We start from the raw sequence: 72,089 nt of genomic DNA, 5'->3' as shown, positions 1-72,089 counted from the left end.
AAAAACCAAACAGCTTTCTTCTCTAATATCCGACACTGACCGCTAGATTGACTTGGATTTAAAGTATATTCTTCTACTTATCGATGGGTATTGATCCGTCGTATCAATCATCAAATCATCATTTGGAGTACACTAGCTAGACTTTAAATAAAACTTAACAACTCAATGACTTGGATAAAAACTTTCAACTAGTTTAGTGACTTAAATGAAAAGTTTTGAATAGTTTAATGACCATTTTGTAACTTTTTGAAGTTAAGTGACTAAAACGTAAACTACTAATAGTTTAGTGACCTTAGAAATAATTTACCCTTTTGTATTCTTGAGTTTTCAGAGTTTATTTTGACAACATGAACAATAGATCTTTTTTCTTAACCCTATCGAGAATACTATAAATTAGGTTTATTGCCATGTCTACAATACAGATAGCTGACACATCACCTTCATGTCTTATAAAAGAGTTAATTGCTCAAAACATCCCCAAACTAAGGGTTAGATCTTAAATTGATGTTCTAATTAAATCTCTAAAATATTATACGTATTCCCATCAAGTCCTTTGTTAGCTATGTTGTGACATGTGTCACCATCAATTTGCAACCTTTTTTTATACTTTATGATTTTCCTTTTTGTTCATTACATTTTTATTCTTTTTTTATATATAAATAATGCAAGTACAAATAAATAATATTTATATTATAATTAATTTTCTTTTAGAATTAATAATCAATTAAAAAATTATTTATTTGTATTAATTTTATAAACATATTTTTAATTTACTATTTTCCTTTATATAAATAAATATAGGAAACATATAATAATTCATATGCTAATTTTTATTACCTTTTAATACATAATTTATTAGAATATATCCATTAATATTAATTTTATAAAAATATATTTTATTTTTTTATTTATGAATACAATAATTCTATAAAATTACTATACCAATTGAGTTACTAGCTATTGATGCGTCGTTGGTTGCTATACCAATTACTTCAGTTTCTCTAGCTGAAATTGCTTCTTCAGGTGTCTTATCATCAATATTCCAACTGCTATACCAGTTGAGAGACCGAAGTAGCTGAAACAGTGTCTTCACATGACATGGCGAAGGCAATGGTCATTCTCTGGTTACAAAGAGCAAGGCTGAGGTTTTTAAACCCAAGAGTTATGTTCAAGAAGGTGAGTCTAATGGGCCTTTAAATATCTAAGATGCTCTGTGTAGTTGTCATTGGGCTGAGGCTGCTAAAGCTGAGTTGGGAGCTCTTGGGCATAATAACACATGGACACTTGTTTCTAAGCCACCATAGGAAAATTATAGGTTGCATATAGCTTTTCAAGACAAAGCACAATCCAGATGCAACTGTTTCTAGTACAAAGTGCGGTTGGTGACTCAAAGATATTATCACGCAACAAGATATGATCTTTAGAAGTTGCTTAGTCCTATGGTAAAAGCGAATACGGTTCGTACTATATTGGCATTAGCCGTCACAAACTACTGAGAATTGAGACAAGTGGATGTGAAAAATGCATTTTTGAATGGACACTGCTTCCAAGCGTACCAACGTTCAGATTGTGAATCCTACACAAAATATATAAAATAAGCGGTGTCAGTAAGTATACAGATTAAGTCGTAATGTAGTTACAACAAAGTAGGTGAGGACTCCAAAGATCGTATCCAAGGGAGGCTAGTACTAAATTAATTCTAACCGAAACACAAATAGATCTCATTGGTAATTTAAATAAGTTATAGTACGATAAAACATAAACGCAAGTAATTTTGGGGTTTTTATAAATAATGAAATAGAAATAACAAAAACTTAAGTGTAAAGTATTTCTGAAAACTTAGTTTATAGACTTTAATCAATTCTAGGCATGGGTAATTAGCTTGCTTTGGTGGTCATAACTAATTCCTATTTCGGGTTTCTACTCAATGAACTACTCATTACTCTAGTAGGATCTCTCGATCTTCCACTAAACTAATCAGTTGGCAAGAAATATTTATCTCTCAACCTCACAATCCAGATCGGTTTGGGGCTAAGGTGTTCATGGGTAGGTCATACTAATTTTGGGTTAAGTCCCACCTAAATGACTTCCTAAGGTCGGTAAGCCTAGGATTTAAGTTCTTCCTCTTCCAAACAGTTGATCCGCTAAGAAAACCCTACATAAGAATTAATTAATCACACTTCCACTCGTTAACCCCCCATTAGAGGATTAGTTCCTCATGGATATGATGAACATAATAAATTTGAATATAAATATGCACATAAATAACAAATAAAGAGTAGAGTTTAGATAATCATGTTTTGTATTTGCAAGATGAAGCGCAGAAAATCCACTAGAGTTTGATCGCGTTTACAAACCACGTTCTCCAAAGAACAAAAAGAAAAGAACTAAAAATAAACCTAAGCCTAAAAACTACAAACTACAAACTACAAACTGAAATTATAGAGAAAAACTTAAAGTCTGAAAAAGTTGTTCCTCAACAAGTGTTTTAAGAGCCTATTTATAGAGTTAGGGTTGTCGTCGTCCTCAACCCTAGGTCAGCTAACATTCTTGTGTTTTAATTTCCATTGTGTGGACCAAATTCCCTTGACTTGTAAGTACTTTCTGTACAGGAATGATGTCACGACACCTTAATCCCTGTGTCGCAACATCGAAGGCAATATGCATGGTTCAGGAGTAGCTTCAAGGCTTTGTCGCGACATCCAAGGAAGTATAGTGGTTCTGGCATTTTGCTCTCTATGTTGCGACCTCAATCTCCCCGTGATGCAACCTAGTGACCAACTTTGAGTTCCTATGCCTTTGAATGGTCTCCTATACACTCACTAAATACATTAGCTCGCTTTTAGGCCTCATTCGGTCTTTAAGGTCAATAAAAGACTCAAAATACACTTTTTATTGGATTTAAACTAAATTAAGAAAACATAAATAGAACATGCTTAAATTGCTTGTATTCAAGCTCCTCAAGTACAAAAACTAGTGTAATCTTTTACATCGAATTACGGTAGATCACACTTCATTAAAAATATTTTTATAGGGCGACCTCTTTATTTCCAACAACTTGATGAGTATGGTTCTCTACTTGTGTGCAAATTGAAGAAAGCAATATATGGATTATATCAAGCTTTTGGGGCATAGTTTGAAAATTTTAGGAATTGTTTGATAGCTTTCTATTGCTGATCCTTCTTTGTTCTATAAGAAGGTTGATCATTCTGTTATGTTTCTTTTAGTGATGTGGCTGAGATCATTTTTACTAGGTCATTTAAGAAAGCTATTGATTTTCTGGTTCAACAACTAAATGAGTTTTCCCTGAAAGACTTGGGGGATTTGAATTATTTCTTGGATTTAGAGGTTGCTCATGTTGGATCATGTATTCATCTCATTTAGAAAAGAAGTATGTTATCAATCTCTTGAAGAAGATTGGGTTGGCTATTTCAAAACCCACTCCTACGCTTATGGTGATCTATCCCAAGCTATCATCATTGGCCGGAGAACTTATTGTGGATATAGCTACTTATCGTAGTACTGTTGGAACATTATAGTACATTTGTTTGACGTGACCAGATGTAGCATATAATGGGCATAAGGTGAGCCAATACCTGTAGCAGCCACAACAAACACATTGGTTAGTTATGAAGTGTATTCTTTGATATCATAAGGGTTCTCTCTCTTATAGGCTAAAGTTTTCTCCAACATCCACATTGTCTATTGTCAGCTTTTCTGATGCTAATTGAGCTAGTTCTCTTGAGGATTCAAAATCTGGATATTTTTTTGGCCCTAATTTGGTCGAATGGTCTTTATACAATCAATGAGTAGTGTCGAGATCCAGGTCTGAAGCAGAGTATTGTAGTCTTGTCAATGCTACAGCTGAGGTAGTTTGGTTTCAAGCCTTGTTAAATAAAGTTGAAGTATCACTCAGTACTAGATCGGTCATTTAGTGCGATAAGTCAAGTGTTGTTTCCATAGCTAGGAACCCAGTCTTGCATGCTCGGTGGAGCATATTGAGTTGGATGTTCATTTTGCCAGGAGAAGGTGATGAAAAGTCAACTAGAAGTTAGCTATGTACCAGGGAAAAACCAATTTGTTGTTATATTTACTAAACTAAAGGTTGAAGTATCCTTTATTTCTTTTTGAGATTAGCTGAGTGTCATTTCCATTTATGCACTTAATTTATAGTCTAAAGGACAGCGGGGAATGTTGAACTATCAAAATGATTTTAGTTAATAAGGAATATTGGAGTACTAAAATAAGTCTAACTCTAGACAAATATGGTTGTAAAAGGTTAATAGTTATTAAAATTGTTGCGTAAGTACAATTTGTTAGTTAAAGATAGATACAAGTGTCTAGTGACTTTTGTGTATAAATACAATGCTATGATCTAATCAAAGTATGATCTCTCAGAGAACTTTTATTCAATATTTTCTCAGTGTCTTCATCATTTCTTTTCTTTGAATTTTTTAGATTCTTGAGTTTGTTTCATTCATATAATTTGTACGAGTGATCCATTGTGCTTGAGATGCATTCATTTATTCTCTAATAGACCTATCGAGGTTGACTTGGTAATTGATAGATGGCTTAGGGTTTACATTGTGTAAGGAAATGTCAATGACTTTCTTTGTATGTTTTGAGTTCCTTGCTCCACCAATTTAGCAAGTATTTTGAACCTTTTCCCATTTGGCCACCTCTTTTCTAGGGACCAACAACCATAGACCAAAACCATTATCTTCATCTAATGACGTTGACACCCTGTGACTTTTGGTTTGACTGGTGTTATTAACGATTCCATTAATGGTTTTTGCTTCCTCATGATTACCATTAATGGGACACAATAAACTTTGCATGGCACATGCATGGGTATCTTCTATAATCTCACTCTATTTTCCTTTGAACACTAAACCATGACCTTCGCTTGGGGTAGTCACTTTTGGACTTGAGGGAGACCTAGTTATTAGTGAAGGGATTGAACAAGTCCTTGGGAATGAATACATGTGGTGCTCTATCTTCCCACACACAAAACAAAAGCTTTCGAAGCCCTTATACTGTATGGTTTTCTTTCGGCCCTTAATTATCAAGAAGTGTTTAAGAGGCTCTTCCATATTCACCTAGATACAGAACCTGGTGTATTTACCCTTTGACTTGGTAGTGTTGTCAACATGACAGAATACTACCAAAGAACTAATCAAAAGAAAACAAACTTAATACTGAATTTGTGTGAATCTATTCTTATTTTCATTAGAAGCTCAATATATGTATTTATAGAACTCTCAGTAGATAACTTCTAGTAACTGACTATTAACAATGTCTAACAGATTCATAAATGCTTATTGTTTTAACAAACTCTAACATTCACCTAACTTTGCAACTTTTGAAACCTGAAGAAGATGTCGAAGACGACAAAATTGTGATGCCGAAAAAGGTTTCGTAAGAGTATCTGCAACTTGATCACAGGTAGGAACCTCTCCTACAATAAGAGAACCATCAACGACTTTTTCATGAAAAAAAAACAAATCAAGCTTGACATGTTTGAACTTCGAATGTAGAACCAGATTAGCTACTACCGCTAAGGCACTTGAGTTGTCACACCATATGGTAGGGATGTCAACAAACTCAAACTTTAACTCTCGCAACAACGAAACCAACCAAGTAATATCAGTAGTCGTAGCGGCCAATCCTCGATATTCAGCCTTGGCTGTGGAGTGAGACAAAACCTGCTGCTTTTGAGCACCAGGCAACAGGATTTCCCTCAAAGTGAACACAATATCCTGTGGTGGATCGTCGATCATCAAAATCCAATCTCCAGTTAACATTAGCGTAACCAACCAAGGAGAGACTCTCAGAGGGTTGAATGAGCAAACCATAGTCGATAGTACCATACAAGTATGGCAAAATATGTTTAAGTGCCACAAAATGAACATCCGTTGGAGTATGCATAAACTGACATATACGATTGACCGCATACGCAATATCAGGTCGAGTGAGAACAACATATTACAATGCTCTAGCAGTACTTCTATACTCACTAGGATCTTCAACTACAATGCCCTCATTCTTAGATAACAAAGAAGAGCTAACCATGGGTGTATGAGCACCTTTAGCACAAGTCATGTGACACCGATCAAGTAAGCCCAGAATATACTTACGTTGACATAAATGAAGACTTCGAGTGGTCGAACGAGTGACTTCAACCCCCAAGAAATAATGAAAAGATCCCATGTCTTTTAGCGAAAACTCGATGTGCAGTTGTTGCACAAACGTATCAATTCCGCTAGACGAATCTCCTGTAATTATGATATCATCCATATAAACTAAAAAATGCATACAAAAATCATTATTAACACGAATGAATAAAGATGCACCGGATTTCGAAAAAAAACCCAACGATCGCAAAAAAAAAAATTCAACTTATCAAACCACGCTCTCGGAGCTTGCCGCAATCCATACAATGCTTTTGTCAATTGAAAAACAAGAGGTTGCCCATTCACATCAAGTTGAACATACCCAGAGGGTTGGTGCATGTAAACTTCTTTAGTGAGCTCACCATTGAGAATTACATTATTCACATCAACTTGGCAGATTGTCCACTGTTTGGATACGAAAATAGACAAAATGGTTCGAATGGTAGCGGGTTTCACAACTGGACTAAATGTTTCCCAAAAATCACACCCTGACACCTGAGAACACCTTTTAGCCACTAATTGACCTTTCCAGCGAGCCACAATACCATCGGGATTTCTTTTTTTTTTTAAACAACCAATTGCAACCAATAGCCTTCCGTCCTAGCGACAAAGGAACTAACTCCCAAGTACGATTTCAAATAAGAGTATCATACTCATCTTGAGTCGTCACTCGCCACCCTTTATGTACAAACGCTTCATCAATCATATGTGGCTCACAATGAAGTAACTCATTCTCTAGAGCTTTAGTTTGAAGATACCTACTTTGGACCGGGTGATTATATAATGTGTATTGCCTAGTGGCAGTGGAGAAGCTACCATTGTGATAGACAACACCGGTATGTGGGAAGAAGTGTTGTTACTGTGATCTAAGGCACCCGTATCACTTTCCAAAAATGGCGAGTCTATGGTATCATGAGACTAAACTGTAGAGCTTTGTATGTCGACATCTCTTTTAGGAGAGATAGAGTGATGTGACTGAGACTGTACAAGAGGAGCAAACGTTGGAACACAGTCAGGTGTTGAGGTAGAAGATGAAGAGTTCTCAGCAAAAAAACAACTCAAGTGTGGGGGGAGAGGTGTTGCTACTGGACCCAAGGCACTGACATCAATTTCCAAAAATGGCAAGTCTAAGGTACCATAAGACTAAACTGCAGGACTTCGTATGTCGGCATCTCTATTAGGAGAGATAGAGTGATGTGACTGAGACTATACAAGAGAAGCAAACATTGGAACATAGTCAGGTGTTGAGGAAGAAGATGAAGAGTTTTCAGCAAACAAAAATAAATTTTCATAAAAATTAACATGTCGAGATACAACACCTTTACCATCAGACATAAGGCATTGATATCCCTTATGCTAGGAACTGTAACCCAAAAAAGAACAAGGCTGAGACCGAAATTCCAAGTTGTGATTATTGAATGGGCGAAGATATAAGAAACAACAACACCCGAATATTCAAAGAGGACCATAAGTAGGGGACTTATCATAAAGAGCCAAGTAGGAAGACTGATCACATAAGACTGCAGTGGGTAAATGATTTATTAAATAAACCGCACACGAAACAACATAACCCAAACTTCATTGATAAGTTTGCTTGAGCAAACAACGTGAGTCCTACCTCAACAATATGGTGATGTTTTCTTTTTACCACACCATTTTGTTCACACGTATGGCGACACATGATTCGATGAATGATACCATGCTGAGTTAACATAGATGTGAATGATCGAAACTCACCACCCCAATCGATTTGAAATTGTTTAATGTCTTTCCCAAATTGAGTCTTAACCATTCTCTGAAACTGAATGAAACACTCAACAGCTTGAGATTTGCGAGGAATAAGATACAAACACGTAAAATGACTAAAAACATCAACAAAAGAGACATAATACCAGTTACTACCACATGCAACAGCGGCAGGTCCCCAAAAGTCCGATACAACCAATTCAAAAGGAGATATATATACAGTAGTAGAATTCGTAAAAGGTAACTTGTGATATTTTCCTTTTTGACAAGCAGGATAGATATAAGCAAGCTTATCCTTATTTGCAACAATATTACAAGTTTTTAATACAGACTGAACAACACCTGCCGAATGATGAACCAGATGACGATGCCACAATTTGAACATATCAAAATTAGAGTGGCTTGATCCCAATTTAGTACTATGTGCAAACACATCAGCATGTCCACGGGTTGCAGCGGTAATAGGGGAAAATCGATAAAGTCCATCATGAGTGTGGCCTCGTAACAATATTGCTTGAGTTTGAATATCTTTAACCACATAGTGAAATGGGTGAAACTTAAAGAATACATTTTTCTTTTGAGCAAATTGTAAAACAGACAATAAATTTTTACGAATACTTGGCATATGTAGAACATTAGATAAATGCAACACCTTATTTTTTGTAAGAAATGTAACATTACCCACATTTGCAATAGTAGCATGCGTCCCATCACCCACTAAAATTAGAATATTACCTGAATGTTGCGTAAATATATTTAATGTTGAAGCCACTTGACAGGCGTGATTGGTAGCTCCCGAGTCAGGGTACCATGATGTTGAAGCATTATTTCCTACGGGCAAAGGGACATATAGCTCCACATGATTTATGGTTGAATTCTCAAAATTCAGCCCACAAGCAAACTTGGATGTAGTAGCATTCAATGTATTTCCACTAGAAAATTCAAACCCTTAAAAAAATGGGATCCGAGAAAGCCCAACACATGGCTGAGCTCCCATAGGAGTACGTTGGTCGAACTCCTCAAATAGAGCAGTAACAGCAGCCACAGGAGCAGGCCCAATTGGTCTTCAAAAGTCAAGTTGTAAGATCCACGAAGCCTATCCTCCAGCAGTAGGCCTATCCGCTTGTGTAGCCTGTAAAACACATGCAAGCCTAGCCTGAAAACGAAACTGCCATTAAGGGCCACATGGTTGACTGATGGCCTAGTGCTATAACCCAAAGGAGGACCAGAATTGGGGTTAAAAAACCCTTTCATCGTAACATTAGGTCGAAAGCCAACAACCATTTCTTGCCTAGCTGCTGCGTCAAAGACTGCCACTCGAACTTAAGAGTCCCTTGACAACGCCGGGGCTGGAAGACCATCGTACAGCCGATCAAAATGATAGTAACACCGTTGGGCTAAGTGACCAAGACGACCACAAATCTGACATTGAACACGCCCTCTCTGACTCTGACCACGGTCACTATAGACTGCGCAACCACCCCTCAGAGACGACATTACCCTTGGAAAAGCACAAGCCACATCGGCAGAGCTCACCATGTTGAAACTGAATCAGGTTGTCAAGAGCAAGTTTCTTTTGACGATGTTCACAATCTAGAAGGACTTCCATCAACTGATTGAGGTGCGTCGACTCCAGCGCAAACACGACCATTGTGACAACCGCATCAAACTCAATAGACAGTCCAATAAGAACCACATCAACCTGCTCACTATCGGTCAGTGTGTGGCCGAAAGTAGCAAGGAGATCACAAGGATGCTTAATCTTAGCCAGATATTCGGTGACAATAAGATTGCCCTTTTTAAAGCATGCAATTCATGTTTGATTCTAGAAATTTTAACACTAGAGGTAGCAACAAACAATTGATAAGCCTTACTCCAGACTTCGTGTGTTGTCGATGTACCTGTAAAGGACGAGAGCATATCTCTACTAATTGTGGATAAAATCCAAGAAGCAAGTAACTTATCTTACTATTTATAGTAGGTAAAATCAGGATTAGGAACTGGCTTACCTTTTGAATCAGGAACAAATCGAGTGGAACATCGACTTTACCAAGAACGAAACCAGTTAAGTCATACGCTTCAATAATAAATTTCATTTGATGTTGCCATTCAAGAAGCGTTTCTTCTTTCATCTTTACAATGTCGTGGCGAGGAAAGGATTGGATCCCATGGCAGAAAACACTATCAGCAACACCTTGTGATTGCGAATGAAGACTAGTGGCAGATGGTGCGAAGTTGACTTCATTAGTGGACATAATGAGAGCAGCTGACATTAGAGACTAAGGATAATCACCCCAAGAACCTAGCGAGTGATACCATGACAGAATACTATCAAAGAACTAATCAAAAGAAAACAAATTTAATATTGAATTTGTGTGAATCTATTCTTATTTTCATTAGAAGCTTAATATATGTATTTATACAACTCTTAGTAGATAACTTCTACTAACTGACTACTAAAAATTTCTAACAGATTCATAACTGCATAATTGTTTTAACAAACTCTAACACAATATGAAGAAAGGTGCCCATGTTTTTTTCCCATTATTGATGGGATTTCAATATCATAATATTCAATAGGGAGCTCAAGAAATCTTACCTATACAACAGTTAAGTTAAAAGAAACCTCAGAAGCCTTGAAATTCTTGATGACCCAAACGCCTCTTTTAGCGACAGTTCTATAGTCCTCTATATAGAAATTTCACAACGAAATATTCAAATCCTAAATAAAAATGTTGTAGAACTCTTGAAGGTTTCCCCAACTAGTTTAGCTTGAACAACAAATATTGGTACCTTTATGTTTTCCTGAATACCTTAACACTAAAGGTTTTCTCCCACATTTGTCGAATGCGTAGTTTCTCCTCTTTGGACAAACAAATGGAAATGTTACCATTCTCATTAGCCTCTTAAGCTTGTACCTGGCTATCTTCTACATCTACTTCTTCCATTTCCACCAAGTCAGATTCTAATACTTTTCATACTTCCCAAACTTAGAGCCTACAAGGATAGTAAGAGGCATGCTCTCTGGGCTTCCTTCCTAGGAGCTATCAAGTTTCTTGACCTTCTTGGTGCTCCTTTAGAGTTTCAGTTTTCTTGATCAAGAGTTCATGATCATCTTCCATTTTTCTTTTTAATCTTTTTTTTTTGTTTCTAGTTTCTACTACCTTAGAGAAAGGCACTAAAATTCCGATTTGATTTTGAAACATCCCCACCATTTCATAAAAACAATTAGCTTATATTATACTTTAGAATTTTTCTCTCAAATTTGTTTTTCAAAAGTCGTTAACATAAATGATAGACAAGTAGAGAAAAGGATTGTCTTTCTCCGACAGCTTTTTCATCATCCATCACTACAATCTACAACAGCTTGCATGGAATCCTTATGCTATCTTTTTTTTTTCATAAGGCTTAAGTTATTTGTCCAATATTAAAAATATGTTGGATATTCTTGAGATGATATAAATAAAAATATAAAGTTTAAAAATGAGTTTAGGTAAAAAAAAATAAGTTTATTTCAAATATGAGTTAGACTTGAGCATCACTATTTAAAGCTTGACTCACCTAACCCATTTTCATTTTATAATATTTTTCTTTTATTTGTTATATAATTTATATCATAAAAAATTTAAATATAATGTGATATAATATAAATATTTAGAAAATAAGTTGGATTGTTTATATTTAAAAAATTAATAAAAATTCTTTAATGGTAGTAAAGAAATGTATATATATAAAATTACTAAGTATTAAAGAGAATAATATATATTTAAAAAATGAATCAGGTTAATTGAACCTGAATTAACTATTTACAAATATGAGAAAACTTTCACAAAATTTAACACCTATATTTTTGGGTTGGGCTGGACTTGGTAATTATGTATGACATTTGTCTAGCTTGGTGCATGGACACTTTTATATTTCATGGAAATTAAAATATATTTCTTGAAAATTTTTACATTTATTAAAAATATGAAAAAATAGTAAATGTTTAAAAACATGAAAAAAATTATAATGATGTTAGACGCATGCTCATACATGATAGCCACTTCTTGAATAACATAAATGGAAAAAGGTGTAATTTTATTCAGACTTAATGATATAACCCAAAAGGCATGAGGCCTTTCAACTAAGGCCCATTTTCAGATAACGAAATTTAACGGCTTCTTTAAGTCTAAGGGGAAAGAGACCTCAAATCAAAGGATTGAGATATGAATTTGAAGCCCAAAAATTCGGCTTTGTTTTTTCTTTTTCTTTTTAATTGGAAAACATGTTTCGTTTTAAGAAATCTGAAATATTTATTATTTTATTTAATATTTCAAAATTAAGAATATATTTAATTATAATTACTCAATTTATTATTACTTCATTTTTATAGTTATATATTGTACCTTATGTTTATATGTATCTTTTTGTAATTTTTTTACTTTTATATTATAAATTAGGGTAAATTGCACCAATATTCACTCAACTTTAATGCATTTGACAAAACACAGACGCTCTGATTTCAATCCAGTCACTCAACTTTCAAAAGATAACAAATCAATCCTTTTAACCAGTTTGCGTTACAGACGTAATGGAAAGATGATTTATCATCCTACTGTGTAAACGATCCCAATTTAAAACCCTAGTTCGGTTGGGCAATAAAAGAAAAAGAAGAAGCAGAGAAAAAGAAAAAAATAAGAAGAAGAAGAGGAGGAGGAGAAGAAAAAGAGAAAAATTCTAGAGTGGTTCAGCAGCAGCATAAGGTTGTGGATCACAGCGACAATGGTGGGGCAAGCTTCAATCTTATTTTCCAAAATCTACTTCAATTTTCTTGTCCGTCATCCTCTTTATGACCCTCTATTTTATTGATTTGTAGTGTTTCCTCATTTAACCAAAAGAACCCATTACAAATGTCAATATTGACTACTAGAGAGTTCTTTTTAAGCTAAGAATGTTCATTTGGATGCAATACAAGCACATTTCATTGAATTGACATGAGAGTTTTTTTTCCGTCTTTTTGCCCAAAGATGGTGACAAATATTTGAATTCTTCTTATCAAAAGTTTCAAATAATTTGGAAGTATCCAAAGATGTTTAACTCCGTGTTTGCATTTATAGAGAAATAATTAGCATAAAGCTTTTCAGAAACAATTCAAGAGATTCTATTAAAAGCTTATTCACTTACTTGTAGCAAGCTAGGAATTAGCCTAGCATAAAGAGCAAGAATTCCTTCTTGCTCAACAATCTTCAGACTAGTTGCCAGTGCGCCCGTTTTGCTTGCCTGGACTTGCAATTGAAATTGTCTTCTCACAACCTCAAATGGGTAAGTAGCAAATTCAACACAAGCACCAACAATAGCCCCATATAGCAATGTCCTCACTAGTCCCAACTTTAACTGATCCAAAGCATTCAGGTCCTACCCCATCTGTGTCATGTTATGAATTCTTTTCCTACCTTTCGAATCTGGATGGAGAGAGATTGGAAGGTAGAGGACACAAAAGAGATTGATGGTAAAGTGAAGCAGATAACTATATTTGAAAACAAAGATTGTTGGGATGGAGAAGAAGAAGTATAAACATATTGGGTCATTTACGCAAAAAGTAAAAATATTAGGCCCTTTATTAAAAAACAAAAAAAGGACGAAAAAAAAACAGTCACTCAACTTTGCCTCGTCCAACGTGACAAGTTAACTGGTCATATTAGCTAGTTAACTAGCCACGTCAGCTGTCCCGTTAAGTTTGTGACAGAAACTGTTAATGAGTGACTGATTTGTCATTTTTTGATAACGTTAGTGACTAATTTGTTATTTTTCGGGAGTTAAGTGACTGGATTAAAATCGAGTGACTGTTTTGTCAACTGCATTAAAGTTAAGTGAATGTTGATGTAATTTACCCTATAATTTATTACGATATTTTTATTTATAGCCATTATCTAGTTGGTTTATTTTATTTATTAACAAATGAACAAAAGGAAAAAAAAGATTCAAGACTTTAAAATTTTAACTGACTATAAAGAGATGAGTGAGAATTTTGTGTTATGGTGTGTTTAGAACTCACAGCGCTGCACTTTTATCATCCAAACACATTTTTGTGCCGCAATTGCTCAAGTTTGAATAGAAACCACACTGCACTAACGCTAAATGGGCATCCCAAGGAGCCATTATTCATCTCACAATTTCCCCTCTTGACAAAAAGATACCTCAAAAAAGTATGACAAGTATACGAGTATATTTCACAAATTAAGAGAAATCTCAAAATTATATATAAATTTTTATTTAATTAGTAATTTGATACATAAATTTTGATTTGATACAATTATATATATAAAATTTTGATTATGGTTCAAAATTATATAAAAAATTTAATTTTGATTCAATTATAAACATTTAAAGAAACAAATACATCATATAATTATTTGTATATGCAATATATAAATATAAAATGAAATTATATCAATAATTTTATTAATAAATTTTCATGATTAAATCAAATCAAAATTTTATTATTAAAATTGTACAAAATCCAAATTAATGTATAAATTTACACATTATCTCTATTAAAATTTGACACGAGTGGAAATCCTCGGCTACTCTATGCCCCTATCCCTGCCCCATCACAAAATTACGCCAAGTCTCTTTCTAAGGTTGTTTCCAAATCTTGCTTTCAACATCTTCTTTATTATTATTATTATTATTATTATTATCTTTTGGGTAACATGTGAGAATAGTCACTTAACTATTCAGTTTGTTTTATTTTGGTCATCTAATTTTTTTTGCTTTAATCACTTAATTGTTTGAAATTAAATATTTTAATCACTCTTCCGTTACTTACTTAATGGAAGTCTACATGAGCTTTGCTTTATTGCCCTAATAACAAATTAAGATCCCCAATATTTATACATTCTATCAATTTGGTACTAAATCTAAAAAAAATCAACAAATTTAGCCCTCAATGTTTACAAGATTTATCATTTAAGTCCTAATTATAGAAATTTTAAAAATATTTTAAAAATATTAAAATTATAAAGTGAATTTAAATTTTTTTTAAAAAAAAGAAAACTTTTTAAAAAAAGAAAATGTAAAAATAATTTTCTAATTTTTGTACTCAAAATGGCTTTCAACAGTATCATCTACATTGTTTCTTCCTTTCATTAATTGACAAAGTTGGAAATGTCAATTGTCATGGCCTTAACCTGTAATCTCTCTCCAATACTTGAGCAATAAACAATAAAGGCACCATAACACTAGAATCTGGAACTGATACTATCTTTATAGTAAAGAGTAAAGTTGTTAGAGTTGGTGTTGTCAACCCAACCATTTTTTGGGTTTATAATTTTTTTTTTGAGCTTCTTTCTAGGTTTTAATTAGCATTTAAGATGAATAATGTAACAAAAGAAAAAAAAAAGACTAAATCAAAATATATTGAATAAAAAATAGGTTAGTTTCTGGATTTTTCACATGTTTGGTTGATGAGAAAAATGTAAATATAAATTATAAAATTTAAAACATAAATATAAAAATATTTTTAAAATTATATTTTATAACTTTTAGAATTAGAAATAAAATGACAAATTTTATAACATTGAGGGTTAAATTTATTGATTTTTTTAGATTTAGAATCAAATTAACTAAATGTGTAAATATTGGAGAAATAAATTTGTTATTAGGCTAATAAAACAAAGCTCACAATAGACTTTGTTAGGCAACTAATGGAAGAATAAATAAATTTTTAATTTTAAAAAGTTGAGTGACTAAAAAAAATAAAATTGAATGATTAAAATAAAAGGAACTGAATTGTTGAGTAACTATTCTTATACTTTAACCTTATCTATTTTAGTTTCAACTCCACATGAACTAGAGAATAATTATCGATAGAAAGTCAAGGGTAAACTACATCCAATGTCATTAAACTATTAGTAAGTTTACATTTTGGTCACTCAATTTCAGAAAGCTACAAAATGGTTATTGAACTATCTGAAAGTTTTCATTTAAGTCATTGGGTTGTTAAAATAGTCGTTGTATGACCTTCTTTGTACAGAACACTTGCATCAATTCAAAACTCTTCACTCCTCTTCTATAGTTCAATTTTTTTTGATGAAATAACTTTGAATGTCACGAATCTGTTGACCAAAATCTAAATAACTTTCTTCTTTGATATATAATATTAGCTGTCAGGTTGACTTGGATTTAATGTATTTTTTTTACTCTTAGATGAGCACTGATCCACCGTATTGGTCGTCGAATAATTGCTTGGAGCTCGCTAGCTAAACTTTTAAAGAAAAAATTAATAGCCTAATAAATTAAATAAAAACTTTGACTACTTTAGTAACCTAAATGAAAACTTTTAAATAATTTAGTAACTATTTTTTAATTTTTTAAAATTAAGTCATCAAAATATAAACTTAATAACTAATTTACCCAAAGTCAAATTAATGAATCATTATTTTTATGTAATAAAGAGTAAAATAAAATCATTTAATCGTTTATTTAATGAATAGTTAATCATCAATCACATCACTGATTTTGGAAAACTCAAGTCAGATCATGTATGTTTAATTTTCACAGATGCTTTACACTCTTTGTTTCCCAACCTTGTAAACCAAATTACAAACAATGCCATCAAGTGGAGGAATTCATTTTGCAAATTATTTATTCACATCCATATCAATAGTTGTGTTGCGTTGCATTTTCATTTGACATTTAAAACGGTTTGCAAATGATGATTAAGTGATAACAGTGGTTAATGTACTTTGGATTATAACGAGTAAGTCTGGTTTAATAAATAGTAACTCAATTCCGACTAGGTCGAATTGATGATCTAATTTTAATTTTGATTGACTTAATTTATCAAATCCACTCTTAAAAAAGTTTGAATGTTAAATTTATTGTGTTTTGTACTTTCATTAATGGTAAAAGTTATACTTTAAATAATAATACCTATATTTTACTTGTCTAATACTATAACCAAATAAATTAAATATTTTAATTTATCTACCAAATGCTGGGTTATTTATTATTTTTGTTAGGACATTTGTTTTTTCTTATATTAATACATGTGTGTTAAATAAACTTTTTTTATGCTATTACGCTGGCGAATTCTTTAAAAAAAATTGTATCTTCCACAATAGAATCTGATAAGTGAGATTTCAAGTAAGTGTTTACATAATTTTCTTCTATCTGAAGAAATGATTCATCAAAATAATGAGTCACCATTGATATCGACACATCTTAGATCGCCAAATGTTCAAGAGTTCCTCTATTCAATCTTTTTCCTTCTTCTTCTTGTTGGATATCTCGTTCGTACACATCTTCCCTTTGTTTCCCGAACTTATAATGAGTTACAGACAGAGTTCGAAAATTAAACAATGTATTATTAATTTATAAGGATAATTATTGAATAAATAAATAAATATGAATTAAAATTTGAGATTATTTTATTTAACAAACTGAATACAACTATACATAATACGCTTATGTATGTTAACTAGCTTCAACATATGTGATTTTATACATATTTAATTTATTAAATAATATAGTTTTATATTTTAAAAATATATATTTGTGATAATTAAATGAGGCTTGGTTTAATTTATATTAAAGGCCAATTAATTTTGAAAAAAAATAATTGAAAGAATAAAGTAACTTATTAAAAATTATGAAAATAAAAAATTGAATTAATATATAAAACTATTAAGGCTTAAAGGTGTAAAAAGCCCTCAAACTTAAAAAAAAAAAGCAATTAAGCCCCTGAATTTTTTTTTTGCATTTAATTGGATACTTGAACTTTCGAAATACATCAAAAAGGCCCGCAAACCTTTTCAAAAAACAATTAAGCCCCTACTTTTTTTTCAATCAATTGGGTATTTGAGCTGCCAAAAAACATAAAAAATGCCTTAAAAATTTTTCAAAAAAATAATTAAGCCCATGTTTTTTCTTTTTGCACTCAATTGCTAAAATGCATCAAAAAGACCCTTTGACCGTTAACTTTAACGGTTAACCGTTAAAGCTAACCACCCCTAATTTTTTTTAGTTAAAGCCACCATGTGTCACAACCACGACGTGACATGTGACAAAAAATGATAAAAAATAAAAATCAATAAAAATTATAAAAATTATTAAATTTTAATAAAAAATATAAGAAATATTTAATTTTTATTAAAAATTAGAAAAAAGATTATAAAAATCCTAAAAATTATAAATATAGAGAAAATATATAAAATTTTATAAAGTCATAAGAAAATGATAAAAAATGTAAAGAAATATAAAATTCATAAAAGAATTATAAAAATTATAATTATCATGCCAAAAGAAGCATTTTATAATTTTTCTATACCTTTTATTGATTTTTTATCATTTTTCGCCAAATATCACACTGTGTTGTGACACGTGATGACTTTAATTGAAAAAAAACTAGGGATCGTTAACTTTAACGATCAACAGTTAAAGTTAATGGTTAAAGGGCCTTCTTCATGCATTTTATAATTTTTGTATGATACTTATAAAATTTTACATTTTTATATTTTTTAGTAAAATTTAAATATTTATTTTAAATATTTATTAAAGTTTAATGATTTTTATAAATTTTATTGATTTTTATTTTTTATAATTTTTTGTCACATGTGACGCAATGGTTGTGACACGAATGACTTTAATTGAAAAAAATTAAGGGCAGTTAACTTTAATGGTCAACTATTAAAGTTTGCGGTCAAAGAGCCTTTTTGATGTATTTTGACAATTAAGTGCAAAAAAAAAAAAGAGTATGGGCTTGATTTTTATTTTTATTTTAAGTTTGAGGACTTTTTACTTCCTTAAGCCAACTATTAAAATATTTTACAAATTTGAAACAATATAAGAAATCAAATACAAAAAAAATATTTGCATTAAATTAATGGCCACATTTAATAATAATAATAATAATAATAATAATAATTAAAAGTTAATTGTTGAAAATTGAATTTCTTTTCAAAATAAATTCATGAAACATTTTTCATATACACCAAACAAATAATGGATAAGTAGAAAAACAAATTTAAAATTGCTTCCTTCGCATAACATATATAACATCCTATACTCAACTCGATCATCGAGTTCGAGCTGCAGTGTGTCACATTCATTGTCGGAGCAATTATGACCAAAATAAATACAATTCAAACCATTTTACATACAAATATGAACATTATAAGCAAATAATATGTTAGGTAATCATTTTCGGGTTTTATACAAGTTTACGAAAGCTCTAAAGTAATATGGAGATTGAATTAGGATTGGTTTGTAAAAGTTTGAAATTATAGACGTCGCGATGTGAGGGAGTTCATCATTGTGACATGACATATTGTTTGGTCTCATCAAGATGACGGGATTCCTCGTCTCACCTTGACATTATAGATCATTTCTCATCGTGACGTGGTACGTTTGACGTCATGACATTGTGACGTCACATACTGTTTTTGCAATTTCAGTTCACAAAACTTGCAAGTATTACCAAATACAGTCCAACACTTAATGGTCATCTATTATGAGGAACAATCCAACACCAATTTAAACACATCCAAAACTTTAATCCTCACTAGGCTAATATCATATCATTCATAAACTAAAAACCAATGCAATTCATTCAAAACTTACACATTCATACGTATAATCAACTAAGGTCATCAAATTTTACCTAATACATTTCATCTAACTCCTATACATATATGTATATACATATTCTTCCCTAACATTTACATTTCCACATTTGGGCATATGTAAAACCATTTGATTAGTTCAATTATACATTGCATTCAGGGAATCATCTCATATTTCATACCTTAATCAAACAATGACAATTCTAAGTTGCATATATATATACATATATCAAACATATCAAATATATATTATCTTTAAAACACCAAATTCAACATGACTCAACCTATTAGGTATATTCCAAGTTAAAAACAAAATCTAAAACGAACATTTAAAAACAAAATCTAAAACGAACATTATTGAGTCTAAGATCATTGATTGGATGCTGAAGTTGATGCTTGGGATCACGAAATGAACCTAACATTCGTACTAAAAACAAACCGTACGCTGAGCAAAACACTCAATGGTAAATTTATGATTCAAGACAAATTAAAACCAATATAAACTAATGCATACATATAGTTCAACGTAACTTAGAATCAATTCATATACATCTCATTCAAATAACTTTTAATATAATATAACATGCTTATATTCATGTTAACATCTTAACTCACTAAGCATATATACTAACTTACCATGTAACATTCATGTATTAAGCAAATTAATTCATTATCATTATCATTTATAAGTATTTATACTTATTCATCTATCATCAACAATAATTAAGCTCATATGTTCCGTTTCATTTTAGTATTTCAATCATTATCGAGCCAATCGACTCTTTCATACCTACTTGGCCTCTATGGCTCGTTTTCGATTCTTTCACATGCTATTACATGTCATAACCCACTTTCATTCCATTTCTTATATCATTCAACCAATTCAAGCTTTTATAACCCTCTTAACCAGACACAGACTCAAAACTTATACACGGATACATCACCCCAGGTTGTCTGGCTACGATAGTGCTATCCAAGTACATACTACCATCCTAGATTATCCGGCAACAATGGTTTTTCTCAGTTTGATTAAACTGTCACCCCAGATTGCCCGAGAACAACGACTCAATGTACAATGTCTACCATCTTGAATTGCCAGAAAACGATGGCTTTAATCAATAATCTGACCCTAAAACATGCCAACGATATTTGACTCAGTCCAAACAACTAATAGGGTATTCAATCTTCTAATTCATTACATATACAAATTTAGCGATCTCATCATTGTACAAAGACTAGATCACTCTCCCACTAAGCTTCCCCCTCTTGCAACTCAAGAAACTCTCTTGATTGCTTACAAAAATAATGCACACATCCACATACCTAACTTGAACAAATTTGTACTCTCTCTAAGTCTTTTGGTTACACTCGAATTCTCAGTTCACTTTAACCTAGGTGAAGGTTAAGTTTATATACTACTTAATTTTTTTACATAAGAGTTATAATCTAATCACTTTTCTATAAAGTAAAACTAAAAAGCAATGTAGGATAATAATTTCATAAGAATCTTAGTGTAATTTAAAGTCTTCAACTATAGAAAGTGATTGGTATTCATGTTTTTTGCTCTAATTCATCCAAATAATTCCACAATGGATAGCACAATACTTTTGTTCTAAAATTCGCCAACTCTAAAAATAAGCAAGTAAGGTAATGAAACAATGCTTGAAGTTGTGGCCATTGTTTCATCCATAGAAACAACAATAGAATCAACCTTGCCTTTAAATGTGTCAACAAACTATTTTTCCAAACTCGTGTTGTAACACCCTAAACCTGATCCGATTCATAAAGTCTAGATTTCAGGTGTTACCACAAAGTATACTTAACATTTTAACAATACAGTTTACAATTTTCCCATTTCTCTAATTATTTTATTTGACATTTTAATTGAAAATCTTACTATTTTAAAACAAATGAAGTATCTTAAAATAAGTTGTTATATCAAGCTGGTACAATTATCTACAAAATGGAAGTTTATTTAATACAAATTCGAAAGGCGTATTCCTAGACTACACCACATATACACTGTATGCATAATAGTTCACTCTGCCACCACCTTGTCGTACTACTGGCATTGTTCTTCCAGGCGAAGTCTCTTATCAAATACCTGAAAAGCAATAGCAATTCTTGTAAGTACCAGAGTACTTTGTGAGATCATTATAACAAGACCTTGATGGATACTTTGCAATCTTGTATGAACTACTGTGAGTAAACCGTTATTCTACATCATTTACTTCTACGGATATGACCACAGTCTACCAATCTCTTATTCACCAACTACCATGCTCTTGTCATACTTAATCTTTATTTTCTAACTAATTGAGGGATCCTTCCAAATGTTTCATAACTCTCTTGTCCCGTAATAATTTCTTAACAGAACATACATTTAGAAACCACTTTCAACAATCCATGCCTTAACCTATACTCTTATTTCAAACAGTTGTTCACTAACATTTATCACAGGCGGATACATATATGTTTGGTGAATATTAACGTAGAATTTAATACCATCAATTCATGCTCAGACATACCTTGATTCAGTACCACACATATCCATACTGATAAATCACTATACAGGCCATTCGGACTAATACCATATCATTTTATATCAGAATCCCATAACTAAATATAAAATTAAATCAGATTCAAAATGATTTTAGAAGAAAATACAATACCACTCACTTTCCATATTTACAGATCATTATGATAGATACCTTTCTTAACACATAGATACCCATATCTTTTTTTCACGGAAACCCTTAAGACTTATTTACTCTTATCTTAGCCTTACTTATTACAGAACTAAAAGAATTTACTCATATCTTACAGTATAGACAGACATTCAAATTTAACTCTTACTAAACATTCCTGATAGTTCACGCCACATAGGCCTAATAGACCACGCCATATAGGCAATCATACAGAGCCTCGTGTTTACTATCCCGGTGGACTTCACAGAAGATGCCATGGGTCTCTACCTCATGGTCTGATACAGAGTTTTATGTCGCGATCTACCATTTCGATTTATACAATATCAAAGTCTACGCAATGAACATTTATACAAACATTTCATATAATGCCATGGGTCTTAACCATATAGTCTTACATACATTTATTCAATAATATCAGATCTTGTCATGGGTCTTAACCTTATGGTCTTACATGCATTCGTTCAATTATATCGATCTTTCCATGGATCTTAAGGTCATGGTCTTACATACATTCATATATCGCGATCTACCTATCCAGTCTCAACTTACTAGAGGCTATGCCATGAATGGTTCCAATTCATACCAAGTTGCCATGCGTTTTTACCTTATGGTTTTACACCCATTTTTAGTCTATGATATTCCAGTCTGGTTAGCAATAGATCTGTCCTACCAAAGGCTTCACAATGGGATATTTCTCATTTCTCACTTACCCAGATGATCGTGTTTCTGACTGACATTCTTTTCGCACCATAACTATACATGTACTCTTATAAATCAGTATTCTTCTCAACTAAAACTTTACACATATCGTAGAATTACATACTTTATCCTTACTATGGTTATACATTTACTGATTTCTATAGTTATCATCATCCATTATATATAATTACCTTTATTGGAAAGATTTACATAAGGGAGTCAAGGTAAAGACTCACCTAATTCTTACTTACTGCAGTTCAAAAATCCATATCTAGATATTCATTTCGACCCAGTAGCAACCACTGCTTAGAAACATAACTTCATTATTACTACTCTTGTACATATAAATGACTTATCATATCAATCGTTGACAATCTCATGTAGAAACCTTATACTTACAGTCTTACTATTCAATTACCACATACAGATTTACTTATTCAAAACTTAACGTGCAGAGTTGAAATACTTACCCTAATGCAAAATAACCACTGATCATAAAAGAACCATAGCTTCTAAATCATCGATGAAGATACATTCAGACTTAAGGAAGGTATCAATAAATACTAGTTAAGGAAGAGGAAGAAGAAAGAAGACCCTTTTAGAACTCATTTCTCACATATAAATATAACTCAACTTACTTAGTGGAATTTAACAAGTGTCATACATTTCAGAACTTTTTTTCTTAATGGCCTACAAGCTTTGAGAGAAATATAAATAAGTACTCTTTATCATACTCATTTCATACTTACCCTTTATATCTTAACGCGGGCTTCTCCTTAATATAGCAGGATATCATGAAATCAATTTTTTACTAACTCATGTGGCGGTTACTATTCACTCATACGTATACGCCAAAATAATCATTTGGGTAGATAACACTACACCAGACAGACTATTTACTGCTATATGCCAAAACTTTAGACCCGCAAGATTTGGGATGTTACACGTGTTTTTATGTATATTATAAATAAACATACTTGTTTATATTTATTTAAGACTCATTTAATAAATCATTAAAATTTATTTAAAAATTCATTTATTTTTCCATTATTATATAATTTATAATAAATTTATTCATATTTAATTTATAATATAATTATTACTATTTATGTTTTATTACTTTATATCTAAAAGATGAAAAAATATTTCTTTCTATGATTTGTTTGTTTATTATTCATTAACAATTTTTTTTAATTGTTCACAAATATGTCCATATAATGTTCATGGTTATGTTTGTTTAATTTAAACAAATGAACATAAAAAAACAAATAATTTTAAATGAATGAACATAAATATAAGCCCTTTTACTCAAACTCTATTCTTTTAAACCATTACTAGAATTTAAGCAAACTTCTTAATTCAAGTAGCTCAAGAGCGTAATTAATTTTTTAATTTATATTTTCAATTAATATTAATTAAATTTTATATGAATTAATCTATCTATTCAAATTTGAACAAATATTATGCATTGGAAAATGAAATTAGAGAAATTGAAGTTGCTTTAGAAAAATATGATTCACCCTAATATTATATGACTATTGTATCAACAATTATCTGAGTTCGTATTTAAACTTGTGCAAGGAATGTTGCATTGTCAATTCAATTATTTTGCTTTAGTTATAAATTATTTTCGGGGATTGAATACATAAACTTTACGTGGAAAACTTCTCCGAAGAGGATAAAAACCACAAACAAAGGAGGCTTCATGTTTTTACTAAATGAGTAAACAAATAAGAGTACAATATGGAGAAAATAAACCTAAATGTACTAAACATACAAACCCAAAACCCCGAAAATAAAACCCTAACTCTCATAGAGTTTTTTTAAAAAAGGTACATAATTCCCTCCATAGTTACTACGAAAACTCTCACCAAAACTCATCTTCGGCTACATCTTGTCGCTCCTAAAAGAAAAGCCCTATAGTATTACATCTCTAATTGCCCTTTTAATTGGCTTCTCAATAGAAGGATGTAACAGCCCAAAATTGACCCTAGTCGGGAAGTGGTTTCGGGACCACAAAACCGAGTCATAAAAATAATTAATTTCCATATTATGTGTGTACATGAGTATGTGGAAGTTTCATTCTCCAATTTTGCTAATTGTATGAGAAATTATTAAATAGGGATCGATATGAGACATGGTGAAAATATGATAGGCTAATTTAAAATGGTCTATTAATGCATGTTGTGAAAATGATGGGTTTGCATGTCAAATTACCCAAAATTCGAGCTAGTGGTTGGCCATGCTATGGGTGGAAACATGTTGGGAACATGTTGGCCTAGTGAGGTATGTAGGAAAAAAATAAAATAAGGAGTATGGGTAATAAAGAAAGGAAAAACAAAAAAATGAGTGGTTGTTTCCCCCCCCATTGCCGTGAGCTAAAGAAAGGAAAAGAAAAACTTGTTCATCCTTTTTCATCCTCTTTTGACCGAAAATTCTAAGGGAGGAGGAAGGAGTTCTTGCTTCATGTTTGGTTTGGAAGAGAATTAGGAGGAAGTTTGGCCATGCATGTAACTAGATTGAGGTATGTTTGATATTATTCTTTGAGATTCATGTATATTTTAAGTTGTAAGTTTGAAATCTACCTAGCCATGGTTCAAACTTTGTTAAATGATGGAGATGATATTCGGCCATGCATGTTACATTCTTGGTTGGTATTTTGATGTTTGATGTTGTGGTGATGAGGCATGAAGATGAGTTAAGATTCGGCCTAGGTGGAGTTTGTGTTAATGCCATTGCATGCTAAATATGAAGCTTGTTAATGATGCATGTGATGGTGGATTGATGATTCTTGAATCTCTTTTTTTTTAGCATTTTTGAGTGAGCACATATGTGCATTGGTTGCTAGATGGGGAAGAATCGGCTAGCAAGTTGTGTGCTAAGGCCGAATATAATTTTTGTAGGTTAATGAGTAATGCATGTGCTAAATTGATGGAAAGGGAGAGGATGCTTTACTAGTGTATAAATGATATAAAGATTTTAGAAATTATTTTTGCTTAGGTGTATGTATGATTAGGTATATTCGGCCATATGAGTAAAAATATAGATGATGTTAAATTTGATTATGTATAATGGGCCATATAGGGTACACATTGTGATATTAACTTTGATTCTCCATAATTGATCAAGTGGGTGATTAGTAAGGGTGATTGCCGAATATACTAACATACATATGCATGTGTCATTGGATTGTAAATATTTAGCAAGGCGGTTAAACTAGTTGATTTATTGATTAAGCTCAAGGAGTTAAAGGAGGAGAATCGAGCAAAGGCAAAGAAAAGATCATCGAGTAGCCGAGTTGGAACCATCTTACCCAACACAAGTAAGTCATTAAGCATATCTTTGGTATTGATTTAAAGGATCGTAATACCTATACCATTGTGTTTAATGAGATGAAATGTATACAAATGTATATGTAAGTAGAGATGAAATTTGTCGAATGTAAAAAGGAAGTGAAGCCTATTGAGTGGATGGTTTTCGGCACTAAGTGTGCGGGCAATAAGTGTTCACGGTCATGAGATTGGCACTAAGTGTGCGGGTTTAAATTGTACAGCACTAAGTGTGCGAGTTTAAAGTACATGGCACTAAGTGTGCGTGGTTGATTATTAAGCACTATGTGTGCGAACCCAATATATATTTTCTATAAATTATTTACATTAAGGGTGCGACCTTACCGAGTCGATTTTGGACAGCGGAAAAGGTAAGTGTGCGAACTTGAAATGCATGGCACTAAGTGTGTGAGTTTAAAGTGCATGGCACTAAGTGTGCGCGGTTGATTATTAAGCACTATGTGTGCGAACCCAATATATATTTTCTATAAATTATTTACATGAAGGGTGCGACTTTACTGAGTCAATTTTGGACAGCGGAAAAGGTAAGTACCTTGAGTTCATGGCTAATAGGCGCTATGTTTATATTTGGAGTTGAGCTTGGTAAGTTTTGAACCTATGTGACGATTATAGTTGAAGTCACGTACATAAGGTTCATTGTGGAATAGGTGAAAGTTCGTTTAATTGTATGATTATAACGAAAATAAAATGATGTATGAAAGGCCAATGTAGGACTTGGTATGAGATTGAACCATAGGGTTTAAGGAACTATGGTATAGTTTGGTATGGATGGAGTACTTAACCTCATTTCATTGTTTCCTGTTGTGATAATTTTATTAATGGATGGTTGTGGAATGCTTATGGCTTACTGAGTTATATACTTATTCGGTGTTTGCTTGTCACCTATTCTAGGTTTCTTGGACTCGTCTCTTTTTGCGTGATCGTGCCGTCGTCGAAGTCATCACACCGGCTAGCAAGTTTTGGTACTTTCTTCTTAGTCGGCTTAGGAGAACATTTCGGCATGTATAGGCTATTATGTTGTGTTTGAACTTTGGTATGTAAACTTTTAGCCATGCGAAAATGGCATAAATGTTCGGTTGGGTTTGGTTTCATAACGTTAGGTCGTAAATCTTGATAATTCGACCTTTTTATGCCATATGTCATGGTTGATTATTTTGGTGTTAAAATTCATGATATGGCAATAGTGTGGTAGGGGGATGTTTGACAATGATTAGCCTTTGGCATGGCTAGTCATGATCATAATTTGTGATATGTATGACGAATTACTAGTTAGATCAAGGAGAAATCACGAAATGGGCATAGTTGCTTTCGTAACAGATGCTGGCAGCAGCAGTGACGTGAGATTGAAAAATCACTAAAAATAGTAGGAGTGGAATAAATTGATGAATAAATTATGTATTCGAAGCTCGATGAGTCTATTTTCATATAGAAGCAACGAAAAGATCATATGGACAGTATGTTAAGAGATATTCAGGTTCTTGTGAGACAGGGCCAGAACGGTTTCTGGATTCCCTGTTCCAACTTTGGAAATTCATTATAAATTAACCAGAGACAATTAGGAGTCATACCATATATGGATAGATTCCTCTCTGAGTCTAGTTTCTATAGAAACAAACGGCATCAGTATTGAAGCTCTGTGTAGGGAGATATCCAGGTCGTAATGCGCAAAGGTCAGTGTAGTCTATCCCTGTAACATGGGAGACTTTGACTAATAAACTGTACTAATTGGCCTGACCAAAAATTCTAGAAAAAAATATGTAGATGGGCATATGAGTCTAGTTTCAGGGAAAAATCACGAAACTGATTTTCGAGTTGTGAAACTCAAGATATGATTTTTAAAGCGACTAGTACGCAGATTGGCAGTGTCTGAGAAATATTTTTATAAAGGGTTTAAAGTCTGTTAACATCTCGTGTTCGACTCCGGTGTCGGTCTCGGGTTCGGGGTGTTACAAAGGATACAAGGCCCTTTTAAATAGGTTAATATTAGAGGTCTAATAATACTAAAATATCCTTAGATTAATCCGATTTTAATTGGGAAAAGATAGCAGAGTTTAATTAGAAGAAGAAACTCGATTTATGTGGGGAACATATTGCCATGTCGCAACATCCCCATTCGCATCGGCATGACGTTGTCCGTCGTCGCAACATCTGGAAGCTTCTCGTCGTGATGTCGTCATATGTTCGACCAAAAATATGAGGCACACCCCACAACTCTCCACCTTGACTCGTATTTACCAGACCTTCTTCTCTAGACCTCTTCACAGGTCAAACTCGATCTTTGCAGAATGTCAACCAAGCTTAAACCTTTCTCGAACTTGGAAATCAAAAGACTCGTAGTCTTCAAATCAAGGTTGTATAATGTAACCAAGGCCAATGATACACAAACGGACGCGTGCTTCACAAAAAGAGAGAAAACATCTAGGAAATCAACTATCTCCACTTATCTGTCACACTTTGCGACCAACCTTACTTTAAACACTTTGCTTTATCTGAAACTGTTACAATCTAAAATCTGTGATTCTATCAAACTTCTTGACATTGAAATTTTATTGTTTCCATATCTGAACTTGTCGATTATGGAATCCAAGCCAAGCTCTGATATCAATTTGTTGGGGATCGACCCGTATAAACAACAAAATAGAAAAGGTAGAGACTCCTCTGAAGAGGATAAAAACCACAAGCAAAAGAGGCTTTGACTTTTTACTAAATGAGTAAACAATCGAGAAAATAATAAAGAGAAAATAAACCAAAATGTACTAAGTGTACAAACCGAAAACCCCGAAAATAAAACCCTAACTCTCATAGAATTCTCAAAAAAAGGGTACAAAATTCTCTACATAGTTACTATAGAAACTCTCACCAAAACTCATCTATAGCTATAGCTTGTCGACTCCAAAATAAAAACCATATAGTATTACATCTCTAATTGCCCTTTTAATTGGCTTCTCAATATAGGGATATAAGGCCCTTTTAAATAGGCTAAGATTAAAGGTCTAATCATACTAAAATATCCCTTAAGTAATCAAAGTTTTACTTTGAAAAGATTGTAACATCCCAGTTCTAATGTGTACAAGGTTTGACGTGTAGTCCTAAACTAGTTTGTTTGGCGGGGTGGTCAAAGTACATATTTTAGTGCATAGAATGGGTGTATTTCATTATTTGTGTGTAAGAAAATGGTTATTTGATATTAGATTTTCATGTTTGTTGGAGTAGGACGTTAGACAAGTAGAAAAGTATTGTGGAATAGGTTCACGCTTGAGGGGTAGTGCACCCTTTTTAACTATAGCATTGTGTAAGTTAAGTTACAAGGTAAGCTGATTAGTAACTGACTGTATGGAAATCAAGGTAGTCAATTAGGTTTATTGAAAGTTGTAGTCCCTTGAAAAAGACAATTTAGTAAGGATGTGACGAATGTCAAGTTCCACTATGAAAACATGGGTCATAAATATATATTATGATATGTATTTGAGAAAATGAGAGTTTTCTCTCCTTTATCTTCCATTTAAGAAAATAAATATATTGTTGTGATTTCCATGGATATGAGTACAATTATCTATTGTTAAGCTGAAACTAAGGATCCGAGTTCATTCAGAAGGTTGTTTCATATCCTGGGTAAGTATTATAGTCTTCCATGTTAACCTCTAAAAGAGTAAGCCTATTTTATGTGATTGAATAGTAAAATGCATAAATAAGGCTTTGTATAGAGGTCATTTGTGCTTGAGATACTGATATATAGGATTTGAATAAGTTTTAATAGAGTTCGTATGTTTTGTAAACAGTGATGGCTATAGTTACTTGTTGGAGGTTGAATATGGAGTTCAAGCTACTATTTGAGATCTTCTGTAAAGACCCGATATTCAGGGGTGTTGAAAAATATATTTTTGGGATTCTATTTTCGTAAACCAGACCCGTAAATATTTCTATTAAATATTTACGAGGTTAGTTTAGTAGCAAATTAATTTTTTTGATTAGTGAATTTTGTGAAATTAGGAATTACTAAAGTTGAAAGACTAAATCATGTAAGGGTTAAAAGTTGAATTATAAATTGAAATAAACTAAAGGGACTAAAGTAGCAATTGTGCCACTTAATTATTGTTTGTTGCCGGTCATGGGCTAAGTAACATGCATGCATATATATTATATGTTATAATATAAAGTTAATAATAATAATTATAATAATAATAAAAGAAAAAATAATAATGTTAGTGGATGCATGCAAATTAAATAAAGAAAAGAAAAAAAGAAAGGAAAGAAGAAGAAGCGCACGACCTAAGGGGGTTTGAAGTTCAAATCTAAATTGGTTAGTGCAATTTAGTCCCTATATTTGTAATTTTTACGTTTTTAGAATCCCGGTACTTAGAGCTACCCGACCCATATTGTAATTTTTAGTATGGTTCAAGATTTTAGATGTTGACATTGTTGAATAGCTTAAGTCTTAGGATTAAATAGATAGATTTTTAAGTTAGAAAAGGAAAAGGATTAAATTGTGGAATTAATTGTTGATTTTGAACATTATGGGCTAAATTGTGAAAAATTCAAAATTATAGGGCTGAATTGGAAAAGAGGAAGCTAAATGTGGTCTAGAGTGAAATTAGTATAAATATATGAAGTTAACTTGAGTTTTAACGTACTTTTGGGTACACACAGCCTGGCGACATGGGCTTATGTCATACAAGGGCAACACATATGGACATGTGACCCAAGTTAGAGAGTTACATGGCCTGGCCACACAGGTGTGTGACCCATGAAATCAAAATTTTTGTAATTATCTCCTAAACCTCAAGAATTATTTCGAATTAGTCCTTGCCTATTTTAAACTACTTTTAAGGTCTTGTAGACTCGTAATAGTGGCTGTAAGAGTAACGTCTACTCTGAATTGGGGTGGATTAGCAAACCTAAATTAAGTGCATTCCACTAACATCATCAAAGGTAAATTAAAAAAGATAATCGTAGACGGAGTATGGACTGATACTCTGATGGTAATAATTGGAATAGTCTTATATGTATCCAAATTCTAACATTCTAGAAGGGATAAATAGTGATAAGAGTGTAGACAGTGGAAGACTAAGTTTAGAAATGTATAAATAGTGATAAGAGTGTAGACAATGGACGACCAAGTTTAGAAATGCATAGCATAATTTATTATTCGAATGTATAAGAATCTAGCATTAAAGTATTAGATTGTCGTGACCTGCCCCTGCATATTATAATGTTATTAGTTAGTTTATATGTTGATTTTGATTGAATTAATTGTTTGATTTGTTAGTAATGCTCGTGAACCTAATCCGATGATAGAGAGGAGTTAGGGGTGTTACATCGTCAAGTGAGTCTCTATACTAAATCTTTTATGGGTACTATTCATACCATGATATTTGTGGAAAACTGATTGAATGGTGATGTTGATATCATGAAAGATGTAGTATGAGAAGGATGATGTATGAGTAATGTAGAGTGAAGTATGGTTGTATTTGAATGTCTGGAATGCATGATATGATATGTGTGTTATGTTGGTTAGATATTAGTAGATCTAGATGATTGTGCTTAGTTTGTTTTGATGCATAAAGAGTCTATAAAGTGAGTTTGTGTTTGTTCTTCGCAGATTTGTCTAAAAGGGGTCTGTTAGGACTTTAAACACGAACTCAGAAATGAAACTCTGAAGGAAAAGTCCATGGGCATGACACATTCTGAAAGGAATTAAAGGATTGTGATTACCAAATGGGTTTCTCTGCATGTCCCAAGATGATGATGGACAAAACTCATGTATTGTGAGTTTAGGCAAATTCATGTCGTAAACATGTCGTAAAAATGTTAGAAAAGAATAAGCCTTTGTGGTGAACTATGAAAGAATAAGCCTCGTGGTGAATTATGAAAGATTATCCCTTGTAGAGAATTTCATATGAAGCGATGTGGCATATCCCATATGACCTTTAATCACAACCAGAAAGACTAGAATAAGCTAGAGTGCTTGATGATTTTAAGGCAAGGACCAAGTAAATTCATGAAATAATTGAAGATGATAGTTTGAAGAAATAATAAGAAGGATGAGCTTTCATTGAAAGAATAAATCTGAATAACAACCACGTCTGATAATTCGAAGAAGGGAATCTGTCTATAAATAATAATAGAAAAGAGTAGTAGAAGTTAAGGTTAGGTATGAAAAGCAATTTTAAGCAATTATTTGCAAAGAATACTAGTAAGAATCCATGATCAAGATAAGTTGAAGGAGATTCCTAAGAGAATGTAGTTATTGATATATAATGGTAATGGATTCAGATTAGGATGTAACAAATAGAAGAAATTAAAATGTTTTGCAACTTGTGTGACACTCATTACGGTAGATAGTGGATGATGAAAGAAGAGAAGCTAGCAGTGATGAACTACCTGACACTTTACAGAAACGACGACTAAGGTATAAGAGATTATTTCTCACCGAGTTCTTATGAACTTACATGAGTTACACTTTATGTTTCAGGACAATGTCAGGACTATGTCGAATGAAGTGGTGTATCAGGTTATTATACATACAGAGTGAGTTTGGTGGCATGTTTAAAGTCTTAAATGTCACTTAAGAAACCATATATTGGGACAACTATAATATATTAGGATTTTGAATTAGATATCCTTGTAAGTAAATTATCATGTGCTGCAGTTGTATTTACCTATTGTACATATATATTTGTGTAATTTAGTTTCAATATGTATGAAGTTAACTTGTGAAAAAATTGTAATTTGTATAAGTATTATAAGCTTTGTCTATATTCATGTAGTAATACCCGAGATCCAGATATGACAAATTGGATCGAGTTAAGGGTGTTACAAAGATAGCAAAGTTTATCCGGGAGAAGAAACCCGATTTATGTGAGGAACACGTCGTCATGTTGCCACATCACAACGTCCCCATTTGTGTCATTATGATGTCATCTGTTGTTGCAACATCGAGAAGCTTCTTGTTGTGGTGTTGTCTGTTTGATTGAAAATACGAGGCACACCCCACAATTATGAATTCGAGTTCTATTCATCTTTAAGGAGTTGTAAAGAAGAAAAGATTGGTAATAATAATGAGAATTTTGGGGTGAATTAGGTTATCGCCAAATGTATTGTATTCCAAGTTTATTAGGTTATCAAGCTAGTTACGTACTAATAAGGTAGTTAGGATGGAATGAAAGGTTGGACCAGAAATATAAAATATTAAATTTCCATTTATAGTTGTAAACCATTTTTATAAAGGCAGTCTTGAAGGTTCCAATAAGGGCTTAGGTTATTTATATAAATATTCAAGTTAGAAAATGAAGAGTGTTTCTTCTTACTTCCTCAAGAAGTATTGTTACCTGAATATTAAAGAACTTACAATATTTCTCTCTCCTTCAAGTTAGAGTTGTAGACCTACATCCTCACCAGTGATTACTCCATGTCAAGGTAAGATTTATGACTCTGCTTGTTCTATTGTGAAAGAGTAATTCTATTGGATCTAGTAAATTAGTAAGATAAAGATATAAGGCCTTTATTGGGGATTTCCAATGTTAGAAATGATGGAAATGGGGTATATGAATAGATCTTGATAGGTTTCCATATTCTGTAGAAGTAGTTACTGTTGATTTACGCAATGGAAGTCTGGATCTGGAGTTTTGAACTGCAGTAGGTGAGAATTAGGCGAGTCCCTAAACTGACTCTTGCATGTGTATTGTTTACATGAGATACTTTTGTGGAAATTGTTTGAACTATGAAATTGAAATCAGAAAAGTATAGTAAAAATGTTTGATGAGAATAACATGTATAGTTCATGTAGAATCTGTCAAGTTTAAGTAAGTGTTAAGAATTCTAATGTTGATGCATTGTTGTATGGGTATATCTAGTAAATATGAAAAGAGATGTGAAATAGTTTGGGTGTATGTTAATATATGAAGCACTGAGTTTTAAATGATGTCGATGTATGATGAGCCTATCCAGTGAGTCTATGTTTGTTCACTGTAGTAGAGTCTAAAAGGGTTTGTCAGGACTAAAAACACGATCTCTGATATGAATTTTGAAGGACAAGCCCCATTGCCATGGCACCTTCTGAAGAGGAGCTAAAGGAAGGTTACCTAATAGGGTTCCCTACGTGTCCCAAAACGATGATGGGTAAACCTCACGTAACATGAGTTTAGGAAAGAAAAGCCTTTGTGGCGAAATATGAAATGATTGCCCTTGTGGAAAACTTCGTAAAGAACGTCTTCATGGTGAACTCTTAAGAACCGTCCTCGTGGTGAACTATGAATAAATAGAATGTGTGGCAAATTCTAATGTGATAGCCTTTGTGACGAAAACCTGAAGGAATGACTTACATGGTGAAGCCTGAGAGTAGTGCCCTTGTGGCATATCCTAGTAAGGCTCTTGATGGTATACCTAAAGGAATGATTCATGTAGTGGATTTTGTATTAAATTGTTTTGGCGTGATCAGTATGGCTTGTCAGTGTGATTAGAAATATTAGAAAGGCATAGTGTCTTTATAGGCTATGGTAAAATGTTATGCAAGACCATGATTCAACTGTGAATAATGAAGTGATGACATGGCAAAGAGGTGATGGGTAAACATAAAAGAAGCGTATTTTGAACAAGGATTTTTCTAATTTTATATCTGAAGGAAGGTACTTGATATCTGTATATGTGATCAAACATGAATTGTGGTGAAATAATGGCTTAAAGTTACATATACATGAGTAACAGTGTTTCGGTCGTATGGACCTCTGTGTAGGAAATGGGTAAAAACTTATGAAATATCAGATTGAAAGAGGTAAGTGGCGTATCGAAAATGTTGATGGGTAATTATGAGTTCAAAGTAAGGTGTGATATCCATAGAGAATAAAGAATAAAATTCTAAGAAAGTATTCACCAGAAACAAGTTGCAATACCAGAATAATAAGAACGTCATAACGATTCTTCAGTAAAAATGCACAAGTATTGTGCAGGTAAAGGACATTTTATGGAATACGAAAATATTAACAGTAGGTCGACATGATACAGATTAACATGGCCTATGAGAATATTATTGATCCAAAAGATGTGTATGATGGAGAAAGTAATGATGATGATGAATCAAACAATTCAAGTGGTTTCGAAATGGAATTAATAAGAGGTGTTATAGCTTCTAGTTTAATGAATTCACTTTAAATTGCAAATGCAAATGTGAAAATTTTAATATTTATATTTGGCATATAAATATTACCCATTTGAAACTTTAATCCAAATACACGTAATATTTTAATTTGTTACGTTTATGTTATGTTATGTTAATATCTAATATGCGTTATATATTCAAATTACATTTTAAAATAAAGTCATTAATTAAAAATAAAAAAACATTTCTTAAAATAATACAAATGTGTTAATATATAATTTTATAAACAATTAATATTATTTTCTTAAAATTATTTAAAATTTATATTTCATATATTAAAATATTAACAACATGTTATAATAACTTATTTTTTATATTCTTGCTAAAATATCATAATATTAACCAATTTAAACATTATTTAAATGCATATTTCTTACTTTATAATAACATATCTAAAATGGATATTTTATTTCTTAAAAGTACTGTCGAAACCACCTTTTTTGAAAAATAAAAAAATTTTTAGGAGTCGACTTAAAAATGAAATAAAAATTGGAGTCGCCACCGATCTTTTATTAAGGTGTGGCCGGTTCACCGTTAAAAAATGAATTTGGTCCGCGAAATTTTGAGAAAATAGATTCAGGAGTTGGTTACGCACGAGGAAGGGTTAGCACCCTCGTACGCCCAAAATTGGTACCAAATTGATTGCTTAATGTCTTAATATCGAAACCTTGAAAAGATTTTAATGTACGATCCTTGATGAGAAAAACTTGAACAAACTAGATTGAATAATAATATTCATTTATTTCGAGGAAATAATTTGTCACACTCAGTAAGTTAGGGTGCTACAATTCAATCTCCGAAATTAAATGTGTTCTTTTTTAAAAAAAACATGAGTTTAAAGAAGGTTATTTGATTGTTTAAGTCAATCGAGAAATCAGAATCCAGTAAGTTAGGGTTCAATTTCTCGAAAATCTTAAGCCTCAAATATTGTCTTTATTTTAAAATCGAGATAACAAAATGCCGCATCCAGTAAGTTATGATCCAACATTTTGTAGTCTTAAGAGCTTTATTTTTACAATTGTATGATTTTAGTAAAATGGATACTTAATGATATAAATTCATCGAGGAGAATTGAAGCCCAGTAAGTTAGGACACGATTCTCTCGAGAACTATTGAACACCAAGCCTTTTTTAGGAGTTTTGAAATAAGACGATCATGATGCTTTAGTGAAATGCAATTTTTACAAACAACATAATTTGAATAGCAATATATAAAGCAGATGATGAATAACAAACCAAGTTTACAATATGCAGCAACCAAACATATAGTACATCAACATTAATAATTAAGTATATAATGAATCAATAATCACTCTCATAAGGATATTTTGAAAAAAGATATTTAGAAACAATTTAATAATAAATAACCAAACTAAAGCAAGCAAAATAGATAACTTTCCTTGAGAAATAAAATACTTATGTATGAAAAGCATATAAAATTTTATAAGTTGAAATCTATTATACTTTATATTTATTTATATACACCAAAAAAGGTTCCTTATAAATTATACATACAGATATAATAGTCATGAAACATCATGGTGAAAATAAAATTAGGAACTATATTCTAAAATAAATTATTGGGAAATATAAACTAACATATCAATTTTTTAAAAAATATATTAAGTGAGATAAAATGAATAATAATATATCAAATTGGAAAAATAAAAGTATATAAAAAAATGATGTCAATGAATTTAAAACATAGTGATAATAATTTGAAAGAATAAAGTATTATATTTTAGAAATCACATTAATGATAAGTTTTGGAAAAATATTAAGTCAATGTTAAAATAATGTGAGAAACAATAAATTAATATAAGAATTGATTTATTAAAAACTTTTGAAATCAATATTAAATATGAAAAACATTTTGAAATTGAGAACGATAATTGACAACCTTTAAATCAGAGTTTAAATAAAATTAAAATAATAATAAGAGGAAACAAAATTAAATAAAACGATAAGCTTAAAGTATTAATGTATAATGAATTTAAAATATAAAATATGGACTAAAATAATAATTTATTACATTTTAAACTATAATAATAAATTTAAACATTATTGAAATTAAATACTATAAGTAATATTAAAATCTATAATATGTGAAAAAAAGTATTATAAAAAATGAATTTATATTAAATCGAAATTTATTTCAAAACTGAGGGACTGATCCAGCAATTAAGCGCAAACACTAAAATAATTTCAATCAACCACATAAAACGGTACCGTTTCAATTTGGATCTGAATGAGAGCAGAACAAAATATGAAGTACAAATTACAAACAGATAAAAAAAGATCAAATTGCAACTCCATAAACACGCAAGGACCCATCGAATAAATAGACCATTTGGTCCTAACACGCCAATCCTTCCCTAGATCGGGTCACTACTCGGGTTCGGCCATCAAACGATGGCGTTTCAAAGTCATTATATTGACCTTGAACGTCAGCATTTTAATGATGGCCCTTAAAGATCTAACCTAAAACCTTTTAACCTTCCTAAAACCTAAACTGCAATGGCCTTCCTCTTGCGCCGCTTTGACGATTCATCACCTTAGGCTCCGATCCCCATTCAACTCTGATGACGACGGAGAGAAAGAGGATGCGGTTACCAGGTACGTCCCCTTTCTTTTACTGCTACCGCTTCTTTTTTTAATAAACAATCAACAGAATATAAAACGAAAAGAAGAACTGCGAATAAAAGAAAGAAAAGAACCCAGAAAGATCACCTCTTGGTATTCTGATTTTTTTTGTATATTGAATGCGTGTGTGATTTTTTTGTCTATGACCTTTTACAGATTCTGCAATGGCTTTATATAGCCAAAAAGAAAATACAGAAATCCCTCTTTTTTGTTTTTTTCTTTTTCTCCCTTATTACAATTTTTCGCTCCATTTTGTGCTCTTTTCTATGCGTTTCTGCTTGTTTGCTTGTGTGCAGGTACGGCCGTACGGTGACGGGGACGTGGCATGTACGGATGTGTGCGGCGCGCGCGTACGGAGGCTCGCGTGAGTGGTGCTACGTACGTGGGGAGTGGCTTGGGTTTCTGCTGCGGCGGCTGAGGCTTGTTTCAGAAACTGTTTAGGGTTTTAGGTTTTTTCTTTACTTTTGGGCTTGGGTTTGTAACGGGTTTGGGTTGATGGTTAGGACCAGGTTAGGGTTTGTAATCGGGTTTAGTGACTGGGCTTCAACCCGAATTTGGCCCATTGTAATTGGACTATTTATTGGACTTTTTGGTTTGGTTTATTTTAATAGCGGGCCAGGCAAATTTGGCCTATTACAGCTGCCCCTCTTTGCTCGTTGTCGTGTAACGGGAACAGAGCAAAGATTCTAGAAATGACCAATTTTGCCCGTTCATGCTTGGACTTTGGTGCTCCTGTTCTTCAAGTAGCCTCATTCCACCTTACTGCTTCTTCAGAAGTGTTGGAATTGGTGCTTCTATCCACTCCACCGCAATGTCGGGGAGATAGGATTTGTAACTCGTAACTTTTCAAGAGAATACAATTTGCTATATTTGGTCTGTTCTACTGCAACTCTAGGGAGATAAGACTTGTAGCTTCAACTTGTTCTACTGCATCTTTAAAGATTAGTCTGATGCGATCTACTCTACTACAACTTCAGAGAGATAAGATCGGTTTCTTCTGTTTTGCTGTAGTGTTGGGGAAACAAGATTTGCCTTCGTAGCTTTAATCTATTTCATTGCACAGCAAGGGAAGTAAGATTCGCAGTTGTGGCTTTAATCTTTTTAACTGCAATGTTGGGGAAGCAAGATTCACCGTTGTAGCTTTAATCTGTTCCATTGCACCGCCAGGGAAGTAAGATTCGCTGTTATGGCTTTAATCTTTTTAACTGTAATGTCGGGGAAGCAAGATTCGCTGTTGTAGCTTCAAGCTGTTCCACTGTACCGCCTGGGAGGTAAGAATTGCTATTCTCAGTCTGCCCCACTGTAACTTCAGGGAGATAAGACTTGATGCGATCCACTCTACTGCAACTTCAGAGAGATAAAATCTATTACTTTAATTCACTCAACTACAACTTCAGGGAGATAGGATTATTGGCTTCAATCTGCTCCACTGCAACCTCAGGGAGATAAGATTTAATGCGATCCACTCTACTGCAACTTCAGAAAGATAAGATCTATTACTTTAATATGCTCCACTACAACTTCAGGGAGATAAGATTATCGCTTTCAATCTGCTCCACTGCAATCTCAGGGAGATAAGATTTAATGCTATCCAATCTACTGCAACTTCAGAGAGATAAGATCTATTACTTTAATCCGCTCCACTACAACTTCAGGGAGATAGGATTATCGCCTTCAATCTGCTCCACTGCAACCTCAGGAAGATAAGATTTAATGCGATCCACTCTACTGCAACTTCAGAGAGATAAGATTTATTACTTTAATCCGCTCCACTACAACTTCAGGGAGATAGGATTTGTGGCTTAAATCTGCTTCCTTACACTTGAAGATAAGATTCGTCGTCTTCGATCTGCCCCGCTACTACTTAGGGAGACAAGATCTATAATTTCCCAACCTATTCCACTGATGACCAAGGATATAGGACTTGTGGCTTAAATCTGCTTCCTTACTCTTGAAGATAAGATTCGCCATCTTCGATCTGCTCCGCTACTGCTTAGGGAGACAAGATCTGTAATTTTCCAACCTATTCCACTGATGACCAGGGATATAGGACATGTGACTTCACCGATTTGTTCTCTGGGGAACATGACCTGTATAATTCATTTATGAACTTAATTATGCCTAGTGATTAGGATGTCATGATCAGAATGAATCAAATGCTCCTAACTAGACATGTGTGAATGGTGTTTGCATAAATGCAGAATTTTATTTTTCCGAGAATGATCCCGCTTAGGTTGTCATTACTCAAAGTTTATCAAGGCTTTAACACTGACGCGCTACAACGCCTTCTCGCTTGACCGGCTTTTCTGAAAAACATTTAGCCAGGTTGCCCCCCACTGTAAACCTTAAATTTTAATCTATTGGGGCCCAAAATTTGTACCATCACTCTCTCACTGTAATCCAAGTGTAGAAATATGCAGCTTTTCCTCAATCCTTCTATCACAATTCAAGGATACATTATCTAAATCGTTCTACTTCCTTACACCATTCCCAAGGTGTCGTACCAAAGACTTATGCGTAGATGAAGGCTCTCTTCTCCAAGGTAACCTCTTCCTCTTGCCTGATGATTATGGTGTGCTTGTTAATTTAATCTTTGTCATTAACCCGTCATCTTATCATTTTGTTCAATCAATGCATTTGACAACAAAATCCCTAGAGAAAGTCCAAATTTAGACTCTTCCTTCTCAAATTTACAACCTTTAAATTTGGTGTGTTCTAAACAACAGTCCTGTTTCAGGCTACTGTATTATTTAGAAACTTCTAGAGTAATATGCAAAACTTCCTTTGTGAAATTTTTATTAGTCCATTGATCATTATTCCAATGCAACATGCTTGCAAAAAAAAAAGGTCATGACAATGGATAAGAATAAAGTTGGTTCTAAGCATAGCTCAAAATGAATAAATTATCAGAAACAGTAAAGAAGGATACTAAAGAAATTGATTGGGAATGTATATCTTGGAAAAGAAAAAAAGTATTCCAAGAAAAACAAATTCAATATAAATAATATGAGAATTGGGTGCCCCAGATATCACAGCTTGAACTTCTTTATACAAACTTTCTGAAGACCATTTTGAGTTTGACATGTGTTTAGGAGATCTACAGTGCTTTGTCGATGCCCCAAGATGTCGTCTACCTTTTCCTGTTGATTCAGGTATAACAAGATTACCACATTCCTGAAGATTTGAGTTGCTCTGATCGCTTCATGCCCCATTTCGATCAATATTTGAGCCGCCCTTTCTGGGTATTCAACTCAAATCCCCTTTGACCTAAGGTGCCCTTTGGGGGTTTTCCCCTTAGCCTCTCCATTTTTACTTTTCATTTTTTCATTTTTATTTTTATATATATTTTTTGACTCAGAGTGCCCTTTGCAGGTTTTCACCTTGGTCCTTTCTTCTTCGAAGTGTTTCTTGACTGGATTCGAGTTTATAGGATTAGCCATCTCACTCAGAATCAGTGCTCCTCTGAAAAAGGTCTTCTTTACAAGACAGGGACATCCCCGGCTTAGCATTAATTTCCTTCTAGAATCCTTTTGTTGAGAAAGGATCTTTTTCAACATCCAGCCCTCTCGTGGAATTCTCTGAGACGACCCTGTTTATTATGGGCTCGTATCATCTGGTACATCTGAACCTAATGAATAGTTTTTAACCCTTTTCCTAGGTCCAACTGATCACATCACGATTGGATCCATTCTGTTTCATCCAACTCTAACTCAACTAATACCTGGAGAGAGGGGGTTTCAATAGGTAAAACTACTCAATCCTGGAAACCAAAGAGAGAGGTGTTGCCCCAGTACAGATGTTCGGCAAGCAAGGATGGCAAATGGTAATTTCTCATGCCGGTCATTGCAAGTCTCAATCATTTTTTTGCAATTCAATACTATAGTATCTGATTTTGAATTGATCACAGACCTCAACTATCATACTAACATTCATGATATCGTCTTCTCTGTAATTCTATACCGGCATATGATGACATTGACGCATGAAGCAACCTCTACCCGTTTGACAAAGTAACTAATGAAGCAATTCCCATTAGAAACCTTCGATGATGATGACGGCCATGCCCTATTTTGCTCAAAACTTGAGTGGCCCTTTTTGGGTTTTCAACTCAAAACCACCTTTGGTCACAAAGCGCCCTTGACGGGTTTTCTCTTTGGCCTCTCCTTTACTTATTTTGTCATTTTTTACTTTGGTTTTTTTCATCTAGATTTTTTTCTTTTCTTTTTTCTTTTTCTCTCATTTTTTATTTTAATTTTTTAATTTTTTTAAATGATCTGAACCCATAGGACTAGGCAAGTCCTTGTTATCCTTTTTGACTAGAACCAATACTTTTTCTTGATAAAGTCTCCCACATAAGGTCTTCCAATTTCATCTTGTATGCGAAAAACCTTCTTTGGTATCAGATTTCTTTCATTGAGCCTTTTGGGGCGCAACTATGACAGAAAGCTTTGGATCTTCCTCTTTAATCAAAGTAAAATCCAACAACATATTGAAGGGATGGAAACTCGACTTCAAATGGGCAAAGCTATGCTCAGTCAACGAGAGAGGCATTGCCCTGACGAAGAATCGCATTGTTCACTGCAAATTTCTGAAAACGTGCTGCTGTGCAGATTTCATTATCAGCGGTTAACCAGGGAATATCCTGGTATGATCATACAAAGACATCTTTGAACTCTAGAGGTGACCCAACAAGGTCTTGCTTCGTCTTTGTGGATAGGTCAATTCTAATCTTCACCCAGCTCACAATTTCTAATGATTCCTTGAGAGGTAGGATCTATCTATCCTTTTGTTCAACCATCCTCAACAAGTCCAGAGATAAGCTACGATCTATGTCATTTTAAAAGTCATGAGATCCCTCTAAACGCATGCCTCACTCAAAAGGAAAATCTAAATTTGTAGCAGTGTTACTCATGTCATTGATATCCGGGGACCCATAGTAGGTACCAAAGAATATACAAAAGAATGTGTGAATTTGTGAATAATTATTTGTACAATATAATTATGAATGAAAGAATGATGTGAAAGATAATTTAAAAGAATAAATGAGTAATTATTCAAAAAAATGAAAGAATATTGGTTCAAAAATGAATAGAAAGATGTATTTTATTAGAATAATGACGTTTAGACATTAGCCTATTTCACAAAAGAATTTTTATCACTTTTAGGCTAAAAACAACAAAAATGTTCTAAACATTACTCTAAATAAACAACAAAAACTACAAAGATTTCTTCTGCAGTCCAATTGCTTGGAACGCTCCCAAATTTATAAGGGCGGACATCTAACAAGGTCCATCTTCATTTGTGTTTTCATATATGTCATTGATGTGAACAATTCCCAATATTGTGTGTATGTTTTTCTCCTCTTTAATTTCCTCACAGAGCTTCATCTCTTTCTTGTCCATCATGCCCTGAACCAAGGCCTAGAATCTTACACCCTCTTAGGTCTCATACCCCTTCTCGTGATGGAACTCGCAATGGTTCCTTGTCCTTTCTTGGTTTCCTCCTGAATCGAAAATAACTAATCCCCTTCCTGCCTTCATGTCTACCCTATTATCAATATGATTGGGTAGTGGATTTTCTGCGCTAGACGAGTCATCAAATCTGACAACACCTATGTTAATGAGTTTTTCAACCAGTTTCTTGAAGGTAGTGCAATTCTCTATTGAATGCCCCGTAATTCCCGCATGGTAGTCGCATTGTGCGTTCGTGTCATACCATTTGGGATACGGAGGTTGTATGGGTTTTAAGTAGAAAGGGGATACCACACGTGCATCAAATAAGCTTCGGTATAACTCACTATATGACATCGATATTGGTGTGAACTGGAGCTTCTCAATACCTGGTTTCACTCCAGATTCTTGCTTTAATGAGCCTTGTTGATTAGAAACCATCTTCCCTAGTTGGTTCTCTGTAATTGACTTGTTCTATGTACTCACATGGTTCACTTCATTCTCCTTTTTCTTTGGGACTGACCTTCTATTATCCTTCTTATTCCCCTTCTTCCTTGAGGCCTTTGTAATACCTAGGTATTCCACCCTCGACTGCTTTATTTCTGCTGGGTTATCAAGAGCAACAGGAAAATTGTTCCTCAAATTGGATTTTGGGCCCGTCAAGCAACTCATTGGTGTTGCTGTACCAGTCTGATATTGTTGAGATCTGATGGTAAAGAGTGCCCTTTGTGGGCGCCCATCTGGCTGGACCTGGTCACTTGTCGGAGTACAATCTAGAGAATAGGCAAGATCCTCATTATCAACCCCTAAGTGGACCACCGGGTCTTTCCTTTTTTCTAACTCTCCAGCTAGCAGTCGGTTGAACTGGCTCATCATAGCCCTCTGCAATTCTAGCATCTGATCTCTCATTTCCTGTTGAAATTCGGTCAATTGCTCCTGCATCTGTATCTACATTCGCTCTAATTTTTCCAACCTTTGTTCCATTTCTCTAGTCTTTGCTTGGATACCGTAAGGGTGTTAGGTTGATTGGTTTTCCAGATTAGCTGAAATAAATTTACTCAATTAGGCTCTTTCAATGGATTTATGCATGTGATGTCATGTAATGTAAATGAATGAAATGAATGCCTAAAGAGATGTTGATTCTGATTCAATTACATTTAGAAAAATTTACTAGAAAGTAATTTTTTTACATAAAGCAGATATGTGTATACGGCCTTGCTCTTATATTCTAAGAGACAACATCGATCTTTTCCTTCATCCGCATGTTTGAGATAATCTCCCCAATTTCCAATAGATGCCACTGCTAGATCCTTTTCTTGATCTTGGTCGCGATCCATCATTTGCCCATCTTCATAAGGCTCGTCAGCTTCTTTAAGGGAGTTAAAACGTCGAAGGCTCCTAGACAGTCATCTTGAATCTTCGGGCCACGAAATGAAGTCACGAACTCTTTCACCACTGTTCCTATGTTTCTTGGGATATATTCAGGCAGTTGTATTACTTTCCACTTTATCAAGGAATCCGTATTTCATGATAAGATTTCTAATTTAGTAATCGGATTTGAATCAATATATCTTTCCTAAGATGCAAATACAATGCAACCATAATCAAAGCACAACAAGAGGGGTTAGTACAAAACAAAAGCAAGCAAGGAAAACAAAAGTACCTAGTCGAGTAACCACTAGGGGTTTGGAGTGGTTCTACCTAGGATGGGTTCCTAAGGTCTTCCACATGCGGTTTGGCTCTAAAGTCAAGGTACCCGAACCAGCAGATTTCTCGATCTTACCCATTATAGGCTCATACAGACCGAGTTTAGTTCAGGGGAATACATTTCCCTATGGCTGCACGGAGATGAAAATCTCACGAAGACATAGGTACGGATGTATTACGAAAGTGATCCATTATCCTACACGGAGGTGAAAACCTCATGAAGGAGTAGCTTCTCACTCCCACTTAAAATGGTAAGACTAAACAGTCTTCATGCAATATGATGCCAAAATATAGAGCTCAATTTACAGTAATCATGCAAACAAATACAAAGAGAAGATCGTAATTTTCAAATCAAATTTTTAATTTTTGACAATAAGACAAAAAACACAATCAATTTTATGGCCTGACTCTCTTACTGTCCCCATCGAAGTCGCCAAGCTGTCGAAACCACCTTTTTTGAAAAAAAAATTTAGCAGTCGACTTAAAAATGAAATGAAAATTGGAGTCGCCACCGATCTTTTATTAAGGTGTGACCGGTTCACCGTTAAAAAAATGAATTTGGTCCGCGAAATTTTGAGAAAATAGATTCAGGAGTCGATTACGCACGAGGAAGGGTTAGCACCCTCATACGCCCAAAATTGGTACCGAATTGATTGCTTAATGTCTTAATATCGAAACCTTGAAAAGATTTTAATGTACGATCCTTGATGAGAAAAACTTGAACAAACTAGATTGAATAATAATACGCATTTATTTCGAGGAAATAATTTGTCACACTCAGTAAGTTAGGGTGCTACAATTCAATCTCCGAAATTAAATGTGTTATTTTTTAAGAAAAACATGAGTTTAAAGCAGGTTATTTGATTGTTTAAGTCAATCGAGAAATCAGAATCCGGTAAGTTAGGGTTCAATTTCTCGAAATTCTTAAGCCTTAAATATTGTCTTTATTTTAAAATCGAGATAACAAAATGCCGCATCCAGTAAGTTAGGATCCAACATTTTGTAGTCTTAAGAGCTTTATTTTTACAATTGTATGGTTTTAATAAAATGGATACTTAATGATATAAATTCATCGAGGAGAATTGAAGCCCAGTAAGTTAGGGCACGATTCTCTCGAGAACTATTGAACACCAAGCCTTTTTTAGGAGTTTTGAAATAAGACGATCATGATGCTTTAATGAAATACAATTTTTACAAACAACATAATTTGAATAGCAATATATAAAGCAGATGATGAATAACAAACCAAGTTTACAATATGCAGCAACCAAACATATAGTACATCAACATTAATAATTAAGTATATAATGAATCAATAATCACTCTCATAAGGATATTTTGAAAAAAAGATATTTAGAAACAATTTAACAATAAATAACCAAACTAAAGCAAGCAAAATAGATAACTTTCCTTGAGAAATAAAATACTTATGTATGAAAAGCATATAAAATTTTATAAGTTGAAATCTATTATACTTTATATTTATTTATATACACCAAAAAAGGTTCCTTATAAATTATACATAGATATAATAGTCATGAAACATCATGGTGAAAATAAAATTAGGAACTATATTCTAAAATAAATTATTGGGAAATATAAACTAACATATCAATTTTTTTAAAAATATATTAAGTGAGATAAAATGAATAATAATATATCAAATTGGAAAAATAAAAGTATATAAAAAAATGATGTCAATGAATTTAAAACATATTGATAATAATTTGAAAGAATAAAGTATTATATTTTAGAAGTCACATTAATGATAAGTTTTGGAAAAATATTAAGTCAATGTTAAAATAATGTGAGAAACAATAAATTAATATAAGAATTGATTTATTAAAAACTTTTGAAATCAATATTAAATATGAAAAACATTTTGAAATTGAGAACGATAATCGACAACCTTTAAATCAGAGTTTAAATAAAATTAAAATAATAATAAGAGGAAACAAAATTAAATAAAACGATAAGCTTAAAGTATTAATGTATAATGAATTTAAAATATAAAATACGGAAAAATAATAATTTATTACATTTTAAACTATAATAATAAATTTAAACATTATTGAAATTAAATACTATAAGTAATATTAAAATCTATAATATGTGAAAAAAGTATTATAAAAAATGAATTTATATTAAATCGAAATTTATTTCAAAACTGAGGGATTGATCCAGCAATTAAGCGCAAACACTAAAATAATTTCAATCAACCACATAAAACGGTACCGTTTCAATTTGGATCTGAATGAGAACAGAACAAAATATGAAGTACAAATTACAAACAGATAAAAAAGATCAAATTGCAACTCCATAAACACGCAAGGACCCATCGAATAAATAGACCATTTGGTCCTAACACGTGGATCCTTCCCTAGATCGGGTCACCGCTCGGGTTCGGCCATCAAACGGCGGCGTTTCGAAGTCATTATATTGACCTTGAACGTCAGCGTTTTAATGATGGCCCTTAAAGATCTAACCTAAAACCTTTTAACCTTCTTAAAACCTAAAGAGCAATGGCCTTCCTCTTGCGCCGCTCTGACGATTCATCACCTTAGGCCCCGATCCCCATTCAACTCCGATGACGACGGAGAGAAAGAGGATGCGGTTACTAAGTACGTCCCCTTTCTTTTACTGCTACCGCTTCTTTTTTAATAAACAATCAACAGAATATAAAACGAAAAGAAGAACTACGAATAAAAGAAAGAAAAGAAGCCAGAAAGATCACCTCTTGGTATTCTGATTTTTTTTTTGTATATTGAATGCGTGTGTGATTTTTTTGTCTGTGTCCTTTTATAGATTTTTCAATGGATTTATATAGCCAAAAAGAAAATACAGAAATCCCACTTTTTTTTTGTTTTTTGCTTTTTCTCCCTTATTACAATTTTCGCTCTATTTTGTGCTGTTTTCTGTGCGTTTCTGCTTGTTTGCTTGTGTGCAGGTACGGCCGTACGGTGATGGGGACGTGGCACGTACGGATGTGTGCGGCGTGCGCGTACGGAGGCTCGCATGAGTGGTGCTACGTGCGTGGGGAGTGGCTCGGGTTTTTGCTGCGGCGGCTGAGGCTTGTTTCAGAAACTGTTTTGGGTTTTAGGTTTTTTCTTTGCTTTTGGGCTTGGGTTTGTAACGGATTTGGGTTGATGGTTAGGACTAGGTTAGGGTCTGTAATCGGGGTTTAGTGATTGGGCTTCAACCCGAATTTGGCCCATTGTAATTGGACTATTTATTGGACTTTTTGATTTGGTTTATTTCAATAGCGGGCCGGGCAAATTGGGCCTATTACAAATACTTTTCGACAACAATACTCAACACTTAAATTTTAAACCAAAATTTTCAAAAGTATTTCTCAAAACCACATTTTCACAGCACTTTTTAAAAGCACTTTTTAAAAATAATGCTAAACTAGCCCTCGTATTTCATACATTCCGAATAAGGTTAGTTTTTTTAATCGTATATCATAGTTTTGTTCTTTCAATTCGATTATCGATTTTTTATAATAATTTTTAGTTTTAGATTTTTAAATATTATTTGATAAAATTTTAAAAAAAAATCATAAATATTTTATTAAAAAAATAATTTTTCTATAACTTTAGGAGAATAATGCGCTTCAGCACACTCAAACTCATATCTTCCTACATTGATAACAATGTCAATACCAATCGAACTAAGACTTAATTGACAATTATTTCTACTATTTTAAATATAAAATATTTTTTATATCATAAAAAATAAAATTAATTATATATTAAATAGACTTTGATTTGATTTTGATTAATCAAGATTTTTAAACTTATATATTATAAATCATTTAAACATATCGATTCAAGTTAGATTTTCGATTTTTCGAACTTAACTCAAATCCTAAATTAGAGTAATCGCAAGTTAAGATAATTTCTGCGCATAACAGTTATCTAAAAGATTGATGCTACTAAATATCAAATATAGTATGAGTAGAAACTAGAAAGTGTTGGATGTATATAAAAAATGTGTTAGCATTGTTCGTCATATGTAGTCCTCACATGATGGGGCTAAACTATATCTATAGTGAAGAATCCTTATGTCTGCCATGGTCAACAGAGTTGCCAAAAATGAGATATGTATATATAACACAATAATGTTAATAATATGTATACATATATATATTAAAGAGGGCTTCATCACCATGTAGATCGATGGCTTTCTAAGAGTCATTTATCCCTAATTTTTTTTCTTTTGAAAGATCATTTATCCGTATTGAAATCCACGACCTTGGGTCCCCACCATTCATGGAGCTGGGACAGCTTTAATTGATAATCCACAATAACTATTAAAAAATATAATCAATAATACAGATTTAATGTTAACCTATAAAAAGAAGTACCTTATACGAACAAAATTACAAACCCTCTTCATAAAATATTATATGTTGAACGTATAATTTCATGCAAATTGAAGACCACAACAATGTTTAAAATATTAAAAGTGAATCACAAACTAATAATTAAGCTAAATGACTTATGTTAATTACAATGCCTAGCCTTAGGCTTGAACCTTGTGTAACCCTTAAAAACAAAAAACTGAATCATAAATTGTCGTACAAATATAAATGGCTTGTGTTGCAATAATCGTAAAACTAAAACACCAAAGTCAACAATGAAATAAAATTATACTGAATGTGAAATTAAAATTGGAATCTATATATAATATTAACACACTCATAACCAGTGTCGGTAGTGTCGCCTGTTCATATTGAAGACGGTACCATTGAATTCTCACCTTCCATGGAGGCGTTAATGGCAGGGTAGACCTGGAAATGGAATGTGGACTGTTTTCAATTTTTATTCAAACTAGACAATATCAGGACATGTCTAATTTCCTTCACATATCATGTCTAACTCATTAATTCTTTATCTTCAATCTTAATCATAAATGGTACCATCACTTCAAGATTTTTATTTATTCATTTTGTTTTCAAGTATTAATGCTCATTTATTCCGATTAAGATGTGTTTCTGCCAACCAATATATACTTTTATTTTTTATATTTTAAAAAAATATACTTATATATTTATATTTAAGTACAAGTCAAACACCAATTTTTTTACTATTCTGGCTTATGATTTTATACGTTTACTTTTTAATTAATTTATAAATAATATATATTTTAATTACTATAATTAATTTTAATTTAGTTTTTCAATTTGTTATGAATATAATTAAAATATATTAATTTATTTAAAAATTTAAATATGATAATAAAATTTCAAATCATAATTGAAACATTTTTATTGTATTTATTGTGTAATATGATTTTAGTTCATATAATTAATGGAAAGCAACGTTAATCATAATTATAACTTGATGAAACATTTGGTTTTTGTGAGATGATATATGAGCAGTTATAACTGAGATAACAAAAAACTAAAGAATAGTAACCTAAAAGGTTTGTTACGTAGTTTGATTTCCACATGTGCCTACAGGGCCTTGGTCAGAGAGATAATTCATAATATTTAACTACATACAAGTGACAATTTAAGTCCTACCACTCATTATGTAGCAGCCTTACATTGATACAAAGTTTTGTTATTAATCATATGTTTATTTATTTATTTTTAAATTTTATTTATTTTTCATTTAGTTTTTCACATAATGTTGTATTTTCCATTTGAACCTGATGATTTGGAGAGAAAAAATTCTACATATCGTATTTTTATTGGCTAATTTAGTAATTCACTAGAGGTGTTAAAATTAAGTACCATAATAAGACATATATTGATAGTTTAGGCATTATATTGGACATTTTCAAGTACAAGTATAGCATTAAATATTTCATGAAAGTACAAGCTCCATGATAAAACACATGTTTCAACTTTGTCAAATTTTACAAGTTTTATTCCTATATATTGCTACAATTGCCTGGTTGCCTAATTGATCCATGAGGCAAAAGTAAGTCTCAAATTTGACAGATGTTTTTTTTCCTATCTTCTATGTAACAGTTTGATGTTTGTCTTTTATAATGTCCTTTACAATTGAAAATTATTTCAACAGTTTCAATCTCGGAAAAAGCATCAGTCCGAGTTTATATTTTTCGTAATATAGTTCAATGGGTGCACAAAAACCCAGAGATTGCAGAAAAATTTAATCTTCACAATCACATGTATAAGCTTAGACAAAGTCACATGTATAAGCTTAGACAAAGTTGTATAAAGAAAACATTATGAGTATTCTTGGGTCGCAATTCAAAGTCTTTCAAGTTGTATACCTCAATCTGACGAATAATATGTTTGGTTATTTAAGACACCAAAACATATCATAAGAGATGCAAAACATATTCATACATATTGTCATTCTATCATTCATACATTAATTAAACCATGCCAAATCTAAATTGCATATATATACATACACCACAAACATATATCATTTTAAGACACCAAAACCAAGAAAACACAACCTATTAGGTACATGCCAACTAACAACAAACCGAAAAACTAGCAAACATGATTGAGTTTGAGATCGTAGACTGGATGCTAAAGTCGATGCTCGGGATCACGAATTGAATCTAACCTGAGCACAGAAAATAAACCATACGCTAAGTAACTCACTCAATGATAAATCTATAATACGGAAGTAGTTTAAACAAATTCAACTCAACTTAAATCAATTAATATCCATATCTTATGCTAATCATCTTTCAACAAAAATTTAACATGCTTATATTCATGTTAGCACACCAATTCTATATTCATATATATTATCTTACCATATAATATTCATTTTATTGAAAATTAATTCATTTATGCATCCATTCATGAATAATGACACTCATTCATTTATAAACATTACAAATAAGTTCATAAGTCTCATTTCATTTAAACATTCTAGTCATTTCCGAGCCTGATAGCTTTTTCATACATAATGCCCTCAGGACTTGTTTTCAACTCAAATCGAATGGTATCATTTCTATCACATTTCATTTCATTATCCATATAAAAAATTTATGTATGTTTAACCCTATTAACTAGACACGAACTCGGTACGGATATACGAATCTGTCACCTCGAGTTGCCCAACAACGATGACATTATAGTGATATAAAACACCATCCTATATTGCCTTACAACAATACTTTTCTCAACTCAATCAATTTGTCACCTTGGGTTGCCTGACAACGACGACTCAATGCATAATATCTACCACCTCAGATTGCCCGACAACGTTGGTTTTAGTCGTAACTTTGACCTTATGGCATGCCAATTATATCCAACACAATCCGAATAGCTAATAAGGTATTTCATTTTTGATTCATTATATATAGTTCGATTTACAATTCAATAATCATCAATAACATATCACAATTTCATAACTTATATATATATATCATATTTTGAACACAATTTCATATCAATTGTCGAATATCAATCTAATTAATTAAATTGCTATTCTATTCAATTTTGTTCTTATCTCGATAATCAATCTCAATTATACCAATTCAGCTCAAATAGTCATCAATGGCTTACCTTAACAATGTATGATGCACAATATCAAGAAAATGCAACAATTAAATGGGTCTTAAATCATAGAAATACAAACTGAAAATTCTGAGCTATTCGTCGACGACTTTGGGATTTTCGTTCCCTTTCGATGAATCCAATTTGACGTTAGCTATGAATTAACATAAACATACAACACTATCAATATTCAACCAATTCACAATCAATTATCAATTTATGCAAATTTTATAATTTATTCAATTTAGTCCCTAAAATCGAGACTGACCTAACTTTTAATTTAAAGATCCAAATTGAATTCCGAATTCACTATTACTCATTAGGGACCTTCTATTTCTCATTTCTACAGGAAATTTTATATTTTATTCAGTTTAGTCCCTAATGCACAAAACGATCAGTTAAGCTTTACAATTTAGTATTTTTTTTCACATCTAAGCTTAAAATCTATCAATTTAACTCCTAAAACTTTCAATTTTCAACAATGGCAACTCATCAAAACTTTACTAATTGCTCAAATTAATCCTTAGGTTAGCTAAATCAAGCTCCCAAGATAAATGAAAATCTACAAAAAAATCAAAAGAAAATGGCTAGGATGTACTTGACTTTAAGGTTAAAAACTTGAAAATCTCTAAAAATGGCGTGGAGCTCTCTTTTCTTCCTGAAATTTCGTTGAAGAAGATGGAATTCTCTTTCCATCCACCTAATTTTAACTTATATACCATGATTAGATTATAATTTAGCTTAATTAATCTTAATTAGATTAAATACACCTTATTTTAATTATGCTAATGGACTCCTAATCATACCGTCCACTATTATAACATTTAACATGGTATAATTGTTATTTTGAACCTTTGGTTAATTGCAATTTAACTCCCCAAGCCATTTACTAATTAAAAATTTATAGCGATTGGATTTTATAATTTAATCCCGAAACCCTAATTAACCACAATTTCAACTAAATCGACTATCCAAAATTCAATTCATTTATATAATATAAAAAAATTTATGAATTCGGTTTACGAAAACGGGGTCTCGAAATCCTATTTTCCGTCACCGCTAGAAACCGGGTTGTTACCATTTCCATTCTAAGTTGACAATTCAAGTAATTAACAACTTAATTCCTACAAAATATTTAAAAGCCATGCTGTCGAAACCATTTTATTTTTGAGAAAAAAACAAAAATTAGGTATCGATGAGAATGGGGAGTCGCCACCAATCTTTTATTAAGGTGTGATTGGGTCACCTGAAAATGACTTTGGTCTACAAATTTTAGAAAAACGGGTCCGGGAGTCGATTACGTATGAGGAAGGATTAGCACCCTCATTACGCCCAAAAATTGGTACCTAGTTAATTAATTAATGTCTTAATGTCGAAAATTTGAAAATCGTAATCCTTAGCAAAAACTTAAAAACTTACGTATTAAGACCCTTATTATTTCAGAGAAATAAAATACCACACCCAATACGTTAGGGCACGACATTCTAATTTTCCCCAAAAATGAATTAGGGCAAAATACTAGTGCAATAAAAAATGTAAAAGAATATCCATTTATTCAAGATTTAAGAAATCGCAGCCCAATACGTTAGGGCACAATTCCTCTAAAATCCCAAACTCGGAATATTTCCTTTATTATTTTTTTTAAAAAAAATTATTTCAAGAAATCAATGCATCACATCCAATACGTTAGGACACAACGTGTTGAATTCCTAATAATGTGTTCTTTTTTTTTATTAAAGAGAAATACTCGATTGTTAGATTTAACGAAGAAAATTGGAACCCAATACGTTAGGGCTCAATTTCCTTGAAAATCCTAAATACAAGCATTATCTCAATTTTGAAAATTTTAAAATCGAGTAAAAAAATGATGTAATGTTATATTGAATGTGTGTATAAATGTCGCAATAACAAATAACAATAATAAATACGACAATTGTATAGAAATAAGATAGACAAATAAATAAACAAAATTTAAAAAAAAAACAATGACATGCAAAGTATCAAATAAATGAGCAAAATAAAAAAAATATGAAAACATAAATCAACAAACATATAAAAAATGAAGAAAAGAAAGTACATAATATATACATTGAGATTATGGAAAAAAATATAAAATTTATATAAAAATATATATTTATATATAATACATTCATGAGAATAAAGAAAAATATACATATAGAAATTATAAAATATGGATAGAAAGTATAATATATATATATACGTACATATATATATAAGTTAATAAATATATAGATCATAAAGAAAATGATTACATATATATATAGAAATTATAAAATATGTATAGAAAGTATAATATATATATACGTACATATATATAAGGTAATAATATATAAATCATAAAAATAATAATTACATATATAAACTTAAAAAAGGAAAAAGAAAATATTTTGAAATTAATTAATTCTAAAAAATGACTAATTTTAAAATGTGATAAAAAACTAAGGCAAATTCGCAAATAATTGAAGTCTCAAGGACCATATTGAACGCGCAAAGAACGCAGAGGGGCTGGAAAGGAAATTGTCCCTTCTCCTCTAAACGACACCGTTCAAATTAGACCAAATTGAAATAAAAATAAATAAAAGGGTAAATTAAAAAAATAAAAAAAACTTAATTACAAAAACATTAAAAGGCGGAGGGGCTAAATAAAACAAATAAATAAAATTCGCAGTGGTATCACCTTCTCCCTTTTTTAAAATCGTAAATAAGTAAAAAATAATCGAAAGAAAAAAAAATAGTAAGCCACCTTTAAAAAACTGCCAATCATTCTCTCTTTTTTATTCCTCATCTTTTTCTTTTTTTCTTTACAATGAAGGGAGAGACCTCTATTTATAGTTGAGCCTCCCCAAATCCAACGGTACAGATCAATTACATCAACGGCTGAGATTAAAGGGTATCTACAAATTAAATCTCTCAGATTATAAAATCATATCTTCTAAGATTGCATATCATATCTAAGATTATATATCATATCTAAGATTGCATATCATATCTAAGATTATATATTATATCTAAGATTGCATATCATATCTAAGATTGCATATCCCTGAAGATTATGTTTCCATAAGCTTGTAGATGGACCTTCAACCTTTTCAAGTAATGGGCAATTCCGATCAGGCCAAATGATATTACTTTGGGTTTTTTTTTGTGAGCCCGGGCTAAAATTGGGTATTACAGCTGCCCCTCTTTGCTCGTTGTCGTGTAACAGGAACGGAGCAAAGACTTTAGAAATGGCCAATTTTTGCCCAGTCACGCTAGATCTTAGTGCTCTTCTTCTTCAAGCAGCCACATTCCATCCTACTGCATCTTCAAATGTATAAGAATTGGTGCTTCAATATACTCCACTGCAATATCAAGGAGATAGGACTTACAATCTTCAACCTATTCCACTACTGACCAGGGAGATGATTACTGGCTTCAATGTACTCCACTGTAACCACAGGGAGGTAAAATCCGCCATCTTCGATCTGCTCCACTACTGCTTAGGGAGATAAGATCTGAAATCTTTAATCTATTCCACTGTTGTCAAGGGAAGTAGAATTACTGGCTTCAATGTACTCCACTATAACCACAGGGAGGTAAAATCTGTCATCTTCGATCTGCTCCACTACTGCTTAGGGAGATAAGATCTGAAATCTTCAATCTATTCCACTGTTGTCCAGGGAAGTAGAATTACTGGCTTCAATGTACTCCACTATAACCACAGGGAGGTAAAATCCGTCATCTTCGATCTACTCCACTACTGCTTAGGGAGATAAGATCTGAAATCTTCAATCTATTCCACTGTTGTCCAAGGAAGTAGAATTACTGGCTTTAATGTACTCCACTGTAACCACAGGGAGGTAAAATCCGCCATCTTCGATCTGCTCCACTATTGCTTAGGGAGATAAGACCTGAAATCTTCAATCTATTCCACTGTTGTCTAGGGAAGTAGAATTACTAGCTTCAATGTAGTCCACTGTAACCACAGGGAGGTAAAATCCGCCATCTTCGATCTGCTCCACTACTGCTTAGGGAGATAAGATCTGAAATCTTCAATCTATTCCACTGTTGTTCAGGGAAGTAGAATTACTGGCTTCAATGTACTCCACTGTAACCACAGGGAGGTAAAATCTGCCATCTTCGATCTGCTCCACTACTGCTTAGGGAGATAAGATCTGAAATCTTCAATCTATTCCACTATTGTCCAGGGAAGTAGAATTACTGACTTCAATGTACTCCACTGTAACCACAAGGAGGTAAAATCTGCCATCTTCGATCTACTTCGCTGTTAATGCAGGAAGTGAAGATCTGCTATCCTTAACCTGCTCCACTACAACCGAGGAAGGCAAGGCTTTGTTTTCGATCTGCTTCGCTGTCGATACAGGAAGGCAAGATCTGTTATTTTCACTGATCTATTCTCTGGGGAACATGACTTGTATAATGAACCTAATTATGCCTAATGATTAGGATGTCATGATCAAAATGCATCAAATGCTCCTAACTAGACATGTGTGAATGGTGTTTGCATGAATGCAAAATTTTATTTTTCCGAGAATGATCTCACTTAGGTTGTCATTACTCGAAGTTTATTAAGGCTTTGTGACTGGCGTGCTACAACGCCTTCTTGCTTGACTGGCTTTTCTGAAGAAACATTTAGCCAGGTTGCCCCCCACTGTGAACCTCCAAGTTTAATCCATTGGGGCACAAAAATTCATACCATCGTTCTCCCACTGTAACCCAAGAGTATATGGCTTTTCTTCAATCCTCTCCTATCACAATTCAAGGATACATTATCTAAATCTTTCTAGTCTCTTACACCATTCCCAGGGTTTCATACCAAAGGCTCATGTGCAAATGAAGGCTCTCTTCCCGAGGCAACCTTTTTCTATTGCCTGGTGATCATTACTTGCTTGTTGATTTAGGCTTTGTCATCAACATGACATCTTATTATTTTGTTCAACCAATGTTTTTGACAATAAAATCCAAAGCGAAAGTCCTAGTTTAGACTCTTCCTTTTCAGATTTCCAACCTTTAAACCTGGTGCGTTATAAATAATAGTCCTGTTTCAGGCTCATGTATTATTTAGAAACTTCTAGAGTAATATGCAAAACTTCCCTTATGAAAGTTTTATTAGTCCATTGATCATTATTCCAATGCAACATGCTTACAAAAAGGTCATAACAAGGGATAAGAATAAATTATAGTAAAAAAAAGATAACAAAGAAATTGATTGGGAATGTATATCTTTGAAAAGAATGAAGTATTCCAAGAATAACAAATTCAATAGTATGAAAATTGGGTGCCCCAGATATCGCTGTTGTTTAGTACATTGTCAGATATGATCCTTTTGGCGTTCCATACTGATTCTTCACGAATTTGCTAACTGTCGACTTTGTGACATTGACATATGAAGCAGCTTCCCCGATTTAGTAAAGTAATTGACGACCACAAAGATGAATCAATGATCGTCAGACTCTTTTGGCTAGATTGACCAAATGACCTTTATGCCCCACATATGGAGAAGTCAAGTATCCCAATGATTCTTTGTAGGGTAAGATCCGTTTCTCGACTTGTTCTACCATCCTTAACAGGTCCGAAAATAGGCTACAATCTATGTCATCTTCAAAGTCATGAGATCCCTTTAAACACATGTCTCGCTCAAAAGGAGATTCTAAGTCTGTAGCAGCGTCACTCATGTCGTTGATATCCAGGGACCTATAGTAAGTACAAAAGAATATACAAAGAATGTACGAATTTAAGAATGATTATTTGTACAATATAATTATGAATGTGGAAGAAAATTCAAAAGAATAATTATAAAATATATTGGCTCAAAAATGAATGCAAAGATGTATTTTATTAGAATAATGACGTTTAGACATGAGCCTATTTCGCAAAGGAATTTTTATCATTTTTAGGCTAAAAATAACAAAATTGTTCTGAACATTACTCTAAATAAGCTCTAAAAAACTACAGAGATTTCTTCCGCAGTTCAATTACTTAGAACACTTCTAAGTTGATAAGGGCGAATATCTTCAAGGACCCTTGCAAATTGTGTCTTCAAAAATGGCATTGATGTGAACGTCTCTCAACATTTCTTCATACATCCCATTCACCCCCATTATCAAATGTGATTGGGTAGCGGATTTTCTGCACTGGATGAATCGCCAAATTTGACAACGCCCATACGGATAAGCCTTTCAACCACTTTTTTAAAGGTTGTCGAAACCATTTTTTAAAAAAAACAAAAATTTTAGGTTGTCGACTTTTAAAAAACAAAAATTGGTAGTCGCCACCAATCTTTTATTAGGGTGTGATTGGATCACCTAAAAAAACGGCTTTGGTCTACAAGTTTTAGAAAAACGGATCCGGGAGTCAGTTACGTACGAGGAAGGATTAGCACCCTCGTAACGCCCAAATTTGGTACCTAGTTAATTAATTAGTGTCATAAGGTCGAGAATATGGAAAAATATAATCTTTAAAAAACTTAAAACGTTGCGTATTAAGACCCTTTTCGATTCAAAGAAGCAAAAACGCCACACCCAATACGTTAGGGCACAATTCCTTTAGAATCTCAAACTCGGAACATTTCCTTCATGATTTTTTTTAAAAAAAATCCCCATTTCGAGAAATCAATGCGTCACATCCAATACGTTAGGACACAACGTGTTGAGTTCCCAATAATGAGTTTATTTTGATTTAAAGAATATCCATTTTGAAAGAGTTTGATTTTTTTAAAAATAAATCGAGTGAAACATGTAATGTTAAATTGAACGTATGCATAATTGTTATAAAACAAGTACCATAATAAATACATCAATGGTGTAATAATATGAATAGTAAACAAATAAAATTAATATAAAAGCAAAAATAACTAATGACATATAAAATATCACATAAATATGCAAAATAAATAAAAACAAGAATGTAATAAAAATAGCGAACGAAGAAAACAAACAAAATAAATAAAGAATAGAAAGTTTATAGTATATACTGAAACTATGGGGAATAAGAGGCATATATATGAATTTACATGAAGAATTCTAGATTATAAAGTTTATATAAAATATACAATGTATTTAAAAAATATATATATACATATAAAATATGTGTTAAAAAAATAGGTATTTAGGCATTTTTAGAAATAAAATAAAAAAATAGATATATGCGTGTTTATTGATATAAAAGGATACTTGTTTTGAAAAAAACTAAATATATACAATTACGTAAAAAAAAATAATAATTGTCATAAAAATAAAATATATGTATATAAAAATATTCGTTAAAAATATGTACATAAAACAGCAAATATACATATATATTAAAAAAATTATTAAAAATACTGATTTAAAGAAAAAATATGGAAAAAGGACTAAATTGGGTAGCAAGTAAAAAAAATAGGGGTGAATCCGTAAATAAATAAAGTCTGGAGGACCAAATTGAACGCACAAATTACATGGAGGGGCTGGAAAGGCAATTTTCCCTTCTCCTCTAAAACGGTGTCGTTCAAGAAGGGTTAAATTGAAATTAAAATAAATTAAAGAGCGAATTTTTAAAAAATAAAACCTAATTATAAAGACATTTAAAGGCGGAGGGGCTAAAAGTGCAATTTTCCCCTCCGCGCAAAAACACGCGGATCCTGGGTCCGGGTCGGGTCGACGCGCGGATCCTCCCTCTCCAAAACGGCGCCGTTTTGATTGGCCTATTTAAGCCAAATTTAAGTCAAAAATTTCATTTCAAAACATATCTAAAAAACAAAAAAACCTTTTTTAAGAAAAACTCTTTCAACCTTCTTGTCCTCAGGCGATGGAAAGATCATCGGACGGTCACCGGCCGGTCACTGGCCACCGTGCCGGCCGCCGATCCCCGGCGCCGCCACCACTGTCCATGGTGACCGAAAAAAGTAAAAAACTTCCTTTTCAACCTTCTTGACCCCTGAGCCTAGATCTGAGCTTAAATCACACAAAACACCAACGAAAGTGCCCCAAAAGCAATGAAACCTTTAGGCTTCCGGTCATCTTTCATCGGAGACGACACCCTCAACCGTCCACGGTGATCTAGGACTCAAAACAAAGGTTGTATCTCTCCTTTCTTTATTTATTAACAGTATGTATATAATAGTAAAAAAATAACGATAGAGAATAAATAAAAACTACAAAATAACAACCTTTTGATTCGATTTTTTTGCTCCTGATATTGTGAAAGTTGTAGTTTTATTTTTATTTTTGAAAATCAGATCTTTATTACAGTGTTACAATGGCTATTTTATAGCCTAATGAAAAAATAAAAAAGGAGGAACAATATCTGTTTCCTTTTGATTTGATTTTCAAATCTTTGATTTCCTTTTCCATATATTGTTTGTTTCTGTTTTTGTGCAGGTGAAAATCGGGAAAGATCCGGAGGATTCGGCTTGGCTCGGTTGCAGCGCTGTTGAAGATCAGAAGCCCTAAGGTTTCATCCGTTTTGGGCCATTGAAATTTGGGCCTCCATTGTTTTAAATTGGGCCATGTATTCTGGGCTCTCTTTTTTTTTTGTTCCGGACATGTAAATATAATGGACTTTTTTTATTATTTTGGGCCGGGTAAAATTTAGGTATCACAGCTACCCCTCTTTGCTCGTTATTGTGTAACAGTGACGAAGCAAAGACTTTACAGATGCCTAATTTTGCCCGGTCATGCTGGTCTTTGGTACTCTTCTTCTTCGGGTAGCCTCATTCCTTCCTACTGCATCTTCAGAAGTATAGGAAATAGTGCTTCAATCTACTCCACTGTAACTTCAGGGAGATAAGATTGGATGCGACCTACTCCACTACTACTTAGGGAGACAAAGCTTGGTGGCTAAATCTGCTTCCTACTATCTTGGAAAGATAAGATTTGCCGTCTTCGATATGCTTCACTACTGCTTAGGGAGATAAGATCTATAATCTTCAACCTACTCCGCTGCTGCTCAGGGAGACAAGGCTTGGTGGCTTAAATCTGCTTCCCACTATCTTGGGAAGATAAGATTCACCGTCTTCGATCTGCTCCACTACTGCTTAGGGAGATAAGATCTATAATCTTCAACCTACTCCGCTGCTGCTCAGGGAGACAAAGCTTGGTGGCTTAAATCTGCTTCCCACTATCTTGAAAAGATAAGATTCACCGTCTTCGATTTGCTCCACTACTGCTTAGGGAGATAAGATCTATAATCTTCAACCTACTCCACTGCTGCTCAGGGAGACAAGGCTTGGTGGCTTAAATCTGCTTCCCACTATCTTGGAAAGATAAGATTCGCCGTCTTCGATCTACTCCACTATTGCTTAGGGAGCTAAGATCTATAATCTTCAACCTGCTTCGCTGCTGCTCAGGGAGACAAGGCTTGGTGGCTTAAATCTGCTTTCAACTATCTTAGAAAGATAAGAGTCATCGTCCTCGATCTGCTCCACTACTGCTTAGGGAGATAAGATCTATAATCCTCAACCTACTCCGCTGCTGCTCAGGGAGACAAGGCTTGGTGGCTTAAATCTGCTTCCCACTATCTTGGAAAGATAAGATTCATCGTCTTCGATCTGCTCCACTACTGCTTAGGGAGATAAGATCTACAATCTTCAACCTTCTCCACTGCTGCTCAGGGAGACAAGGCTTGGTGGCTTAAATCTGCTTCCCACTATCTTGGAAAGATAAGATTCGCCGTCTTCGATCTGCTCCGCTACTTCTTAGGGAGATAAGATCTGAAATCTTTAGTCTGCCTCACTCCAACTTCAGGAGGATAAGACTCGATCTGTTATCTTCACTGATTTGTCCTCTGGGGAACATGACATGTGCAATGAACCTAATTATGCCTAATGATTTAGGATGGCGTGATCAAAATGTATCAAATGCTCCTAACTAGACACATGTGAATGGTGTTTGCATGAATGCAAAATTTTATTTTTTCCGAGAATGATCCCGCTTTATAACTGACATGCTACAACGCCTTCTTACTTGACTGGTTTTTCTGAAGAAACATTTAGCCAGGTTGCCCCCACTGTAAACCTTAAAGTTTAATACATTTGGGCACAAAAAATTCATACCATCGTTTTCCCACCATAATCTAAGGGTATATGGCCTTTCTTCAATCCTCTCCTTTCAAAATTCAAGGATACAGATTATGGAATTTGTTTTCTCCGCTCTCAGGGTATCCTATCAAATATTTATACCCAAATAAGGAACTTTCTATCCATAGGGGACTTCTTCCTACCCCATCAAAACCTCCAGCTGTCTCATTCGCTATTTAGACAACCGACTCAGTTTTAATTTAAACTTTTCCTTCTTTGGCTCCTTATCTTTTGACCTCGGGGTATTCTAAACAAAAGTCCTGTTTTAGGTTACTAAATTATTTAGAAATTCCCAGAGCATTATACCAAACTTCTTTTGTAAAAGTTAATTAGTCCATCAATCATTATTCTAATGCAACATGCTTGCGCAAAGATCAAAAATACTGAGTAAGAGATGAATTAATTCCGGAATTTATTGACAGTAGGTGTCTTGAAAAGAAAAAATATTCAAGAACAGCAAAGAATGAAGTATTTACAAGAACCAACAAACTTGGGACAAATAATATGAAGACTGGGTGCTTTGGATATCGCTGCTTGAACTTCTCTATACAAGCCAAGAACCATTCTGAGTTTAACATGTGTTTAGGGGATCTACAGTACTTTGTTAATACCCCCAAGACATCATACATCCCTTTATTGTTGACTCTAGCAAGGTCACCCTATGCCCCAATTTGACAATGTTTGAGCCGCCCTTTTCCGGGTTTTCAACTTAAACCCCCTTTGGTCTCAAGGCGCCCTTTTCGGGTTTTTACCTTAGCCTCTCTTTTTTTTTTTTTTGAAATCAGAGCGCCCTTCGCGAGTTTTCACTTTGATTTCTCCCTTTCTTCAAGTGAAATATTTTTTAACCGAGTCTGAATTTACAGGATGCGGAAGATTTTTGCCATCCATTTCACTCAAAATCAAAGCGCCTCCAGAAAAAGCCTTCTTCACAACATAAGGTCCTTCCCAGTTTGGCATCCATTTCCCTCTGAAATCCTTTTGTAAAGGGAGGATCTTTTTTAGAACCAAATCCCCTTCATGAAATTCTTTGGGACGAACCTTCTTATTGTAAGCTCGCATCATTCGTTTCTGATACATTTGGCCATGACGAATGGCTTTCAATCTTTTTTCTTCAATCAGGTTCAGTTGATCGTACCGAGATTGGATCCATTCGGCTTCATCCAATTTTAACTCAGCCAACACCCGAAGAGAAGGAATTTCAACCTCAATGGGTAACATTGCCTCCATTCCAAAAACCAAATAGAAAGGTGTTGCCCCAGTAGAAGTCCTGACAGATGTTCGGTAAGCCAGAAGAGTGAAAGGTAACTTCTCATACCAATCTTTGTAAGTTTCGGCCATTCTCGCCTCGATTTTCTTGATATTTTTATTCGCCGCTTCCACTGCACCATTCATTTTTGGGCGATACGGTGATGAATTATGGTGTCTAATGTTGAACTGATCGCAGACTTCCGCTATTGTGCTGTTATTTAGATTCAACGCATTGTCAGATATGATCCTTTCAGGCATTCCATATCGACATATAATCTTATTCTTCAAAAACTTGCTGACTGCTGACTTCGTGACATTGGCATATGAGGCCGCCTCTACCCACTTAGTAAAGTAGTCAATAACCACAAAAATGAAACGATGTCCATTAGAAGCCTTCGAGGATATTGGTCCAATGACGTTCATACCCCACATGGAGAAAGGCCATGGAGAAGTCATAACATGAAGAGGAGAAGGAGGCGCGTGCAATTTATCTCCATAAATTTGGCATTTATGGCATTTCTTGGCATAATTGATGCAATCTCCTTCCATAGTGGACTAGTAATACCCGAATCTCATAATCTGTCTAGCCATGGTGAATCCATTAGCGTGTGTTCCACAAACACCCTCATGGACTTATTCTAAAATTTCCTTAGCCTCTACAGCGTCCACGTATCTCAACAGTACTCGATCCTTCCCCCTTTTGTATAGGATCTCCCCATCCAAGACATAGTCAATAGCTATTCTCCTCAATGTGCTCTTATCATTCTCCGTTGCCTGATCTGGATATTCGCGATTCTTCACATATTGCAATATATCTTGGTACCAGGGAGGATTATCATTCTCCGCTTCCTCAATGCTGTAACAGTGGGCTGGGATTTCATAAATACTAATTTGAATAGGCTTCATGTCCTCTAACTGATTCACTTTAATCATGGAAGCTAAAGTAGCAAGAGCATCAGCCATCTGATTTTCTTCTCGTGGGAGATAACAGAAGGTAATGTTGTCAAACCCTTCGATCAATCCCAAAACCAATCTCCGGTAACGATCAATTTAGGATCCCTCGTCCCTCATTCCCCTCTTAGCTGGTATATTACCAATACTGAGTCTCCGTACACCTCTAATGTCTTGATTTTTCGTTCTATGGCTGCCCGTATACCCATAATGCAAGCTTCATACTCAGCCATATTATTGGTGCAGTCAAAGTTTAATTTACTGGTGAAAGGATGATAGTCTCCATTTGGAGACACCAAGATTGCCCCAATCCCGTTGCCTAATGCATTCGATGCTCCGTCAAAGCTTAATCTCCAAGAATGATTCTCTTGGTGATCCTCTTCAGCATTAGCCATATACATCAAATCTTTATTCGGGAAATCAAAGTCTAGAGGCTCATAATCTTCCAGAGCCTTGCTAGCCAAGAAATCTGCTATCGCACTTCCCTTGATGGCCTTCTGACTTACATATACGATATCAAACTCAGAGAGCAAGATTTGCCATCTAGCTATTCTTCCATTCAATGCTGTTGACTCCATCATATACTTTAAAGGATCTAATTTTGAAATTAGTCAAGTCGTATGATAGAGTAAATATTGCTTCAACCTCTTGGTCATCCAAATCAAGGCGCAACATAATTTTTCGATAGGCGAATATCTCATCTCACAATCAGTGAATTTCTTGCTGAGATAGTAAATTGCCTTTTCTCTCTTTCCCGTCGCATCATGTTGACCTAGCACGCATCCCATGGAGTTGTTGAACACTGTTAAATACAAAATCAAAGGTCTATCCAGGCTGGGTGGTGACAGAACTGGGGTATTGGATAGGTATTGCTTTATCTTTTCAAAGGCTTTTTGACATTCTTCATTCCAAACATCAGGATTATGTTTCTTCAAAAGGCGAAATATGGGATCACATTTTTCGGTCAACTGTGAAATGAACCGAGCAATGTAATTCAGTCTTCCCAAGAAACCTCAAACTTATTTCTGGGTACGTGGTGGCGATAAATCTCGTATTGCTTTGACTTTGTCTGGGTCGATCTCAATTCCCTTTTCGCTGACTATGAAGCCTAATAGTTTTCCTGATCTGGCTCCAAAAGTGCACTTTGTCGGATTAAGCTTGAGTTGGAACTTCCTTAATCTTAAGAACAATCTTCTCAAGACTTGCACATGTTCCTCCTCTGTTCTGGATTTGGCAATCATATCATCAACATACACCTCGATTTCTTTGTGCATCATGTCATGGAACAAGGTTACCATGACCCTCTGATATGTTGCTCTCGCATTCTTTAATCCAAATGGCATCACCTTATAGCAAAACGTTCCCCATAAAGTAATGAACGTAGTCTTTCTCATATCTTCTGGATGCATTTTTATCTGATTATATCCCGAGAACCCATCCATAAAAGAAAACAACGAAAATCCCACCGTATTATCCACCAGCGTATCAACATGTGGCAATGGGAAGTTGTCTTTTGGGCTTGCTTTGTTCAAATCCCTGTAATCGATGCACATTCGTACTTTTCCATCTTTCTTAGGGACTGGGACGATATTAGCTGCCCACTCAGAATATTTGACTTCCTGCAAAAAACCAGCTTCAAATTGTTCTTAACCTCCTCTTTTATTTTGAGCACAATATCAGGCCTCATTCTTCTGAGCTTTTGTTGAACTGGTTTGCAATCCTCTTTTATAGGTAAGCAATGTACTACAATGTCAGCACTCAATCCCGGCATATCCTGGTATGACCATGCGAAGACATCTTTGAATTCATGAAGTAATCCAATGAGGTCTCGTCTTGTTTTTGCGAGGATTTCAGTTCCAATTTTCACCTCTTTCCCTTCTTCCAGGTTCACAACTTCTACGGTCTCTTTGTGAGGTAGGATTTGCTTTTCCTCTTGTTCCACCATCCTCAACAAATCCAAAGATGGACCACCCTCTTCATCACCTTCAAAGTCGTGCGATCCCTCTAAACACACGTCTCGTTCAAAAGGGCACTCTGAGCTCGTAGCAGTATCGTTCACGTCATTGATACACAGAGACCTATTATGGTTACAAAAGAATGTATGAATTTATGTACAATTTATTTATGTAATGAAAGAATATATTTTAGTCGAATGAAAGAATGAAAGAATATTTACTCGAAATAATTGCAAAGATGTATTTTATTAAAATAATGATTTCTAAACATAAACCTATTTCACAAAAGAATTCTTTGTTATTTCTAGGCTAAAACAACAAGTTTGTTCTGAATATTACTCTGAGACAGTTCTAAAGACTTTAGGTATTTCTTCCGCAGTCCAATTGTCTAGAACACTCCCAGGCTCATAAGGACGAATGTCTAACCAACTTCTCTCTTTATTCCCAAGCTCATGAATGGCGTTAATGTACATATTTCCCAACGTCTCCTCGATGCTTTCCTCAACCGATTTCTTTCTCTTCTGATGAATGATCCCTCCGGATACGAAGGTTTTGGATATGTGGGGAATTATCATTGGCTCTCACTTAACTTCCTCCCCCTTCAAATGTGCCTTTCTTCTTTCCTGCCCTTTTTCTATCTCCTTCCTTATTTGTCTTCTACCCGGCTTGTATCCTAAGCCAAAATGATCTTGCTTTTCTTTCAGCATTGGAGCCTCAGTCTTCCCTTGCAGATATCTCTCCAGCCCTCTTCCGGGTAAAGCTCCTTTTCCTACCAACAATTGTAAACCCATCTCTGTGGTTTTGGATAATTTTGGAGCCACAATTTTGCTCCCTTCAGGGACAAATGCTACATTTACAAACTCCAAAGATCGAAATGAGCATTCAACTGACTCATCATTGGTCTCCACGTACGGCATCTCATTGGATACAGTTGCTATTATATCCTCTTCGGCTTTTATTGTCACTAGCCGACCATCTGACACTAACTTCAACATCTGATGTAATGATGACGGAACTGCCCCTGCCGAATGTATCCATGGTCTTCCTAATAAGAAGTTATAGGAAGGTTTGATGTCCATCACAATAAATTCTACCTCATAAACTGTTAGACCAATCAATAAGGGTACCTCAATTCTTCCCATGACCTTCCTTTCTGTACCGTCAAATGCCCTTACTACATTTTGACACGTTTTTATGTGCGAACTGTCTATAGGTAGCCTGTTCAGTGTGAATAACGACAAAACATCCAAAGCTGATCCATTGTCAATCAGTACTCCTGGAAAAATACGCCCCTTGCATCGTACAGTGATATGCAAAGCTTTGGTAGATCCCATGCCCCCCGAAGGTATTTCATCATCATTGAAAAGTATGAAATTATCAGCACTGATATTATTGACCAACCGATCTAGCTTACTAACAGAAATATCCTTGGACACATATGTTTCATTTAGCATCTTCATCAACGTATTTCGATGCACTTCGGAATTAAAGAGTAAAGACAGTACAGATATGCGGGCCGGTTGTTTATGCAACTGCTCAACGACATTATACTCGCTATGTTTTAAAAATTTAAGGAATTCCACAACTTCTTCCACCTTCACTGGCTCAACTACTTTCCCTTTTTGCTCCCCTATTATAGCCTCTTTCATAGACTTTGGATCGGTACTCACACACAGGCTCTTTGCCGCCTCACTTCCTAGGACAGTCGTATTGCACTCGTAGTTCCATGGGACCTTCTTACTGTCTTGGTAAGGAAAGGTTGCAGGTTTCTTTATTATGATTTTTGGCATTGCTGGTGCTCTCACCTCATCCTTCTTGGGTCGCGAGATAATGACCACAGGTTGCACTATTCTTGGAACCTTTGAAGCCTCTGATGTGCAAATGCTCCCCTCCTCCTTAACTTCTTCATAAAATTCCATCTCCTTGTTATCCATCAATTCTTGAACCAAGGCTCTAAATTCTGTACATTCCTGGATTTTATGTCCCTCCTCGTGATGGAACTCACAGTAATTTTCCACCCCTTCGACATTTCTCTCTGAACTCGGGATGATCAATCCCCTTTTCACCATATTTTCCCAGATCCACCTCAAAGGAATTTTCACTTCTGATATGTCTTCCTTGATTTTTCTACCCATGCTCCCACCTATCATGTTCACTCCGTTGTGATTAGGTAATGGATTTTCTGTATTGGGTGAATCATCCAATTTCACCACAGCCATGCTTATAAGCCTTTCTACAAGCTTCTTGAATACCGTACAATGTTCTATAGAATGCCCCACAATTCCCGCATGATAATCGCACTGTGCGTTTGCATCGCACCACTTGGGATATGGAGGTTGCAAGGGTTTTCAATGGTGAGGGGCAACCACGTGTGCATTGAATAGATTCTGATATAGCTCCCTATACGACATTGGGATTGGTGTAAATTGAAGCTTATCTGTGTTTTGTCTTGTGTCAGATCTCTACTTTGATGATCCCTGCTGGTTAACAGCCGTCTTCCCCGATTGACTTACTGTAACTGTCTTCAAATACGAACTTGTGTTGTTGACCTCGTTCTCTTTCCTCTTTCAAACTGGCTTTTTACTACTTTCCCCAACATCTATTTTCCCACTTCTGATGGCATTTTCTATCATTTCCCCGTTCATAATTATGTCAGAAAAGCTTTTAGAAGCACTCCCTAACAGATGCGTAATAAATGGGGCCTTCAATGTATTAACGAAAAGCATCGTCATTTCTCTTTCTAGAAGAGATGGCTGAACTTGGACAACAACTTCCCTCCATCTCTATGCGTACTTCTTGAAACTTTCACCAGGCTTCTTTTCCATGTTCTGCAGAGTAATTCTATCAGGTACCATGTCAGTTACATGGTTGTACTGTTTTAAGAATGCCTGTGCTAGATCTCTCCATGAATTAATATGGGTACGGCTTAGTTGATTGTACCATTTGGATGCAGCCCCTACGAGGCTATCCTGGAAGCAATGTATCAGCAACTGGTCATTATTAACATATCCAGTCATCCTTCTGCAGAACATAGTAATATGAGCTTTGGGGCTACTAGTTCTGTTGTATTTCTCGAATTCTGGCATTTTGAACTTGTGAGGAAGTACCAGACCTGGAACCAAGCTCAATTCTCTAGCATCAATTCCATGGTAGCTCTCAGTACCTTCTATCGCTCTAAGTTTTTCTTCTAGCCATTTATACTTTTCCTCGAGCTGTTTCGGCAATTCATCATTCATTTTCTTGATTGTCTCATCGAAGTCTGAGATAATAGGATTAGCAAGATTGTCTCTAGCTTGGAAGTTTATCGGTGTTTCAGTACCGTCCTGAGGTTTGATAGTAACAGAAGATTTGCGCAGATATATCCCCGCTTGTTGAGAAGTAAGTCCTGAGGAATAAACAGGTGCTTCGTTGTCTCCTTTTTCATTGTTGAGCACCAACCCCTTTCCCTTGTCAACTCCTCCAGCCAATAACTGAGTCAACTTAGCCATCATACTCCCTTGAGATTCCATTATTTTTTCCATCATCTTTTGTTGAATCTTCTCTAATTGCTCATTCATTTGCTCTTGCATTTCTTTCTTGAACTGTTCTAGCCTTTGGTCCATGTCTCTAGTTTTGGATCGAGTTCCGTAGCAGTGTTTGATAGCTTGATTGGTTTCCAAATTAACTGACGAGTAATTTAGATTAATTAGAATCCCCTAATGTATTTATTAATGCATATGAAACAATGCAATGCATGAAATGAATGCAGAAAAGGCGTCAATTTGAATTCAATTCCATATAAGAAAACTTTACTAGAAATTAAATTCATTTACATAAAATGAATTACAAATACGACCTTGCCCTAGTACCCAGAACTCTAATCTTTCTAAGTAACAAAGCCAATTCTTGCCCTCGATCTGACTCTAATTCATACTTCACACCCAGCGTGTCAGCTTGTACTGCTAAAGTCTGTATATGGTCAGCTACTTCTCGAATCTGGACTACAGCTTCCTCAATAAGATGATCTCTGCTTCTAACTTGATTCTGAAAATGGTGAACATGTTCATTACTATGACTCTCGTTTGCTTTTAAGTGCTTGATCAGGATCTCATAATTTTGCAGCTCCATTTCTAACTCTTCAATTATTTTCTCCATTTCTTCAATCTTGCTCAAGCTAGCTTTTAACTCTATCGTAGAATTTCGGCTTCGATACTGACGAAGGGATCTTTCCAATACAATCACCCTATCCTTTAACTCCCCCTTTTCCTTCTGGCTTTCTGACAAACTCTTCTCTAAGGCTTCATTTCTCCTTTGCATCTCTTGAAATCTTTGTTCCCACTTATCGGCCTTGTCCTTTTCTCCTTGGATTTCTACTCGCCACTGTTCTGATGTCTTTCCCAGCCCAGCAGTTCTTATTGACAAGCGCAGCTTTTTATAATCCGTCTTTAGACTGCCCAGTTCCTCATCAGCTTTGTTCTTTTCTTTCTTCAACCTCTCATTCTCAAGCTTCTGAACGTCTATGTCCAATCTCAAGTTCGTCTTTTCCGCCTCCATTTGCTCTATTCTTTTCTCCAAATCTGCATTCTTTCTCTCAAAATATTGTCTTACCATTTCCAACTCAGAAGGAATGACTCGCAAATGCTCTTCTATTGACTGGCTTTCTTCTTGATTTAACTTAGGTGTATTATCATTTATCCTCCTAGCCCACCATTGATGATACCCAGGAGTTGTCATTAGACCCACAGCTAGCCTCTTCATTCAGCGAGTTTGTTTCCACGCACTAACCATCTCTTGAATCTTCTTTCTGTAACCATCATCCTTGTACGAAAATTTACAATCAGCTAACCCTTGGGTCGCAGGTATAAATTTCCTTGACCTATATTGCCTTAGCACCAATAATGAGGATATCTAGTAGCTCCCCAAACCCCTAGCAAAGGAACTCAATCAAAACTACCACACCTATACATGATCTCATATGGAAGTAACCAAGGAGCTCTCTACTCAATGTCCTCCTCTCGAAGATTTTGAAGAATTGCTTCCACTTCTCCTTCGAAATATCGTCCCTCCTGGGCGTAGCGACTATCTCCTTTAGTGGTGAATAATTTTCAGAGAAAACCCGATACGACACTTTATCCACCTTCCAAAAGTGAC

At 33.8% G+C, this 72,089-nt stretch overlaps 1 protein-coding gene across 1 annotated transcript; it reads right to left on the bottom strand.

The window, feature by feature from the left end:
• Positions 1-42,609: 42,609 nt before the first annotated feature.
• On the bottom strand, positions 42,610-71,263 carry LOC121216113 (uncharacterized). Its single transcript, XM_041091409.1, has 3 exons — positions 70,880-71,263; positions 44,015-44,376; positions 42,610-42,720 (listed from the first exon to the last, which is right to left on the bottom strand). Exons 1-3 carry the CDS (start codon positions 71,253-71,255, stop codon positions 42,610-42,612), a joined length of 849 nt encoding a protein of 282 aa, XP_040947343.1. The 5' UTR covers positions 71,256-71,263.
• Between the last annotated feature and the right edge of the window lie 826 nt (positions 71,264-72,089).

Source organism: Gossypium hirsutum, chromosome D04 (genome assembly GCF_007990345.1).
Source record: "Gossypium hirsutum isolate 1008001.06 chromosome D04, Gossypium_hirsutum_v2.1, whole genome shotgun sequence".
NCBI lineage: Eukaryota > Viridiplantae > Streptophyta > Magnoliopsida > Malvales > Malvaceae > Gossypium > Gossypium hirsutum.
This window is presented reverse-complemented; position numbering and strand designations above follow the sequence as displayed.

Excerpts from the sequence above, each read along its gene's own strand:
- LOC121216113 (XM_041091409.1), bottom strand. The coding sequence starts at position 71,255 with ATGCAAAGGAGAAATGAAGCCTTAGAGAAGAGTTTGTCAGAAAGCCAG. Across the intron at positions 44,377-70,879 it reads AGTACAAGCTGACACGCTGG|CTGGAGAGTTAGAAAAAAGG; the intron begins GTGTGAAGTATG and ends ACCGACTGCTAG. Across the intron at positions 42,721-44,014 it reads AGGAGAATGAAGTGAACCAT|GATATTCCCTGGTTAACCGC; the intron begins GTGAGTACATAG and ends TGATCATACCAG.